At 45.8% G+C, this 69147-nt stretch overlaps 1 protein-coding gene across 1 annotated transcript; it reads right to left on the reverse strand.

Moving 5' to 3' along the window:
- Positions 1-20534: 20534 nt before the first annotated feature.
- OTULINL (OTU deubiquitinase with linear linkage specificity like) lies at positions 20535-60425 on the reverse strand. The gene is made up of 8 exons (XM_065399756.1): positions 60326-60425; positions 34770-34929; positions 34629-34660; positions 34440-34531; positions 31100-31249; positions 24907-25035; positions 22142-22414; positions 20535-21168 (listed from the first exon to the last, which is right to left on the reverse strand). Exons 1-8 carry the CDS (start codon positions 60423-60425, stop codon positions 20989-20991), a joined length of 1116 nt encoding a protein of 371 aa, XP_065255828.1. The 3' UTR covers positions 20535-20988.
- Positions 60426-69147: the final 8722 nt, after the last annotated feature.

Consider the following 69147-nt stretch of genomic DNA (forward strand, 5'->3'; position numbering starts at 1 on the left):
AGCACCACGAATAGCTTTCTTGAGGTCCAGCTTAAAGCTTACAAGCAAAACAAAAGCACCGGGGTTAGCACAGAGGAATCCACAAGCCATAACGAAATAAAAGGGATAAACCCAATCATGTCTTCCTAGACATTTCCTGATCTACTTACATAACTGGGATTTTAAATGAGTAGTTTCTAGGTATGATACTGATGATTTTTCATATCTGGCCCAAGCTTCTTACAGCATAGCTGCTGCCCTGTCCACCTCTCTCTGGGAGAACAACAACAGACATACAAAGGGGAGACTTTTTTCAATATAAAAAAGTTCTAGCCTTCCCATTGGCTCTTTTGACCAGGTGCACACTCGCTTTCTTTTACCTATACATAGCAGTGAGACTTTTTAACCCTTTACAGGTAGAGCAATTAGAAAACAGCTACTAAGAGGGATTTTATAGCGACTGGCTGGCTGGGTGTCCATAAAAGGGAGCTATTCTCCCCCCTTATTTATCACACTTTCACTTTGTTAAGCTAAATAGATTGGGCTCCTGGAGTCTATCATTATAAGGCATGTTTTCTAATCCTTTAATCATTCTTGTGGCTCTTTTCTGAACCCTCTCAAATTTATCAGCATCTGTCTCAAATTGTGGACACCAGAACTGGACACAGTATTCCAGTAGTGGTCACACCAGTGCCCAGTACAGAGATACAGAACCTCTCTACTTTTACCTGTGATTCTGTTATGTATGGGCCAAAGATCGCATTTGCCCTTTTGGCGACAGGGTCCCACTGGGAGCTCATGGTAGCTGATTATCCACCATGACCCCAAGTCTTTTTCAGGGTCACTGCTTCCCATGATAGAGTTCCCCCATCTTGTACATATAGCTTATATTTTTTGTTCCTAGATGTATAACTTTACATCTGGACATACTAAAATGCATGTTGTTTGCTTGTGCTCAGTTTACTAAGCAATCCAGATGGCTCTGTATGAGTGACATGGCCTCTTCATTATTTACCACTCCCCCAATCTTTCTGTCATCTGCAGAAGGATCTGGGTGTTATGCTGGATCACAACCGCAACATGCGTCAACAATGCAATGCTGTTGCAAAAAAAAAAAAAAAAAAAAAAGCAAATGCATTATGGGTTGCATAAACAGAGGCATACCATGCAAGTCATAGGAGATGATGGTACTGCTCTTCTCAGAGCTGGAGTACTGTGTCCAATTGTGGTCACTGCTGTATGAAAAGGATGTAGAGAAACTGGAAAGGATTCAGAGGCGAGCGACAAAAATGATCAAAGGGGTGGAATGTAAGTCATATGAGCAAAGGCTGGAGGAATTGGGTATGTTTAGTTTGGAAAAGAGGAGATTTAGTGGGGACATGATAGCTGTCTTCAAATACTTGAAAGGCGGCCATAAGAAAGATAGAGAAAAATTGTTCTCTTGACACAGAGGGCAGGACAAGAGGCAATGGGTTCAAACAGTAGCATAGCATATTTAGATTAAATCTCAGGAAATACTTTATAACTAAGATTTTATCAATGATGATTATATATTTGCTTCCAAATCACTGATCAAAATGTTAAATAGCATCACGCCAAGAGTCAATCCCTGCAGGATCCTACTAGAAAGACACTCACCTGATAATGATTTCTCATTTACAATTACATTTTGAGACCTATTAGGTAGCCAGTTACTAAGGGGAAGAGTCCTAGGTGGGACATTTTTCTGCCAATGTACCTTGTGTTTTTTGAGCCTAGAGCTCAGCTGGCAATGTCTGGATCAGACTGAACAAGTTCCAACCCCCACTGAGAATCTTACCTTCTACACGGGGAATTTCTGCTTTCTCCAAAATCAACATAGAAAGGTGAAAACTCCCAAAGAAGCTCCTCCTTAGCATTCAGATTCGTGAACACAAATCCTCTCTTGGTCCTGAAGGAGAAACCGCGAGAAGGAGACTTGCTGCAGCAGGCTACGGGGTCTCCGAGGTTCCCTCCTGCCCCGCACCCGTGTACTACATGTCTGATGTTAAGGGTGCTGTGTGAGGTAACAGCCTCCTCACCACCTTTGCCCAATAGGCTGAGTTACTGCCAAAGGCCTTGTGAAGTCACTGCCCAACCAACCCTCCCTTGCAGGGCTAATGTCTGCCCCTGGCCAGCCCAGTTGGATGTTTCAGCTGCTCCCCAGATCACCCCACTTGCTCACTATTGATTCTGGGGAACAAGCAGGCTTCCCAGTAAAACAGCAGAGTCTGTTCCTCATCCCACACTGAGTTTTTCATAGATTTTTAGACCATTAGATCTCTTAATCCAGCCTCTATTTCACAAGTCATGAAATTTCAGACACTTACCCCCATATTAAGCTCAATTCCTTGTGTTTCACTAAAACACACCTTCCAGAAAGACAACCAGTTGTGATGTGAGGCCATCAGAAAACAGAGAATCCACCTCTTCCCTTGGTAACTTGTTCCATTGGTTAATCTCCCTCACTGTCAAAAATTTGTGCCTTACTTCTAATTTGAATTTCTCTGGCTTCAGCTGACAGCTGTTGCTTCTTGTTATGCTTTTCTTGGCTAGATTGAAGAGCATTTTGGTACTATTTTCTCTCTCCATGAAGGGAGTTCTACACCAAAATAAAATCATCTCTCAATTTACTTCTATAGCTAGTGCCCTACCAATTATATAGGACCGTGAAATTAGCCCTGCCCCGTGAAATCCCATCTCCCCGTGCTGCTGGGAGCATCCCAGCCAGGAGAACCCCAGCAGGGGGCTCCTAGATGCTAGTTCGCCAAGCTTCATGTCCTTCATCTGCACAGTTGCTCTTGGTGGGGATATCAGACTCACCTGTAGATGCAGTGCATTAGCGAGGGTGGTACACCCTCAGTTATGTGCTGCAGCAGCCCTGGAGTTGGGCTCAGGGCTTTGGCCCTAGCAGCTTCTCCCCCACCCGCTCCTATTCCAGCCAGGACTCGGGGTGCCCAGGCTCATGTCTTGAGCTCCCGAAAGCTCCAGCTGGGTGTCCGGGCTTGGCGCTTCTGCATCCCCCACTCCTGCCAGGGATCTGGGCACCGGGCTTCTGTCCGGCAGCTGCAGGCATGGCTCAAGGCTTCAGCCCCCGCAGCTGCAGCCAGAACTCAAGGCGCTCAGGCTCAGGGCTGCCGCTCCGCAGTTGCAGCTATTATTATTATATATGGAGATATACCTATCTCACAGAGCTGGAAGGGACCTTGAAAGGTCATCAAGTCCAGTCCCCTGCCTTCACTAGCAGGACCAAGTACTGTCCCTGACAAGTTTTTTTTTTTTTTTTGCCCCAGATCCCTAAATGGCCCCCCTCAAGGATTGAACTCACAACCCTGGGTTTGTGCCTAAACCCTGGGTTTAGCAGGCCAATGCTCAAACCAGTGAGCTATCCCTCCTGGGGCTGGGGTGCCAGGCTTGGGGCTTCCACCCTCCAATCTGCTTCTGCCAGGGTTTTGGCTGCCTGGGCTTGGGGCTTACTACCCCTGTGGCTCCTGCTGGGGCTCAGGTGCCCATTTTTCTGGGGCCCCCGAAATTGGCCAGGGCCTCTGCTTTAATCTTCCAGGGAACTAGTAGCTAGGAGCCCCCAGCTAAGGCGCTCCCACCAGCTGGGACCCACCTCCACATCTGGGAACCTCCTCTAGCTTCAGGAAGGTTAGTGGCTGGTGCCTTCAGAGTCCAGCACTGAAGGCAGCACAGAAGTGAGGGGGGCAATGCTGTTGTAGGGGGAGATTTTGGCAAACCAGTAAAGTGCCTGAAACCACTATGGCTTATTGTTAAAAGCAGTCTCAGCTTGACCAAGGCAGGAGGGGAGGGGTTTTTTGGGTGCCACAGAAAGGGCAGCTTGACCTTCCTGATAAGAATTGTGTTGAAGTTGCTGATACATGCATTTTAGAAGAGCAGGAATGTCTATTGGGGCCTCAAGGCTGCAAACTCTGGGAAAACCCCACACCTGGTTAATCAATAATCAGAAGGAAGCTTCTTGCTTGACCATTGAAATGACTTGCTTAACAAGGTTTCTTTAAGGGACATGTCATTCTATTACTAATGTATAAATAAGGGGGGAAAGTTTGAGGTAGCAGGACTCTCCAGGACTGGACTCCCCCTGGATGCATGTTGTGTTCCCCACCAGCACGTGGGCTGCCGCTGTGCCACTCGAGAGCCACACTCAGCTTCGGTAATTATCAACGGTCGGGGGTGTTTTACTAACTTGTTGTGGACGTAAGTGCTTGAGACTAAGTAAAGTTTAGCTTTAAGTGAAAGCACTCTCGTGTTGTCCTGTTTGTGCCAGCCATCTATCGGTTAGACGGCCATGTCTCCCCTGATTTATTTCCTGAAACCACCTCGCATAGAGTAAAAGTTACCAAGAGCTTTGGGTTGAAAGAACCCCGGGTAACACTGTGACTCCCCTGCAAACAACTTTTGATCTCCCCCGCCCCATTATCCCATTTTGGGTTGGGACTCCCATAGTCACAGCACTGTGAAATTTCAGATGTAAACATCTGAAATGTTCAAATTGACTAATTAAAAAACCCTCTGTCTGTGAAATTGACCAAAATGGTCCGTGAATTTGGTAGGGCCCTAGTAGCTTTGCACTCCCAGTTCACCTGAAAGACCATCAACAATTCATGCTGCATGAGAAATTTCCTAGAACAAGCTACCGGGATTGGGAGAAAATGAAGGAAATCAACCAAAGCCTGAGCTAGGATGGAGAGCATTAACCCAAGCAGCATTTCAACCCCTCCACCCCCACCTGTCTGCCTGCCGTGAAATGGGGGGATACAGAGGGCCACTGATTTCTGTTTGTGAACTTTCTAAAGACTGTGGGCTTTAGCACAAACCATACAGCCCAGACTCTGAATTCTTGAAAAAACATCCATTTTGGATTGCTGTGCACAGCAGAGGCTGGTTGGAGGGGAGGGGAAGGTGGAGGACGGATGGTGAGGGGACAGGCTGGGAAATTGGCATGGCAGCTGCACTATAACACAGGCACACACACAGAGCGATGCATGGCATATTATCCAGGACAGTAAATTATTTGGCCATAACTTATAAAGTCATGAGTTTTGAAAGTACAATTTATCCAGGAAAAAAATGGGTGTGGGGGGTAGGAGAGTTGCAGTTGCAGTTACCAGCCTGGACTTCCAGTCTCTGGCCAGGCACATCCCCCTCTTTAGGGTTTTCATTGACGTCTTCTCCAAACTGCTCCTCCTGATATAATTTGATGACCACGTCCTGGCCTGCATGATCTTCATTGTTCCCAGCTGCAGCATCACCCTCGTTATCCTGTCTGATAATGAGCCTGCTATGGTTCAGCAAAATGGCATGTGTCATGATAGGCTCTCTGCTGAGAGCCCTCAATGTAGGGATAATACTCCCTTTTTCTTTCTTTCTTTTTTAATAAGTTCATTCCCTTGTTTTCTGTGAGTTGCTCTGTGTAACTTTTGGTTGTCCTATGATATCTATTCTGCCTAGTAACAGAGAGAGCGAGAGAGCCCCCCCTCCCTTTTTGGTGCCGTGTGCAGCGGAAGAAGTGGGCTGTGTGCAAAGAGTCAGTTGGCTGACAATTGGCTGACAGTTGGCTGTCAGTTCCTTGCAGGCCACTCAGGGCCAGCTCGGGCGGAGCAATCAAGGTGCTGCTGCCTATTCCACCACTTCAGGGGCAGACAAGGCCCTTGAATTGCCCTTACCCACACGCACTGCCCGTTATAGCAGCAGCAAACCGCACTCACCCTGCCCAACTGGGGTAATCTCTGGAAGATAAGCAGAAGACTAGGAGAGAGACTGACCTTGTGAAGGGATCTTACCTTCCCCCACTCTCCTCTCTTTCTCTCCTCTTTTATTCCTGCCACTATCATTTGCTTGTTAGGGACCTGGTAACTGCCAAACTTATTATCTTTGTTATTAAGGTGTTAGTTAATAAATGTTATCTGGTTTATGTTATTTACCTGTTTTGTATTAATCAGTTTTGATTTTAAATACACCCGGTGACAGATACGGAGGGTTTGATCTTGTAAAAAGGGGTAGGATTTGAGGCCTAGGTTTCATTTCTCCCCTGAATGTTATAGATTTTAAGTGACCCGTCTGTAACACTGACAGCGCCCAGTCTAGATCTGAATAGGAAGGGCACGTGCATTTCCTGACTTTTTATTGGAGTCCTGGACCTTCTGATGCTGTTTCAAATGTTTCGTTCTCTCTCAGCACTGAACAGCAGAATGCTCAATGTCCAGCTCCGCCAGCCTTTGGCTCTGCGACATACAGCTGTGTAGTGCTGCTGCTGTGAGAGAAACCGTGGTCACGGCTAGAATCCTGCCACCTATTGATTTTAATCTTGGTGTGTTCCTCCCGCCAATGAGCTGCTCACAGGATTGTGGTCGTTTTAAGCTGCTGTGAGTTTGGAGGCTGCAGCATGTAACTTCTGGTGCACACAGGGGGATTGGGAAGGTAATAGATAGGTCAGGATGATATGGGTACAGAGAACTGTGGGAACTGCAGTGGAGGACTGTTCCGACTCGAGACCAGGAACCCGCATCTTCACTACATCCACACTGCAAAGTGGGCAGCTATGGGGGTGGGCCACAGCTCACCTGTGCACTTACCCACACCCATCAGACAAGCTAGCCAGCTTGAGATCTACTTTCCTCAAGATGTGCGGTTCAAAGGTTTGAGTGTGGACAATAGGGAGTTGGGGCACACCTGGACATGCGTAGCAGCTGTAGCGCAAACATATCCTAAGAGGCAGAAAGCCTTACATCCAATTTCCCATATAGGGTTCACAACTAGTAGCAGGCATGTGACCTACACTACAGCTCCCAGTTTTAAACGACTGTAAGATATGGACCCAGATTTTGCTCCCTACAACCAGGGGAAGAGGATGGGATCAGAAGGTCAAGGAAGTGGGATGGGGCAGGAACTGCTGCCACAGACGAAGTTTACGGATTCGGTCAGTGCCAAACCCTTGGTACCTCCTTTCAGTAAATCGTTTCCCTACTGAGAAGACTGGCCCCTCCTGTCATTGGCAGTCCGCATACTATTCGAAGACCTTTCTAGTGTCCTCAAGGTGCCCCCTTAATTCTTCTTGAATGTGGTGGATTCGTTGAACCAGATCGCTAGCCAGGAATTTTGGAGAGGCCACTGCTAGTGTACAATGAAATCGGGGGGAAATCTATAGTTAGCAAAAAAAGATGTCGTTGGCAAATTTGGAGCTGATCTGTCCTTTAAGCAGAAGGCATGCAGTCACAGGGGGATGAAGCATGCCATCTTGGTCAATTCTATGATAACCAATTCCACCATGTGGCCATTTGATTCAGGGAGTTCTACAATGAAATCCCTGGCAATGGCTGCCCATGGCTGGGGCAGGGTCTCCAGAGGCATGATGTGCCAAGAAGTTTGGTGAGTGGTGCCTTGGTAAGAGCAAAGAAGTCACAGAAGTCACAAACATATGTCTGAATTTCAGCCCACATCCGGCACCACCAAACAAAGCAGGAGGTTAGGCAGGAGGTTTTGAGGCACCCAAAGTGCCCTGCTACGGAGCTGTCCCAGTCTGAATGTAGTACCGTCAATGGGGGACATCCTGGCAGAACATACAGGCAGCCAGGGCCGGCTCTAGGTTTTTTGCTGCCCCAAGCAAAAAAATTTTTGGCTACCCCCCACCCCAGCCCTGGGCTCTCCCCCTCCCTCCCCCCCCAACTGCACCCTCCTGCTGTCCCAGCCCTGGGTCACTGGTAACTCGCTCCCAGGGCGGGTCATTCAGCAGGAATTTTGGATGTGCACAGAACACAGACAGGATTGGTTCCCATATGGTTACAGAACTGCAGTAAAGTGGAACAATTTTCAGCTTGTGTGACTGGAGGATATCTGGATGCATATTATAAGACTGTCCTACATAAATGAGGAAAAGTTGAGGTGCCTTTATTATTCTTTTGTTCCATTCTTTGTTTCTATGGGGAATGCACTATCATAGTCTTCCTTTTAAACAAATAAAACTAAAACTAAAACTTAAAAAAAAAAAAAAAAAAAAAAAAAAAAAAAAGCAATGGCTGTTGAAAATAGCAATTCCAGTCCTAATAACCACTGGGAAGCATTTCTTGCTCAATTTATTCTACTTTTTCTACAGCAAGTTACAGTGGATCAGTATATTTGATTTGTGGGAAATGAAGTAACAGCTGCCCAAATTGAGCTTGAGCACTCCTGAATTTTGAGGGTGTTCAAATCTGGAAGGCAGGTGCTAGATTCCCTTTCTGAATATTAGCTATATCTGGAGAGGAAAAGTCAATTTCTGCTTCCATGGCTCAGAAGTGGAAATCCTCCTAAGTGCCTGGTACTGATCTAAAGCTGCCCAGGTCCAGAGCCTCCCCTCCCTTACTTTTCATTTTAAATTCTAGTGGGATCCACATACCTCCCTTGCTAGGCTTCAGATAGAGAGGTGCACCGTCCATTTAGTCCCCCCAATTCCTTCTTTGGGGGAGAGCCCAGGGCTGGGGCGGCAGGAGGTGCGGGTGGGGGGGGGAGAGCCCAGGGCTGGGGCGGCAGGAGGTGCGGGTGGGGGGGAAGAGCCCAGGACTGGGGCAGCAGGAGGTGCGGGTGGGGGGAGAGCCCAGGGCTGGGGTGGCAGGAGGTGCGGATGGGGGCCAGAGCTGGGGCGGCAGGAGGTACGGGGGGGGGAGAAGAGCCCAGGGCTGGGGCGGCAGGGGAGTGCAGGTGGGGGCCAGAGCGGGGCAGCAGGGGGTGTGGGCAGGGGGGAGCCCAGGACTGGGGCAGCAGGAGGGTGCAGGTGGGGGCCAGAGCTGGGACAGCAGGGGGTGTGGGCAGGGGGGAGCCCAGGGCGGGGGGGGGGGCGGCAAAAAACCTAGAGCTGGCTCTGTTCCTACCATTCACAGCAAGCAGCAGATTTCAGTTTCATACTCCTTTCCCACACCCTTTCCTGTTGCTAGTGGCCAAGGGAATGCTGGGAAATGTAGTTCTTTCCCTGCTCCAGGGCTGGCTCTATAGGCAGGGAGCTAACCAAGGAACTACAGCTCCCAGGGCCCCCTGTTGGTTCTCAGCTCCCATGCTGGATTCTTGCGCCCCTTGCAAATCTGCCGCCCCAAGCAACTGCTTGCTTTGCTGGTGCCTAGAGCCGGTCCTGGACGCCCGGCTCTGGGCCTGAACAGCACCTGGGTTAGGGCACCTGAACGGGAGGCCCTGGTACCTGAGGTGGCAAACCGCAGCCATAGGACTGGAGAGGATGGAGCTTGGCTCAGACCCCAGGGGAGACCCAAAGGAGACAGAATAGTGAATGAGATTCTGGCCCTGCTGACCCACAGGCACTTCCCAGAGAGGAGGCCAAAGTGCGCTGCAGACACAGCCAGCATAATCCCCCCACATCCCTCCCACCCATCGAATTTACGCCCTCCCTCCCTTTCTCTAGCTGGGACCTCCAAATTCCTCCCTACCTCAGCCTCAGCCACCCCTCCAGCCCTACAATTCCCCCACTGTCAGCTCCAGAACAGTGCCAGAATTTCCCCTTTCCCTGCTCCCCAATCCTCAGCCCCAGGAATCCCTGTCCTCTGCTGCCACCTCCAGCCCCACCATCTCCCCCCACTGGCCCAGGGAGGGCCTCTCTTCATCACATGTCTGGCTCCCTCCCCCCAGGGGCTGGGCACGGGATCTCAGTCACTGCAATGCTCTCCACAAGGGCTGCTTTGGAGCAGTGCAGCTCCGGGGTGTCCTGCCCCTGCTTTTGTGTGGAGAAGCACAGAGTGGGGATAGCGTGCAGGAAGCGGAGCTGCTTGGCCCTGTCCTGCACCCGCTAGGACTGGGGTTGGGGAAGAGAGAGCCTGTTAGGTAGGGACTTTCCCACCCCACCCAAACCTGCTCTAGGGCCCAGGTCCTCCATGGGGTTGGACAGGGAAAGCCCAAAACCATAGTGTCCTCCTGCACAGGCTGGGTTTGTAACTGGGACAGTGTCTGTGGAGAGAGGAGACCCTGGCCTGTGTGGGATAAACACCCCTTCTTGGGGGTCCCAGATAACATGGGAGAAATGCCAGGCAGAGAAGGAAAGAATGACTCCTGCTGCTGCTGAGGGGAAGGATGGGGTGCAGTGGAGAGAGAAGGGCTAATGTGCCCCCCTCCTCTGTAAGGAACCCCATGGCAGAGAGGCCACACCCTGCCCCTCCCAGAGACGCCCTCAGCACCATCAGCGTCAGGGCCCCATGGCAGTCAGGCCAGCCCCCATCATCATCAGGGGCCCGGGAGGCAGCTCCCCTGACTCCGCCCAGAATGCCCTGCGCCGGGAGTGGCTGTGCCATGCCCACTGGTGTCAGTTGGGCTCACATGACTGAGGACTGACAACTTAGTGAACCAATGGGCACACGATGTTACTAGCCCCCCTACCCCAGTCCTTCTCCCTTGGGTTTCCCCTCACCTGCACTGGGGGAGCCTTCAGCCTCAGGGCTCTCACACTCCTCTGAGGTGCTTCTGGCCCATTGGGAGTAGGCAGAGTTGCTGGTGCTAGAGCAGTGGCCAGGCAGGGGAATGGCTCCTCCTGGGCCCTGGTGCTGGGCTCCTGGCTCCTCTACTTCCTGAAGAGGAAGCCCCAGAGCCACCTTGCCCGGCTCCTGCCCTGTCCTGGTCCCTCCTGCACAGTTGCACCCTGGGCCACTTCCATGTTGGCCCAAAAGGTGCCTCAGGGCCTGCTATGGGAGTTGGTGTCTTCCTCCTCCAGAACGCCAGGCACTTCCACAGCTTGGCCTGGCCACAAGATGCTTCCCCACTAGCGGGGACAGAGGGGCCGCTCTCCTCCTAGGGAAGCCAGCAGCTGCTTCTCACTGGCTCTGGAGCCACCTGCACAGCCTTCTTTCCCAGCACCTGCCTGAGCCTCTCCATCTTGGAACTGAGTGGGGAGCAGCCATGAGTCTGGGGTCCAGGCAACCTCTCACTAATGGGCCTGCCTGCTCCATCCCCACCTCCTCTCCATGGGGGCAACTCCCCCTCACTGCACGCCCCACCATGGGGCTCAGGGACTGCAATCTACACACACTGGCAGCAGCTCACAGCACAGGCTGCTCCCGAAGTTCCCCCTCCCCACTGAGGCACTGTGACACCGGGGGAGTCTCATCTAGGGTGACCAGACAGCAAGTGTGAAAAATCGGGACAGGGGGTGGGGGGTAATAGGAGCCTATATAAGAAAAAGACCCAAAAATCGGGACTGTCCCTATAAAATCGGAACATCTGGTCACCCTAGTCTCATCCTTTCAGAGCAGTGGGGTTTTCAGTCTGTTTGGACAAGCAGCTCCCTCCTCCCCCCCAGACCACAGGCCTTCCCAGGCTAGAGAAAGAACAGAACCTGGGAAGGAGTCTGAGCTTGCCCTGCGAACTCGTCCCCAGCTAAACTTCACAAGGTCCCAATTTATGAGGCATGAGTCCCCCTCAGTTCCCACTGATTTCGGTTATGGGTGTTCAGCAGCTGGCAGGGTCTGACCCCCCTAGAGACTCTCAGCCTGGGGAACAATCTCCTACAAGGGAAGGGCTGGGAGCCCTATTGCTGGGCTATTTCCACCATACTGGAGATGGTTCTGGAGAACACCCTGCAAGAAATATGCTGCCCAGTGTTACCTCAAGGGGAATAAGGTAACGCTTCAAAAGGGAAAACTCTAGAAATAGTAGAGGAGGAGGAAATAGAAAAGGAAAACCCCTTTTCTCAGAAAGGCAGACTCGACTCTCTTCCGTGTCTGTCACCAGTTAGATTAGCTGACAATAGGTGTGTCCCTCCCTCCATATGTGGTGCAGTGAAAATAAAGAGAAGACAAGGTAATATAGTACAAACAAAGGTATGTGTATTAAGGGTAAAGGTACAGAAACACAAGCATAAACAAACAGTGAATCAGTGACTGATTTAGGAGCTTGAAGCTCAGACCCACAAAACCTCCGTTGGTATTCAAGAAAACAACAAACAATACCCCAATACAGAAACCTTTCCCTACTATTTCTAGGTGCAGTAGACACAATATACGGCTACGAGACCCAGGACCTTCTACTTTCCGGCTGATTGGGAGCCTTTGAGGAGGACCACTGGGGAGTCCTGAAGACTGATGGACTTTGTTGCAGACGGGGAGACCCTCTGGGATGCTGATCACCAGGAAAGCAGCAGGACCCTTCACAGGTAAGGTAGATTTGCTGTGGTGGGGATGGCAATCCTTCCTCAGTCTCGCTACGGGATGGATGGTTTTCTTCTCACTGGCTCTGGAGCGGTGGGAAGACCCGACCGTACATGTGCTGCCACTGGAATGGACAGCCCCGCGCAGGCACTGAGCAAGATCTTATATAGTCTCCATGGCGGGAAAAGGTCTGAGGGAATGGAATGTTGGGGGCTCGCTCTGGAGGGAAAAGCTGTTTCTGTCCGGTTTGAGCCAGGGGAATCCAGTGTCTTAACTGTAAATAAGTCAGCTTACAAAGATGGAGTCTGAGTTCATATACTCCATGTTAGATTTCATTAAAACCAGTGATTCACATAACATTACCTCATAAATGCAATTAAGACAGCTAATTGAACACATTAAACAGTACCAACATTCCTTACTTATTTATATCTAACACCAGGCCCAGAGCGAAGGGCTGCAGGGGGCTGTGTTATCAAATCTAGTCTCACTGGGAGGAGATTCCCCTTCCCCATTTCTGCCTCCCCCAAAGCAGAACCAGGAAGCCTCTGAGGAAATGCTACATGCCTTTCACTTGCTCTAGATCGCACAGTGCGGGGTGGCAGATGCTCAGCGTTGGTCTGTCCCTTGCCCTCTTCCTCGCTCCAAGGTGGGCTGGAAAGGGAGCTGCACAATGCCCTGCCAGCAGAGCTGGTTGTAGAAACCAGGAGACCAACAGTGGCTGTGAAAACAAGACTATGTTTTATTGCCAAAGGATGGATAAACTCAGGCAAGCAGCCGGGTGTCCAGAAAACTGACATACCGCGGGCAGGACGCTTCCCGTCTCAAGGTCTCCTAGCATCTCACACACATTCCTGAAGCCTGACAAGCCAAGGACTGTAAGGAAGGGACTCCAACTCCACTGACAGAAAACTGTGGCCTGGGCAGGGGAAGCCACTGCCTCAGGGTCGCACCGGGAGTCAGTGATAGAGCTAGGGATGGAGCCCAGGAGTCCTGTGTCCAGGCCCTGGCACTAACCACTAGAGGAACACTGCTTTTCAGAGATGGCAATTGCAAGCAGGACCCTATTCCCAGTCTCCCTGGCTCTGAGAGGGAATGTGACCTGCTGGAGTGACTGAGGCAGGGGATTGGGAGTCAGGCCTCCTGACTTTCATTGGTGTTTTTTCTGTTAAGTTATGGGACCTTGGGCAAACCATTCCCCCCTCTGTGTTTCAGTCCCCAGCAGTAAAATGGGGATCTAATACTTACCCACTATTGTAAAGCACTGTGAGATTTACCCAGGAAAAGCCGCTCTGTAAGTGCTACGGAGCACTGGACCATGAAAGGTCAGATCCAATTTCCTAGAGTGAGGAGTGTTTGGATCCTGGCTTTCAGTTCAGCCCAGTACAGAGAGAGGAGCCCATTCTACAGTTTGGATTGAGGAGGATCAGCCCTTCCTGGGTTTGGAGATGAGCTAAGAGGCCTTTCCATACTCATCTGGGTAGATAAAAATAGATGATTTTTAAAATATAAACTGGATTTGTAATTAAATTAACCACAGGTTTATTTATTCAAACTAATATTCTTAAAATTAAATTTGAAATTGACAACCTATGTTAAGGGCTAAATTTATGACAATCCCTGAAAGTAATTCAAAAAGAAGAGAAAAACAACATTAAGTGAAGCATGTTCATTGCTAAGTTTTTAAGACAGTCAAACCACTGAAGTGATGGCTAAGCCCCTGGCACCAAAGATTGCTGAAATGCTAACACAGCTTTGGACAGCAGTAGCTTCCTTGCAAGGTACAGAGAATATTTTCTTCCTTTCAGTTTATTCATTTAAAAACCATTTTGGGGTTTTGGTTTGAAACAACCATTAATTTTTATTCACCTTGATTTTAGAAGAACTACTTAATTCATGAGAATCAAACTGCTCATATTCAATTAAAGGAGAGAAGGCAGCAAAAGTCATCGTATCAATCATTTGTTGTGTATTATTTCCTCAGTCTTAAAAGAGACTAACTAGAGGGTCGGACACCTGTTTGTTTATGCAGGCCCAGCTAACAGGTGGGAAGAGGAGCAGAAATGCTGTGTCTGTCCCTGAACCAGTAGCAATTGCAGAGGATACTGCCACAAAACCTACATTTTATTGACAAATCGTCTAAGCCATGCCTCTTCTGCTCTTGTTTTATAAGTTTCAGATCAACAAAACCTTCCCCCTGACAGTCACTGCCCATGTGGCGCTGTTGGCAGAGGAGCCTGAGCAGTAACATTGTGACATCAGAGGTAACTCAGCCACCCATCGCTCACTCACTCCAATAACCTTGAGCATAAACCCTAAACCTGCTGCCTGTCTTGGTCATCTCTCCCATTGAAACCTGCAAGTTAATTTGCTTGACTCCTTTTAATCAATGGGGTTGAATTATGCAAATCACCTGCAGAGAGTTAGCACTGACTGGCTGAGTTGACTCTAAAGTCACAATGCCCCTCAAATCACAGCACCAATTTAAGGGGCACAGTGTGGAAACCAGGGTTTTGTGGTGGTGTTGTTTTCCAGATGTCACCAAAATCAAGAAGATTCTTCCCACTGATGCCTAGAAATTCCCTGAAATTTTGGAATCAATTGGATGTAGTCTTCAAAAATTATCGCGTGTTAGAGAGACAAATGCCATTGACTTGAGTGTTAGACCTCACTGCACTCAGCCAACAATGACCTGAGTCTTCTCCTTATTAATTCAGCAAGAACCCCAAACTCGGCCAATCAGTGTGGAGACTCTCAGGGACTGGAGGCTGAGCAATCTCAACAGATGGCCAAAAGACAGCACTAGTCACCATAGGAGATCACTCTGGTGGAGATCTCTGTCAGTGCACTATTCCAGCCCCACCTCTTTGTGAGGACCTCCTACAATGACGGCTGGAGCACAGCCCCACCCACCTCAGGAAGAAGAGCAGCAGAAAGAAATGGAACAAGAAAAGAGGAGATAAGAGGGAAGGAGGAAAAGAGAAGCAAAAAAGGACAAATTCCAAACGCCCCCAGCGAGTCACAGATTCATAAATCCCAAGGCCAGAAGGAACCACTCTGATCATCTAGTCTGACTTTCTGTTTAAATATGGGCGATAAAACTTCCCTCAAAATAAAATAGAAATTAGAGCAGATTTTTTAGAAAAACACCCAATCTTGATTTTAAAAAATACCAGTTGTGGAGGATCCATCACAACCCTGGGTAAATTGCTCCAAACCCTGACTGTTAAAAATAGTCACCTTATTTCCAGTCTGAATTTGTCTAGCTTCAACTTGCAGCTGTTGGATCTTGTTATATCTTTGTCTGCTCAAGTGAAGAGCCCATTAGCAAATAATGTTCCCTTATGCTAATCCCTTAACCTTCACTTTAAGCCAAATAGATTGAGCTCCTGAAGTCTGTCATTATAAGGCTTGTTTTCTAATCCTTTAATCATTCTTGTGGCTCTTCTCTGAACCCTCTCAAATTTATCAGCATCTGTCTCAAATTGTGGACACGAGAACTGGACACAATATTCTAGAGTGGTCGCACCAGTGCCCAGTACAGAGATAAAGAACCTCTCTACTTCTACCTGAGATTCTGCTATGTATGGAAGATCCCACTGGGAGCTCCTGGTCAGCTGCTTATCTACCATGACCCCAAGTCTTTTTCAGGATCAGCCTATATTTTTTGTTCCTAGAGGTATAACTTTACATTTGGACATACTAAAATGCATGTTATTTGCTTGTGCTCAGGTAACTAAGCAATCCAGATGGCTCTGTATGAGTGACATGTCCTCTTCGTTATTTACCATTCCCCCAATCTTTCTGTCATCTGCAGATTTTATCAGTGATGACTGTATTTGCTTCCAAGTCACTGATCAAAATGTTAAATAGCTTAGGTCAAGGGCAGCAAGTATTGTAGACAAAGGGAGGCTTTGCCTCCCCAAACAGCCTACCATGGCCCCACCCCCAGGCCAGCATGCCTCTTGGCTCCTGTAGCAACTCGGGGCTGCCAGGGGCAGCTGGTGCTGGGCCGCACTGCCTGCCTGGTGCTGGCTGCCCGAGCACCGGGACTGAGGGCCACCCAGAGCCCCGAGGCTGTGGGAGTCGCGACTGCGCTGCCTGAAGCCCTAGAGCTGGGGTCGCGGCAACCATGCTGCCCGGCCACCCGACCCCTGGGGTGCAGCCACCACGCTGCCTGGCCACCCGGAGCTGGGGGCGTGGCGACCATGCTGCCCGGTCACCCAGAGCTCCGAGGCTGGGGGCACGGTGACTGCGCTGCTTGGCCACCTGCAGCCCCAGGGCCCGCAGCCCCAACGTTCCCAGCCCTGGTGCTGCGGCGCGCTGGGGCCTTGCCCCCCCGGCCATCCGGAGCTGGGGGGGCCATGGTGGGGGTGCTTTGGGCTCCTGAGGGGGAGGAGGAAGCAGAAGGGGAGGGGCTGGGGGTTAGCCTCCCCGGGTGGCCGGGTCACCGGCCACCTATGGCGTAGCTCCAAGAAGTGATCCCTGCAGGACCCTACTAGAAAGACACCCGCTCGACAATGATTCCTTATTTACAATTACATTTTGAGCCAGTTACTAAGGGAAAGAGGCCTAGGTGGGACATTTTTCTGCCAATTTAACCTGTATTTTCCAAGCCTAGAGCTCAGCTGGCAATGTCTGGATCAGACTGAATAGGTTCCCAACCTCACTGAGAATCTTACCTTCTACACAGGTGATGTCTGCTTTCTACAAAATCAACCCGGAAAGAAGAAAACTCCCAAAGAAGCTCCTCCTTAGCACTCAGGTGCGTGACCACAAATCCTCTCTTAGTCCTCAAGGAGAGACCACGAGAAGGAGGCTTGCTTCAGCAAAGCTACAGGGGTCTCTGAGGTGCCCCCTACCCTGCATCCCTGTCCTGCCTGGCTGATGTCAAGGGACCTCTGTGAGGTCACAGCCTCCTCACCACCTTTGCCCAATAGGCTGAGTTCCTGTCAAAGGCCCTTATGAAGTCACTGCCACACCCACTTCTCCCTTGCAGGGCTGATGTCTGTCCCTGGCCAGCCCGGTGGAATGTTTGAGCTATTGATTCTGGGGAGCAAGCAGGCTACCCAGTAAAATAGCAGAATCTATTCCTTACCCTACACTGAATTTTTCATAGATTCATAGATTGTGAGGCCATTAGATCTCCTAATCAGGCCGCTATTTCACAGGCCATGAATTTCACACATTTACCCCCATATTAAGCCCAATAGCTTGTTTCACTAAAACACACCTTCCAGAAAGACAACCAGGTGTGATGTGAAGCCATCAGGAAACAGAGAATTCCTCTTCCCTCAGTAATTTGTTCCAGTGATTAATCACCTTCACTGTTAAAAATTTATGCCTTACTTCTAATTTGAATTTCTCTGGCTTCAGCTGGCAGCCTTTGGTTCTTGTTGTGCCTTTTAGCTAGAATGAAGAGCACTTTGGTACTCATTATCTTCTCTCCATGAAGATATCTATAGGCCATAATCAAGTCACCTCTCAATCTTCTTCTATAGCTAGATCTTGAGATCTACTTGCCTCGAGACATGTGGTTCAGGGGTTTCAGTGTGGACAATAGGGAGCTGGGGCAGACCTAGACATGCGTAGCGGCTGTAGTGCAAACTTACCCTAAGTGGCAGAAAGCCTTATATCCAATTTTCCATATAGGGCACAGGACTAGTAGCAGATATGTGACCTACACCTACAGCTCTAAGTTTTGAAAGACTGTAAAATATGGACCAGGACATGTGTGTGCACCCCAGGGCCACTGCCCTGTTAAACTAGGATTAAAGGAAGTGACACAACGAACACACGTAGTGAAGTTTAGTTGCACCAGCCAAATAAATCATGCTCCTGGAAGCTGCCAGCTCCTCTGGCAAAAATGCTGGAATTTCTGAATTTCATAAGAAAGGTGGAGGAATTAGTGAAGTATTCCAGGTGCTGCACCAAGTATCCCAAAGAGTAAAAGGCAGCCCCCAAGTCCACAGGTTGGCAAGGCAATGGAGAACACCCCTGCTCCTTTTGCATCACAGGCTTCTTACAGACTTGGATTCAACTATCTGAAGGACCTTCTTTCTGCTTCTTATCCTTCCCAGCATCTGCAATCCTGCTCAAGCCAGCTCTTAATGGTATGGCCAGCTTGCTTTAAGTCAATGGGTAACTGGGTATTTGCATATTAGCCATTAATCTGTTTTAATAAAAATATCGAAGGCTATTCCATAGGTTCTATAGTACTAAGGAATTGCCAGCATTGTAGCTATATTTTAACTGATTTTATTTTTATCCCACCTTGTTTTCTAAACTGTTCAATAGGGCCCCCAAGCACTTTAGCGTAAGAGGACTTTTTTTAACAACATTCTTGGAAAGACTTGTATTCAAAATAAATAGAACAAAAGTAATGTAATTTTTTCATAATTCATTTTTTCAGTTATAGTACTTTGTATATTGCTAGTCATGATAATTACCGTGTCTAGATACTATAGGTAATAAACTTTTTAAGTACTCATAAAAGTATAGCAAATACTTCTGCAGAATTGCACTTTGTGTACACATATATGTCTGCATGGAAACTGTATTATAATCTTATTGGGGTCTGAGCCATGTCTGTTTACATAAGTAAAGCAGTGAGTACACTGTTGGTATTCAGTAAATAAGAGCAGTATGCTACTATCAGCAATTTTTAAACTTCCACACAGAACAGAACCAAAACAGAAGAGCAACATGTTGAACTCAGGAAAAAAGGTTTTTTAATAAATAAAATATAATCAGAAATGTGGTTTTGGGAAGATGAAAAAAAAATGTATCAAACAGTTTTAATTAAAGACTACAAATTATTGAACAAACCATCCAATAAAACTTTCAGGAAACAAAACAATTACAGTATTCCCCAAATCCATGTTTGCTTTATAAATATATATACATATATGCAAAGAAATATAAGGGGGAAAATCACTTTTCATTAAAGAAAGGAATAGCTCAGTCTCTGTGTACTCAAAGCATATATAATTGGTTTAGCTCCTGAAGACCTAATTCACCATTTCATTCTGGTAAATTATCTTCTGTGAGAAAGAGAAACATTACATGAGTCTTTGGAGATGATTTCAACTTTAAAGGAAAATTGTTTGTTTCTTATTAAAAACTCTTCTCTTTATATATAATCTTATTAGAGAAGTGACTCAAATAATTTTAAGCTTATGATTAAGGCTATGTTTTAGTCATGGTATTTTTAGTAAAAGTCATAGACAGGTCATGGGAAGTAAACAAAAATGTATTGCCTGTGACCTGTCCATGACTTGTACTATATACCCTGGACTAAATATTGGGGGGGTGCAGCCCGGGAATGCTGGAGGTGCTGCAGGGGGCAGCCTGGGGGGCACCGTTGGTGCTGGGGTGGGGGGTAGGAGGCGGTGCACAGCCTGGGACCCACACTGATGCTGGTGGGCAGGTAGCAGCGTGCAACCCAGGACCCCCATTGGTGGTGGGGGGGATTGGCGGGGCTGGCAGGCTCCCTACCTGGCTCTGCGCCTCCCCGGAAGTGGCAACATCCCCAGCTCTGCGCGCTGCCTGTCCCGAGTGCCGGCTCTGCAGCTCCCTTTGGCCAGGAACCGCAGCCAATGGGAGCGGGGGTGGTGTCTGCAGGCAGAGGCAGCGCACAGAGCTGCCTGGCCACACCTCCACCTAGGAGCTGATGGATGTCACCGCTTCTGGGGAGCCCCCAAGGAAAGTGCCACCCAGAGCCCTCATTCCCTCCTCGACGGTGCAGCTGCAGAAGTCATGGAGGTCCCACAGAGTCACAGAATCTGTGACTTCCGTGACCTCCATGACAAACTCGCAGCCTTATGTATGATGATGTTCATGTGCCACAAATAAACATATTGCTAAACTGTTAGCACTTTAATTTTCATTAAAGTTAAGCTTCCTAATTTTATAAAATGGTGGAACTGCAGTTCAGTTTCTTAGAATGAGGGGAATGTGTAAAGCTCCCTATTCAAGACAGCAATACTTGCTTTTTTAATGTATCTGGCATTTCCCTTCCTTCCTAGTAGTCATCTTTTTAATAAACATAAAGTGTGGTGAAATAGCAGTTCCCACCTAAGACAATTTGCTTGTTATACTGGATACTTCTTAAGACCCTCAAAAACTAGAAGTAACCTTGATGTCAAGATTAAGAAAAGTAACTCAAAGGTATTAAATCGTATATACAAAAAAGCTTAGGAAATGTGAGTCCTGCTAAATGTATATAATGTACAGAGAGTTAACATTTTTGTGAAAAGCCAGTATTTGTAAATGCACTGAAGTGCACAGCCTTCTCAAACCAATTGCAAAGAAAATCCTTTACGTACTTTTGATAGGTAACATTAAAATCTGACCCTTCCAAAAAGAAGGGATGCGGGGAGGGCAGGGGGAAGAGTATATATTGAGTAAAGCTATATTGCAAGTTATTTATTTTTATTATTGCCTTTGTTTCTCTCCCAAGTCAGTGGCTGAAGCACCCTTCTTAAACAAATAGGTATCATTTGACATTGTAAGTTTATGTACAACACGTGTTTTGGACTTAGCTCAACAAGTGACTATCAACTATCTAGTGATAATGTTTGCTCGCAGGTGATTTACCATTTTTTTTTTATTTGAGAACCTTAATATGCCAGTTTGTCCTGATTGTATGATTATGTATTTTGTGTTTTTCTGAGGCAGATCACAGATGATATGGATCAGTACAAGCAAGCAAGAAGTTAACATAATAAATCTGTGTGTCCTGTAGTCATTATTTTATGTTACTTGAAATCCTACTGTTGCTGGCAAAGGACTTGGCTTAAAGGTGATAATTTACTGGAGATGGTCACTTCTTCTACTGCATGGTTAGAAATCAGTCTTATATTCTAATAATGGGGATGTGATAGTGATGGTCATCCTCAGTCAGAAGAGAGACTTCCTGCCAGTCCCTGTGATACTCCTCTGGATAGTTTACTTGAAACTCTTCAGTGTTAAACTTATGCAGTCTGTAGACTCTTATCTTTACTTCAAGTAAATATCCAAGAAGAAACATTTCAACCTAAGGGGGAAAAAAAGATGTAAACATTTGTTTATAGATTTATAAGAAGGAAACTGGGGGGAAAAACATCCTACACTTTAATCATGCTCTGATGTTTAGTGTAAGTCATTTAACTTGTTTACTTGTGTAAGAAGAAGAGTGGACTAGGAATTACAACCACAGGAATTTCCCACAACCACAGCTGATAAGTACCCAAAGGAGATCTCTCTCAGAAGGGCAAATATACTTTCTAAAGTGTCCTTTAGAAAGCTTCTATTAAAAAAACAAAAACAAAAAAACAGGTGCAAAAGGTGAAATAGGTCAAACATGCAGGGTATTGTCATCTAAAAATCATGTTATTTTACATATTTTACAGTGATATCACTGCTTTTCGTAATTTGTATAAATAATTCCCCAAGACATTTTATTTTGGAGAAACTTAAAAGTTTCCCCCCCATTTTTAACTGCTTTTTCTTCTACGAAAAAATTGATTTTTTCCTTCCAAACAAAATAATTCTATCGTGGATGATGTATTAAATAGAGCTGAGCAAATAGCTGATTTTTTGAATCAGTGACTGAACTGAAAAAAAAAATCAGCGTCAAAACAAAACTAAGGGTTTTTTTTTTGTTTTTTCTCACCAAAAAGAAAAAGAAATTTGTTTGGGTCAAACAAACTGTTTAGAAAATGTTGATTAGAAATGACATTTTGTTCAGAAAACATCAAGACAGTTCATTTTTAAAAGGTCAAAACAAAATGATTTGATATTTCCAAACTGTGTCTTCCAGTTTCTGTCTGGCTGAAACTATTTGCAAATTCAGGTAGAATTTGGCGAACAGCTTAGGTGTGCTAAAAACAATGCATTTTTCACCCAGCCCTAGTATTAAAGTATACTAGGAACATCAAATCAATGAATAAGAATTCAAAAGTATTCCCAAACCCTAATCCTTCAGAAAACATAGACTGCTAGAACTCATTTTTTATTCACACCATTACCTGCTCCAGACCACCCGTGTCCCCTATGGAATTCAGATGATTCATCATGAAACTCAAAGGGTCAGATGACGTATCACGAGCAAAAAGGAGGCTAAAAAGGACGGGTACACGTTTCTGCTCATTCTTCATCTGTTCATAGGCTTCCACAACTTGGTAAAGCATGATGAATTTTATAGCCTCATACAGCTTATATTCCTTGCTTTCATCAGAGAAAAGGATATTGCACATGTTTCCTCTTTCGTCGTGGTCTTTAACACCACTTATTTCAGTCCACTACAAAGCATACACAAGAAATTCAAATCAGCTGCTTAACTCATCACTAATAAATGTTTTTGTGTTGTTTTTTTATGGAAACTATTTTTTGACAAGGATTAAAAAAAGAATAATCACTGGGTATCAATAACCATTATCATAACTAAAGTAAAAATAAATGGAAGAACTGAATGGCTTTTAGAGATTGGCAATGGAACTCAAAGTCTTTCATGTCATCATTTTGAATCCACCAGAGGTTGTTAGTTACAAAAAATAACGGGACAATACCAGAACTATTAGTTTTGAGGCTCGATCCCCCACTGAGTCTATGAAACTGATTTGATCAGGAGGGTCAAAAGACCAAAACTGATTAATAAAGAACTCTGTCAGCATTTAAAAGGACACTCTCTTTGGAATGTAGAGTGAAACCAGACTGAAAAAACATTCACAGAGACCAGTGGCCATGCCTGAAAACAGATGTGCCTAAATTGCCATTATGGAATTGTAGCAAGTTGGGTAAGACAGTGTTTGTTGTTTTAAACTCTTCCCCGCTCCAATGCTTAATTCTAGTTGTATACTTTGCTTTTAAAAGGCTGTTGGTCACTGTATCATTGATCACAGGTTCCCAAAGGGAAGAAACACAGGTGTCTGAGACCCAGTTGGAACTGCAGGGATAAAAGGGAGGAGGTGTTGCCTTGTATATCAAAGATGTACACACTTGGACTGAGGTTGAGACGGAGATAAGAGACAGACTTGTGGAAAGTCTCTGGGTAAGGATAAAAGCGGTAAAAAGCAAGCTTGATGTCATGATGGAGGTCTACTGTAGGCCAACATCTGTTGGGAAAATAACACAACAGAGAACAAATTACCCAACAAGTTCTTGGAATGCACTGGAGACAATTTTTTTATTTCGGAAGATGGATAAAGCTACTAGAGGAGAGGCTGTTTTAGATTTGATTTAGACAAATACAAAGGAACCAGTTGAGAATTTGAAAGTGGTAGGCAACTTGGGTGAAAATGATCATGAAATGATAGCGTTCATGATTCTAAGGAATATTAGGAGGGAAAACAGCACAATAAAGACAATAGATTTCAAGAAGGCGGACTTTAGCAAACTCAGGCAATTGGTAGGTAAGATTCCATGGAAAGCAAGTCTAAGGGGAAAAACAGTTCAAAAGAGCTGGCAGTTTTTCAAAGATACCTTTTTAAGGGCATAAGAGCAAACTATCCCACTGCGTAGGAAAGATAGGAAGTATGGGAAGAGACCACCCTGGCTTAACCAGGAAACCTTCAATGATCTCTAACTCAAAAGAGAGTCCTACAAAAAGTGGTCAAATTACAAAGGACAAATATAAACAAACACCACAAGTATGTAGGGACAAAATTAGAAAGGCCAAGGCACAAAATGAGATTAAACTAGCTAGAGACATAAATGGTAACAAGAAAACATTCTACAAATACATTAGAAGCAAGACGAAAACCAAGGACAGGATAAGCCCATTACTCAATGAGGAGGGAAAGACAGTAACAGAAAATGTGGAAATGGCAGGAGTGTTGCTCCACTCGGCGCTGATAAGGCCTCAGCTGGAGTATTGTGTCCAATTCTGGGTGCCTCATTTCAGGAAAGATGTGGACAAATTGGAGAAAGTCCAGAGGAGAACAACAAAAATGATTAAAGGTCTAGAAAACATGGCCTATGAGGAAAGATTGAAAAAATAGGGTTTCTTTAGTCTGGAGAAGAGAAGACTGAAGGGAGACATGATACCAGTTTTCAAGTACATAAAAGGTTGTTAGAAGGAAGGTGAAAAAATTATTCTCCTTAACCTCTGAGGACAGGACAAGAAGCAATGGGCTTAAATGGTAGCAAGGGAAGTTTAGGTTGGACATTAAGAAAAAATTCCTGTCAGGGTGGTTAAGCACTGGAACCAATTGCCCAGGGAGAATGTGGAATCTCCGTCATTGGAGGCTTTTAAGAACAGGTTAGACAAACACCTGTCAGGAATGGTCTAGTTATTAGGTAATCCTGCCTTGAGTGCAGGGAACTGAGGTCCCTTCCAGTCCAACACTTCTATGATCCTATGATAAGTGCTTGGCATACATGAGGTAGTGTAATAAGAACCCAAAATCACAAGCTTCTACCCCAAGACAGAGAAAGGCAAAGAGACCAACAAGCCCTGACGTGGATGCTCTCTGAGAGATCTGAACAGGTGCAGAGGTGTAGTCATCCCTGTAACAAGTGACAACAGGGTCTCTAAAGATATAAGATAATTTGCTGGTAAACCAAGACAAAAAGATATACAGTAGAATTAAAAATGAACATGTAAAGGCCTAAATAGTGATGACCAACAGCTACAGGGACATACTTATGCCCATACATAAATCCAGTACATACCACTAACATCTAACAGATTGCACAGGAGCAATGTTTTGAGCAGAAAGCAAATACTTCTGTGACAGTAAATCAGCTGTCATTCCTCCCTTCTAACGTTTTTTTCCATTTCCTAAATATTCACCTGTGTCTTTAATGTTTCAATACATTTACGTAATTTTCCAAATACGTTGGCGCCTGTGTATCTTTCTGGTCCAAAACTATATTGCTGAATCCAGTTGCAGCCTTGTGAATACAGAAGCTTTTCAGGGAGCTATAAAAATATAATAGGGGAGAGATCACTATTGTAACAACAAGCAGAATATACTATTATAATTAATTTAGGTATAGAGAAGATACGTTTTAAATGATAAACCACATCCTGAATAAGACTAAAACCGAGCCAACGGTTATAAAAAAGGAAAGGTTACTTACCTTGCGATAACTGGAGATTCTATGAGATGTATTGATGTGTAGTGCACTTCAGGTGCTCATGAGCTCCATCTGCCTAGAACCAGAGAATTCTTTCTAGCGGTGTCTGCTTGGTCCGTGTATGTGCCCACTCCCTCCTTATGTGTCTCACCAAGGGTATAAAATGGGCTGCTGGACCACCCCCATCTCAGGTCCTTCTCCACCGCAAGGTTCCACAATGGGATTCGAGGCAGTGGGAATAGAGGGTGAGTGGTGTACGACACATACGAGCATTTCAAAGAACTCCAGTTACTACAAGGTGAGTAATCTTTCCTTCTTCTTCGAGTACTTGTCATTTTGTATGGTGCACCTCAGATGATTTACAACCAGAGTCCCTCCCAAGGAGGTGGATGCCCGCAGCCTTGCACCACTACAGAATGCAGGACTGGCCTAGCCTGGGAGGCATCCAAGTCAGATGCTTGCACCAGAGCATGGTGCCTCACAGAGATGTGTACCAAGCCCCAGGTCGCTGCTCTGTAGATGTCAACGATCCTTGAGTGAGGCTATCCAAGCTGCCTGGGCTCTTGTCGAATGTGTTCTTATACTGCCCCCAAGAGGGATCGCATTCAGCTTGTAGCAGAGTACCGTGCAGCCTGAGATCCACTTTGACAGTCTCTGGAGGAAATGGCTTCTCCCATCATCCTCTCTGCAAATGAGATGAAGAGTCTAGGTAACTTCTAGAACTGCTGTGTCCTCTACAGGTAAAAAGCAAGAGCTCTATGTGCATCCCAGGAGTGCCACTTCGCCTCTTCCTTTGTGGCATGTGGCTTGGGGGAGAACATAGGTGACTGGATGCTTTGGTTGATGTGAAAGTCAAACCTCACGTGTAGTCTCATGGACACTTTGTCCTTGTGTTATACTGCATGGGGGATCTGCCATGAGTACCCCTAGTGCCCCTTCTTGTCTGACATTATAGTGACCAGAAACTCCACCTTCATGGAAAGGTGCTGCAGGGAGCACGAAGCCAGTGGCTCAAATGGTAACCCCCTCAGACTGAATAAGACCAAGCTTAAGTCCCAGGCTGCCGCAGGCTTCATCACTGGAGGGAAGTCCCTAACTAAAACCTGCAGGAACTGGGATGTAAACGGGTGTGAGAGAACAGTGTAGCTGCCCACTGTCAGGTGGAATCTCAGAGAGCTGAGGGACAGCCCGAGGATTTAGAAGCTAACAGGTAGTCCAACATGTCTGGCACCCCTGAATGCAAGGGGGAAATTCCTGGTTGATCATATTACATCAGAAACCTCTTCCATTTTATAGTGTAGCACCTCCTGGTAGAGTTTTCCTACAGTTACTCTGTAAGGTCTGCACGTCAGCCAAACAAACTCTCTTTAGGCTCAACATCCATCCAGATACCACACCCTCAGGGGCAGCATGGATGGGTTGGCGAGTCCTCCCATCATCCTGCGTCAAGAGGTCTCACACCACGGGGAGTGGAGAGGACCCCGAGCAAAAAAGTGCAACAGAGTATGGGGTACAAGAACTGACAAGGCCACCTCAATGCCATGAGAATGACTTGCACCTTGTCCTGCCTGATCTTTCTTAAGTACCCGTGGTCACAGTGGGATCGGGGGAAACACATACTTCAGAGCCTCCAAGCATCACATGAGGAAAATGTCACCCAGAGAGCCTGAGCTGCAGAGCTCCACCTCTGTGGAGCAGAACTCCCTGCGCTTCTTGTTCAGATCTGACACAAACAAGTCTGTTATTAGGTGAACCCATTCTGGAAAGACCACCTAGAGTCAAGCCCTGAAACTCCCACTCATTCTCGCTGCACAAGTGTCTGCTAAAGGAGTCGGCCAGGGTGTTCTGAAACCCTGGCAGATGGACTGCTCAGGGCAATGTTCAGAAGTATGCACCCATTCCAGACATGGATGGTCTCCACGCAGAGATGCGAGGACCGTGCACCTCCCTGCTTGCTGATGTAACAGAGCACTGTTATGTTGTCTGACAGCACCTGGACCAACTGGCCCCAAATGCAAGGGAGGAAATGCTTGCAGGTCAGCCAAACCACCTTTCACCCTCCAGCACACTGATGTGGAAAATTCACCCCTGAGGGGACCACATCCCTTGGTCTATCTGTCCCTCCATGTGATCTCCTCTGCCTGACAGAGAGGTGTCTGTGGTCATAGTCCTACTCAATAGCAGGTAACAGAACAGGACATCCAGGCACACACCTTTCTCCTGTCTTCACACCGGTCAAAGCAGTCTACAACCCGTCAGGGAACGGAGACTAGCAAGTTGAGACTGTGTGGACACCATCCGTAGCCACGCCTGCAGGCACAAAACGATTGTCTGGCAAATATGACACTGGATCCGTCCGTACCCCTATAGCCTGTGTCAGTTCCACAGTGAACTTGTCCAAGTTCACCCTGAGACCCAGTCTTTTGAACAGGCCCAGGAGTGTGACCAGACACCTGCGCCTCCTGGCAAGGTTGCCTCTTGAGGGGCCAATCGTCCAAGTGGGGGTACACTACTGGCCCTACCGGGGAGAGCACTGCTGCCACCAACAGCACCATGGTGAACACCCTCAGCGCCACTGAAAGTTCGAAAGGAAGTACCCAGTACTGGTAGGGCTGATGCACAGCGATAAACTTCAGGAATCTCCTGTGTGGTGGGTGGATGTTTATGTGGAAATAGAGTTCGAAAGCCATGAACCAATCTCCAAGATCTAGTGAGGAAATAATTGAAACCAGGGTGACCATCCTGAACTTCAGGCTGCAGATAAACTTGTGCAGCTCCCTGAGGCCGAAGGTAGGTCTCCATTCCCCTACGCCCCATCTTCTTGGGGACGAGGAAATACCTTGAATAGAAACTTTCCCTTTGCTGTCAGGGGCATTGGTTCTATCGCCCCTCATTGCAGGAGGGCCTCCACCTCCTGCTGAAGAACCCGCTTGTGAAAGTTGTCCATGAAAGAGGACGGAGAAGGGGGTTTGGGATTGGGTAGGGACAAAAACTGGATGGTATATCCCAAGATGACCTCTAGTACCCACCTGTCTGTCGTGTCTCTCTCCAGATTGGTAGGTACTGGGGCAGCCACACTTCAAAAGTTGAGGAAGAAACAGGGAAGGAGCCTAAATCCATTGGTCTGGTTGGTGCCTGGCTCTCAAGAGTCCCAACAAAATGCTGATTTGGGAGTCTGATGGACATGAAGGATGACTGCTCCTGGGCACTCCTCCTCTGCTTCATCTGGCACTTGCGCGGAAGTTCATACTGCCACTGGTGCTACAACACTGGCTTGGGTGGGCCTCTGCCTGAACTGTGGCTTGGTGGACTTGCGCTTCGTAACAGGTGTGTAAATGCCAACCAAACTGAGCATGGCTCAGGAGTCCTTTAGTGAATGGTGGGACTCATCCATCCTCATGCTAAACAGTTTGTTCCATTCGAATGGAAGGTCCATCATCATTAATTGCATGTCCTTTTGGATCCCTGATGAAGAGAGCCACAACTAATGTCTCACTGCCACTGCCATAGACATGGACCATGCCACAGTGTCTGCCACATTTAGGGCTGTCACGAGGGTGGATCTGGACACCAGCTTTCCCTCACTGATTAGGGCCTGAAACTGCTCCCTATTGTCCTGAGGTACCTTCTTGATGAATTTGATGAACCTATTGTAGATGTTGAAGTCATACTTGGCCATCAGCACCTGGCAGTTCAGAATCCAAAACTGTAGGGAAGGCGAAGAGTACTCTTCCCCCACCCCACCCCCCAAATTCTCTTAGCTGCCTTTTTGTGAGGCATAGAGCTGGCAGCTGTTGCCTACTGCACTACATTGCTACTGTCACCACCAGCAAGCTAGGGGCCAGGTGGGGAAAAAAAGGTATTTTGACCCCTTTGTGGGCATGAAATCTCCCTCCTCTGCCCACCTGGACACCACAGGAATGGTGGCTGGCATCTGCCAGAGTGTCTTAATTGGCTCGAGGATGGCCTTGTTAATTGGCAGCTCCACCCTGCTTGGGCCCAAGCTGTGCAGAATGTCCAGCAGCCTATGCAGAGCCCCCGGGACCTCTTCCAGGGAGATGTGCAGGGCCTCCACCCCCCTCTTAAGCAAGCCCTGGAAGACCTTAGGGTCAACCAGGCACTGTGGAGAAGCTGGTTTCACTGCTTCCTCTGGAAATAATATGGATAAGCTCACCGGTGCACTCTCCTCCTGCCCAGGCTGGTCCTCACCTTCTGAGGGTGTCTCTGTTCCAGGGAGCCTGTGGAGATTCTTCCTCCCACAGGAGAGATTTATCTCCCTGGGCTCCCAAGTCCCTCAGTGTGGGTACAAAATGCGATGGGTCTCTGGATCTTCCGGGCCCCACTACTGCCACTGTGGAGCCTCATACCCCATCGTAGCAGTCCCCAAGATGATGTGTACCAATACATATAGGGTGAATGTTCCCTGGGACGGGAGTACTGTGACACTCAGAGATTCCCGATGCCCTATCTGGTCTTAACCCTCACAAAAGTCACCTTGGGGAGTAGTTTGGGGACAGGCCTCCTGTTCCTGGTACCTCCAGAGTCAAAGGATTCTGAGTCTGAGTCCAATGGGGGATCTCTCAGTACCAGGAGGTGGCGATGCCCTGTCTCTATTAGTCGACAGTACTGGCAAAAGTCTGGCTTGACCCCAGCTCAGTGATGGGGTACAGGCTGGTATCGATTGGCATGTTGGTATAACTGGGTGGTCTCTGGACAGCAACAGCAATCCCAGGTCTTCTCACCCAAGTCCATCGGAGCCGATGGGGGATTGGCAGGAGAGGCCTGGAACCAGCCAAAGCCACACTCCTACCTTCCTCAGGCTGACATACAGGGGGTCAGAGTCTGGAGCTGCCCTCATGGACCTATCCCTGAGAAACATCATGAGGCAGATCTCCCTTGACTGCCTCATCCTCTGTGGAAATGACCTACAAGTTCTGCACTTGGTAGGGATAAGGCCTTCCCCCAGGTGGTCCAAAAAGAGTCATGACTGTCATTTACTGGGAAGTCCCCCTGGCAGTCCACAAAGCTCTTGAAGCCTTTGGCATATTCTCCCTGCACCAGAGTGAAGCAAGGGGACGGGGGGGGGGGAGGGAAGAAGGGAGGATCACTGCCCTACACAAGGGGTGCCCAACAAGGGCACAAAATATACTAAGCTAAACTATTTACAGGTAAAGGCCGAAAGGATGCAGTGACCTGAGGCTCCATCCCAGACTCCAAGCAGTGAGAAGGAAGTGAGAGGGCAGCGGTCTGGCATCCCCTTCTTCTCCTCGGTGCAGAGCACATGAATGAACTGAACAGACACTGCTAGGAAGAATTCTCTGGTCCCAGGCTCACGGAGCACATATACAACCTGAAGTGCACTACAAAAAAAGAAAAGCACTCAAAAAGAAACCCCCCGTCATCTACCACTTTAGCTAATGGTAAAGCTCTGTCGACTCTCAGCTTCATAAGAACTTTTGTGGCCTTTTCAATAGATAACCAGCCAATAAAGAGCACAATGGGACCCCCATCCCAGACTGGGGTCTCTAAGCACCCTCAATGCAAATAGTAAATAATAATTCCTGTCCAGTGGCAGGCATAAGGCTTAAAATGGGACCACATAGATTATTATTATGCCTTATTAGCATGAGAGAAATAGCCCTTATACCCATGCCCCCTCAGACATGATACTATACCCACCCATCTCCCTTCATTTATTCTTGTACTCTTAAGAATAAGGGAACACAATGGACTTGATACTTGCTTCCACTTTTGCATAGTGCTTAATCTGTCTTGCTCCCTCCTGTATGCTCTACTCACACTTGCAATGGAGTACAGCAATTTTAGAGAAGTTGTTGCTGGATCAAATCCTCCTTCTAGAATATAAGGACATGTAAATTTTATTTGCTTCAGCAACTGAAACATACCTTTAAAATGTCTCTCTCCTTCATCCATGATGGAAAATAAATGCCCTGGCTGAATACCTGAAACAGCACAGCTCTTAGCGCACAGTAGTTATCTCTTCTGACTTGTCGTATATATTTAATATGGTGTTTCCAAAATAGTTCTTCATAAGCCTAAAAAAAGGCCAAAACAGCAGAGAACAATGTGTATCTTAAATCCTAGAATGAACCAGTGAGACAAGTTCGCTTTGAGGCTAATTTCAACATGTCCTTAAGGGTCTATAAAAATTCTGTTTTTAGTGGAGTCATACTACTGATCTCAATGGAGTTACTGCTGATGAACACTAGTACAAGGGAAAGCAGAAGTCCTAAAGACATTTGATTTCATTGTAGATGTATACACTTTCTACCAGTTTCAATATGTTTATACATGGTCTGGACATCGTACTTCTCCAATTTCCAAAATGATCTTTATGATCGTCTGTGTGTATAATTCAATGCATATTTAAGTAATTTTTTATCCTCTCTCTCTAACTTGAAACTGATGTTTACCAGGTTATATGTTGTGAACAGGAGACAGCAAACTGCTATGGCCAAAAAGGTTTGATGTGGGGAATTTTTGTGGATTCACTGGTGCTGTCAGCCTAATACTAACAGTCCTAACCTTTGAGGAACATCTGCTTTGCAGGCACTCAGAGGTGCTAGGAATTTGTTATCAAGGTGACTGAGAAAAAGATCACGACTTTTCTGTGCAGAACTTTATATGACAATGCCAGTATTTCAAAAAGAAAATTTGGATCCAGATGTTAGGTTCATACCAGATTGTTTTCTCTTCTAAAATTGTGTATCTAGCAATATACAGCAGATGGAGCCCTTCCATCGCAAACATTATGCCACTGGATTACTAAATTGATTCTCTATCTGAAGATAGCTGGCACAAAATGCAAAATGGCACAAAATAACCCCAATATTTATTTCACCTTCTGTGATCTCTGGAAAGTGCTTTCTTGTGTCTCTTTAGCCATTACTGATACTATTTATTCATTCACTATTCATTTGCTGAAGATTTTATTAAAAATTGGAGCATACAACAGTAGCATAACTACTGACAAGCAGTTTGCAGTGGAGCAAACTAATTCAACACATTGTGTCTAGTCTATTTTAAAAAGACAGGGAACTGGGATAGAATCACAACTCTTCACATCAGTGGCAATTACTAGGCTAAATCCCCATGACCCACTGTGATGGCCAAATATGGTTTCTAATTTCTAAAAGCATTTGTGCCCATAAAACATGTTTGGCATCTTCACTGTATTATTTAAACCTATAATTGACTATGCCAGCAAACTACAGGCCAGGATGAGACCACTGAAATGTCTGGCCTAATTCTTTGGTTGCCAGAAAAATAAAGGGACGATAAAAAATAACTGTTTAAAACCCAAAATGCCTATTTTATGTTCCAGCATTCTGGAAAGCACAGTTATGTATTTAAAACAAAGACTCCCTTCCCCTCCAAACTGAATCAGCAGCAGTCCTAAGAACTGGCAGCATGCCAGTATTGCCAGGATTTTAGTTGCTAGGTTGTTGCCCCCACCACCACCTCTTTTCTAAATAGTAGGATGAGAGTGTCATTGCTACATTTCCAAAAGCAATGCTATTAATAGTCACATTCCCAGGTATACTTGTGCAAAAGGTCAAACGGCACAAGTTTTCCCTCAGTATCACTTCATTAAATATTAAATGCAGTCTTGTTGAAATTATAGGAAGTGCCTAGCTCAAACCCACACATTTCCTGAAAAAAGTCAGAGTTAAGGCATGTGAAACAATTCGTTACAGTAAGTAAACTCCACACACAAACCTTTGCAGAGTGAGTTAAGGATAGGGTGAGAAGTCACAATGCTGTGGGTTTTGGTTTTAACTACACTAAATGTCACATTATCTTGGTGTTTTGTGTTTAATAGCCTTTTTTCTTCCTACAAGATAACACTAGAAATAATCACTCGTCATTAAACTGATTCCAGTTCTTCAGACTAGTACATTTTCAAAGAGGTTTTAATATATGGATTACTAAAACAAATTGTAATAGCATTATGTCAATACTCTTGGGGTGTAATCCAGAGATTTGGCTGTGTAATAAAATGATTATCTGAAATTGATTGCAGGTAGATTGTGTACATGTTGTTGTAGGCTACAACTACTCTCCTGTTTTCACTTTTTACAATAAAATAAAACCAGGTATAGGAGTCATTATGGGCCAACAGTAAAATATCATTGCCTCTCTTCCTTGATCAGTGGTTCAGTTTAAAGAAAGGACAAAAGAGAACTGGTGCCTCTTTCTTTTTGGTTTTGTAGCATCAGGCTGAGTTTGGTTTTGGGGGTAATTCAACATGTTGGCACTTGCTGCCAACATTGCTTGAGTCCCACTACAGTATTGCAGAAATTACTTCTCCCCACCATGTGCTGCTAGGACAGTTATGGTGAGCTTAGGTGCCTGAGTATATACTCGGTTGCATTTTGTTTTCATTTCATCGAAACGATCAATTCATCTTTTGTATTAACTTAGTTTAGTTTCTTTGCAGTTAGAAATTGGAAGGTCTGTAACTACTATTCCTCCTACAAAGGGGGGGGGGGTGCTAGTGAATCAGGTCCATTGCTTCGAGGACTAAAGACAAGTCTAGTCTGGCCAACCTGCGCTCAAGATCAGGACCCAAAGTTGGGGAAAACAAAAGTTGCTATATGCCACCTTTGTGTTCCCCCAGAGGTACTGGGGAATTAGGTTGGTCCCCAGTGCAAATTAGATCTGCTCAGGGCTACTTTAACTTCAACCAGCTGGCCTGAGGATACCAGAGTGCAGCTCTGCTCTGAGTATGCCTCCCAACACACCCCTACACCACAGGGTGGCCAGCTCTTCTAGCTCTATGGCAGCCATGAATTCCTCCATGGCAAGGGAATCTCCAGCTGCCCTGTTAGGCTAGCTCGTTGGCTCGTTTTTGCTGGTAGAGCAGTGCAAAGAGGATGCATCAATGCTGAGGATCTGGTCCACATTCTGAGTAATTCTTGCCTGTAAGGGTACATCTACGCTGCAGCTGGAGGTGTAACGTCCAGCTCAGGTAGATGTACACATGGCTCACTCAATCAAAGCTAGTGTGTGTACATCTACCCTAGCTGGACATTATACCTCCTGTCTATATACAGAACCGTGTACCTAAGGAGAGCTTCCTGCCGCCCCTTTTTGAAATTCATTTGATCTCACACAGCTCAAAACATCTGCTTACATCAAAATTGGATGGAATTTATTCTTTTTTTCAAACTCAATATTTTTTTCAAACTTTTTATATATAGATTCAACTTTAAAAACGCTTACCGCCTTCATCTGCTTGGCCTGCTTGGTTTCTCCTTTCCATTCTCTTGCACAATAACCAAGCAGATCAACTTCTGCCAGTACACTGAGGTTCTCTAAACCAAATTTAATTCACAGATTAGTTAAACATCTACTTTTTTGCATTTAAAAAGGAGGAAAGTCATAATGCAGGTTGGTAACAAAAAAGTTTACTTTTGAATTTTCTCTGCAGATATCTACTCCACCTGAAATCCAAATGATAAAACAGCTGTCAAAAAGAGTTTGCAGAAAGTAAATATTTAATGAAAGAACAAAGATACAATTGAAATGAAAGGCATCGTAGTAAAAACATACCATTTCAACAGCTGTGCTAAGTATGCATAGAGCCTTCTACAATACCAGAGAGCAGCAAGGAGAAAAGACATGACTAATATTAGTTGTGTCTTTATTTTTTGCCACACCATATGTAAGGATTGGTTGACAGCTGTCATCCAGGACTGCACTTCATTCCTTCCTGAAACAAAAATTAAAAAGTGAACAATATCTCACTGTTTCACACTATCTGTATACAACCCTTCTACTAATGACTTTATGTTGCCAAGCATTCAAAATGAGTCAGTCCTCAAAAACCATGAGATTGGCTGAAAACCTATGAGATTTTTAGAAATTATAAATTTGGGCGCTCATTTTAGTTATCCTCTGCTTTCTGAACCTTTTGGGTGCATTTGAGTCATGCTTTAAAGCTTTTCTCTGCAACAATGAGGGCTAGAAACGTACTTTTTTAATGAAAGCTGAGATTCTCATCTAATCACATGATTCCGGGAGATGGTGTTTTAAGAAAAACAGCAAATATTGCGAGACTCACAATCAAACTGTGAGAGTTGGCAACACTGGAGACCAGCAATAGGGAAACCAAGATGTTTTGAAAACTGATTGCTGGTTCTTGGGCATGTGCACACATCACAATGTCCTGTTCTGAGGCCTGGCCCTTTAAGACAAAGCAATATGAATTGTGGGCCAGATCTTCAAACAATGTAAATCAGTGTAGCTTCCTTGACTTCAATGAACCTATGCTAATTTACACCAGCTGAGGTTCAGTCCCTCTGCCTTTAATTGTGAGTTTACTTAATCTTTTGGGACTGATTTTTCCAAAATGTGTATGAAGTTCAAATTCATTTTGCCTATTCACATACAGCTACCGTGAGTGCATGAATCATTCAGATGTATGCCCATGTAATCCTGGTAATTACATGCACAATTGTGCACAAGTTCTTAGGTGAGCTATTGCACATATAAAGAATATTGATGCTATCATTCAAAAGCTTTGCTACAGGATATAACTTTTAGGCTGTGTGGAAACAAGGATCATGTCTAGAATCACGCACTGAAATGTTTTCTTCCAATAGTTATGAAGAAAAAGAAGCTAATGAGTTTTAAGGGGTTTGTTGACTGATTTAAAGTACTTCTCCTTCTGACAATCCCACTTGGGCTGAGTACGCTAGCACCCCAAACTCAGACAGCAGGGGAATGAGAGAGGGGAATCAGCCCTGTTACATCAGCAGACCAATAGAAGTCACTACTCAATTAGGTGAGCAACCTTGATTTGTATTAACTTAATTGTACTAGATCAAGGAAATCTGCCAATGAACTTTTCATCTCACTTCAATGATTTAGCACATACAGGGTACATGCAGCAACACACTTTGGCCTTGTGAATGTGCTTAATACATGAAGACAGACAAATATCCAATTACCTTTTATTCACAGTGCTATAGTAAACACCTGCTCACCTGACATGAAAGGGGGTTAGTCCTGGAAGTGCTGCTTTTGAAGGGATAAAGAACAATTTTATAATATGCACTCCTAAAGTAGATCCAAAATTCAGTAAAACATTTTAAAACACATTGTCTTCCAGGAGCTGCAGCAAACATTTATCACTGGCTACAACTATAACAAAACATTAGCTCTTTCGGTAAGGTCCAGAGATTTTGATAGTTGGGGAATATCCTATGACATCTCTATTCATAGCATATGCACTGATTATCTATGGAAACAAATGGGGATACTTTTAATAAACAATTTCAAAGCAGCTAAATTATGACTAATTGTATGAGGTTTACACATTGTTTGAGGGGGAAAATCCTAGGAGGTTAATAGAGTTACAGTGATTTATTTTATCCCTCCTCCATTTCTGTGGTGAAGGCATGATTTAAAAAAAATCAGCAAGTTTATAATATAAGCTTCTGTTAACTATACTAGCCCCTTGTAACAGTTTACAACTCTTGTTCATTACCTGGCACATTCGGTTGTCTAAGTTTTCCCACCACTGTACAAAGCAAACCCAATGCTGATCCAGCTTAAAATATCCATAGCAAATTAATCAAACATATTGGAACAAAAACTAGTGAAGATGCAAAGGAAAAAAACAACTTGTCGAGTCTTTTTTTGCATTATTTATGGTGGCTATATATATATATATATATATATATATTCACACACACACAGTACCCTCATTTGATTTTGATTGGGCAGAATGGGACTATTAAAAGGACTGAACTGATATTTTTCCCCAAAGTAACATGTTTTGTAGAATAGTAGAAATACATTTGAGCAAATTCCTGACATCTAAGGTTTCTGTTCCAGTTCCATATTTTACAGGGGGGCTCACATGAACTTTGCTAGTGTTGAAAAAGTCCTTTAATTTAAACATAAAACAGAATTGAGAGATTCAGCAAAAAAGCAGTAGAGCCTCTTTTGAAAGCCAGTGATACCCCACTTGTGATACGTGTGTAATAACATAGCAATAAGTAACTTGGGTGTTCTTTCGGCCTGGTCTACACTACAAGGTTAGGTCGATGTAAGCTGTCTTGCATCAGCCTAGCTGTGGAAATGTCCTCACTTAAATTTGGCTCCCACCACCTTAAGTGCCTCTCTATGCCGATTTAGTAACACTGCCTCCCCAAGTGGCATAGAGTCAATATTGATGTAGTTATGCTTATGTCGACTGTTATTGACTTTCAGGAGCTGTCCCACAATGTCCCACACTGACAATACAATTGATACAAGCACTCCTGGTAAGGAGGCACAATGCTGACACAAAGAGCCAAGTGTGCACACACACAAGTGATTTAATAATTGCAGTGACTCTGTGCCGAAGTCAGGTTGACATAATTTTGAATTGCAGACATGGCCTAAGTAAGATATTGATGCTCTCCTATGGGAGGCTGGGAGGCACAAGGCTGTGTGCCTTCAATAAGAGAAGTTACTCCTGGGGGAATTCTGCACCACTGTGCATGTGCAGAATTCATGTCCCCTGCAGATTTTTTTTTTCTCAGCAGAAAATACATTCTGCTGGAGAGGCATTGCAGTTACGCCTTTCACCCACCAGGGAATGCTGTGGCACCAGAACAGAGGGCAGCCAGCTCACTGGCCATATCAATCAGCAGCTGATAGAGAGGAGAAGAGGCTGCGTTTCTCACAGAGCTCTGTCCGCGGGGCCAGGTGAGGAGGCATGGGATACGGGTGAGGGGGGGACAGAGTGGGGCACATGTGGCTGTTGGGTGGGTCACATAGACTGGGGTTCAGAAGGGCTAGTGGAGGGACTGACTGGGGCGGGGGATGAATGGGGGGGGTGCAGTGCCACATGGAGATGACGAGTGGCTGAGTGAGAGTGCAGGGACACATGAGGACAGGGGCAGATGTGCCTGACTGAATGGGAGAGGCTATGGGTCTGCATGGGAGAGGCTCTCCAACTCCCTAACAATCCCCCAACTCCTCACCCCACCAAAAAGTTCCATACTTCTCCCAACAACCCTCCAGGTTCACTCCTGGGTTCCCAGCAATTATTTCCCTCTCCCTCAGCTCCTCCGTTACCCCTACTCCCCCCAGCCTTTGTACTGCTTCTGAGGGGTGCTGGAAATACATTTCTGTATTGTAGTTTAAAAGAATTATTACTCAGAGTTCTGTATTAATATGCCTAGTAAGGAATCTATTTGTTAAAAAACATTTCCTGAATTTATTTTGTTGTCTGTTTTGTTACAGACATTTTGAAACTGGCGTAATCCTATTGTGTTATTTTGACAAATAAAATATGCAGAATTGTACAGAATTTTAAAATATTGTGCTCAGAATTTTTAGGCACAGAATTATTATTTTTTTGGCAAAGAATTCCCCTAGGAGCAGAGAAGTGCACCACAGGAATGACTTAGGGATTGTCTAGACAAACAGCAAGCTGGGGTGTAATTCTACAGTGCATTAATATGCCGTGCACTTATGGTCCTTGCAGACCTTGCTACCGTGCATTAGAAGTTCCCTAATGCACACTGACTTACTCCTGTTTTGAAGCACACGAGGGAACTTTAGTGTGCAGTAGCAAGGTTCACACAGACAGTTAGTGGGCAACATACTAGTGTGCTGTAGATTTACACCCCAGTTTGCTGAACACTCACTGCTCATCTAGCCTAGCCCTTATTCTGATTAGAACATCACTTATCCATTTACATCTTAGACTGAAGTTTTTAAATAAATGGCTATTGGAAACAGAGTTGTTGTTGCAAGGTCTCCAAGATAAAAATGTTATTGATACCAATTGTAAACTGGAATAACCCACCAATACCAAACTTCTCAAAACATACTATATATGGGATTCTGCCTCCGAGGCGGGATTAGAGCTCAGCAGTTCCTCGCACCCAGTGCTGTGCTCACACCAAATCTCTTTCTCCAAGCCTGAGTGAAGACATCACTACAGTCAAGGTGAGGGCTGAATCTTCTGCAATCTCTGGAATAGGTGCAACCCTCAGGCTTCTAACAAAACACTCATGAGGCCTTGGGATACCCAGACGGGTGAGCTGCATGAGACGCATCTGGGCGGACAGCAAATGGCAAAGTGAGAACCTTTAAGTTGTGACATATGGACTTTTCTATAAGACTGTTCACTGAGCAGGTTTGAAGCCTGTTTATAAATAAAGGAGCCCTCAACAAGGGTGGCTTCTCACTGAGTGTTTGTGGAGTGATTGGTGGGACCTGCAGCGGCACATTCCTAGTGCAAGGGAGCACCTGGAGGCCTTGACCCCTCATAGAGCCAGAAAGGGAATACAAAGAAAACTACCATAAAACTGATAAGTGTCAGAACTCCCCACAGTGGCCATCATCTTCACAATCAACTCTGCTAGCACTAGAAAAATCTATAGACTATTGGGTTCTATTAGGCACTAAAAAATCCCCCCAACCAAGAACATAAAGAGCAGTGTGCCTGCAACAGTGTTTTATTGCTGGTGGGGAGTGAGAAGTGGATTCTTGTCAAAGTCCTCATCCGATCAGCCACAAAAAAATATTAGGTAGTGTCCTTTCCACGAACACAGCCGTCTTCTATTTAGCTTTTTATACCACACGCATCACTGTGATAACCAAGCACCTTCCAAAATTAAAAGTAGACTGGGTGACTTATGACTGAGTACACTTTTTTCTCCATTCCTCCACACAGGTATGTGTGTACTTTTTTGGCATTATTAAAAAAAAGAAAAAAGAAAAAAAAGCCTTTATGGCACACACAGGCAAACAAAGTCAGAAAACCAAGTTCTGTATTTTGATCAGAAAGTGCTGAGGTCTGTATATTTAGATCCTACACAATGTACATCAGATCCCTTCTAGTGGCTGCTACTGAGAGCACAATTATTCCTTTACATCAAATCATAGAGGTCTGGGCTCAGGATCTGAGGATCCAGAGTTCAAACTTTGCTGACCACCAATGTTTGGTTGGGAATGAGGTGGTATCTTTATAGTTGCACAGTGCACACCTCCTGTTTTTCCAGGTGAATTGAATAAACCATTTAAAAAAAACACCCACAAAATTTCCTTGAACAGAGGGTTTTATAGTATAAAACTATTTCTCTGACAATTATAGGATCTGACGTGCAATGAAACACAAGTATTCCATCTTTTAGTCATTTTTCAGTCACGTGGATGAATTGTGTCACACATTGGCAGGTTTGAAGGTTGAGAGAGCTATGATAGCAAAGACTCTAGGGAAGTGGGGGCCGGAGTACTTGAATACAGTCTGTAGCTTCAGTTCCCTTGGAACCAACAGGAAATAGCCATCTTTACTAGGGGCACATACCCCTCCTTACCCCCAGTGAGTATTTGCTTTCTTTACTGAAGACATGAGTAGTTTCAGTCTCATTTTATGATATGGGAAGAGTTTGTTACAAGGGAAAACTGTTAACTATAAGAAAGTTAGGGAAAAATTAATAATTTTGCCTAATTATACCAAACTTCTTTATATGTACACGTGAGGATAGTTAAACTTCCATTCCAGCCATCTGGAACGTGAATGATAAACCAGTCCTATGTTAGCAAAAAGGTTGCTAAAGAAGGTCAGATGCTGAATTTTTTTCAAGTCACATTTAATATATTTTAACTCAGACTCAGTAACTGATTTAGTTGAATCCCCAGAAAATTCATTTTTACCAATAGATAATGTGCTGTAAATTTGGAAAAGGTCATACAAAACAAAGAAGCTGAATCCCTGCTGTAAGTAAAAAACTAAACCCAGCCTTATTATAGACACAGTACTGCATGTTGGTAATATTACATGGGGGGTGGGCATGCACACACGCTTGTATAAATGCAGCTGAACTGAATTTAACCCTTCTGTTAAGAATAGAACCGAATTAGAAGAGTTATGTAATATTTATTATGTTGGTTGCCTATTGCAATCCTGATACCAAGTACAGTAAATTACACCATTTGTATAAGGTTCAGAAAAATAGTGAAACATTTCCTATAATGCTTTATAGGACAAGAACCACCCTTCTCCCACACCTCAACACCACTATCGGGTCCCCAATTTCAGAAAAAAATTGTTATCAGCATATACCAAGTGGGAAAAAATGAAAATGTTGCTGATACCAGATGCAAAACCAAGATATGCCAGTAGTATTGTGATTAAACAGCTATTCCATTTTAAGAACCTTGTCTTTACATAAGAGAGCAGAAATGTCAATTTGCATTGGTAAAATAAGCACAATTTTTCTTAATACGAAGTTTGATAAAACTCCATACTAACAAAGCTTTCTCCCCTTGTTCTATCAGAAACACCATAAGTGATCATTGCTTCCTCAGTATCAGAAGGTAATGGTGATGGGTATGGGAGAGGATGGTATCAATAATTGCATTCACCATATGGTAAAAGTAGTGTTCAGTTTAAATTGTTCAAGTCTTGGCTTTTATATGGAAACGGGCATACACATTGAGACTGAGACAAGAGTCAAAAGGTCACACAATATACAACAGTTTTTGCAGTATTTGGCCCAATACTTTCAGGAAATCCTTTGCTACTCAGCTGCCTTATACGAGTCAAAAATGTCTTTCCCTCTGGTTTCCAGAGGCCTTTTAGAAAAAATAAAATTGTGAGGTAGCAGAGTAGCCTTTTCATTGTAAAAATACCCCAATCTCCCAAGCTGTCTAAAACTGTAGCGTTTAATACACTCCAGCTGCTGTTTGACATACTACCACTATATCTGTATCCAGGACCCTGTTTGTTGAGAATTTAAAGTATATTTTTGCTTGATTGCAAAAAGGATAACACATGTAATTATATTTTTCTTCTAGGGATTCCTACAAATGAGGGTAAATTTCAGTTCATGAATCCATTCGTAATCTAGTCTCCTTCCAGAATGGTACACCAGCAAAGACCAGTAACTGGCTCAAATCCACTTCCAGTCAAGCAAGGAAAAAACACAAGAGAACGTTTCAGACACTAATAAGTGAACATCATTATGTACCACAGAAAATGTAAACCTTCTCTAAGCACTTACCCTTAGCGACTACTATAAATACATTCCTTTGTAAAACAAACAGAAAATCTTCCTGAAATTTCGGTCATTGCCATTATTATTTTATTTTACAGTAGAACCTCAAAGATATGAACACCAGAATTATGGACTTACTGGTCAACCGGACACCCTGTGGAACCAGAAGTGACCAATCAGCCGGTTGCAGCCCCAGCACTCCCCTCGTAGCTAAACCCCGAGCCCCAGTGCCCCCCATCCGGCTGAAGCCGGTAATGGAGCCACGGGGGAGACCCAAGCCCCAGCAACTCTGCAGGGCCAAAGCCGGGAACGGAGCCGTGGAGCTGAAGCCCCGAGCCCCAATGCTCCCCACAGGTCTAAAGCCCTGAGCCCTGGTACTCCCGCGGGGCAGAAGCCCTGAGCCCCCCACCCAGAGCCCTGTGCCCCAAGGGTCAGAAGTCCTGACTCCCCGCCTCCCCACCGGCCGGAGCCCTGCCCCTCCCCCACCCCCCACAGCCCTCTCCCACCCCCCGTGGCTGACATCCAGAATGTCTGTGTTGTTCAGAGTTACGGAACATTTCAGAGTTACAGACAACCTCCATTCCCGAGGTGTGCGTAACCCTGAGGTTCTACTGTAATTCATTAGGATAAGTCTCCTTCCCCATTCAGAGATGTTACACTCCAATTATATGCAAAGAAATAGGATTTATGTAAACTCCTATAAATCTATTATTTCAAGGAAGGTTATTATTTATAGAGGATCTATCTGTTGCTGAGGGTTATGGTGAGTCAGCCAGATGCTGCTCAGGGTTGTTTTGTCCAGTCTCTGCTTTCCAAAACATACAACTTTTGATGGCGGTGTGCTAAATCCAAATTGGCAGAGTAAAGGACTATTGAACCTATATTTTAATCCTGAATGCCTTCCTACACTTAATCTTAGCCAAAAGGCTGAGTAATATGAATTCCTTACCTTCTTCAATAAAGTGCCTCTTGATTTGCCTGGATAACTGGGACTTATATCAGGGAAAATTAAAATGTTACTCCCCTAAAAACAATTGTTTTGCCCTCTGACCTGCTTATCGTTCCATCCTGTTTGCCAATATCACACAGCAGGAATCCTAAAATAGCTTTGTTCTCTCTCCTTCAAAGATGCACAGCCATTAGGGACTGATGAGGCTAATCCTCACCAGGATCGCCCAAGCTGTCAGCCATTCTATAGACACTAGGGTATGTCTGCACTGCAGTAAAATACCTGTGGCTGGCCCATGCCAGCTGACTCAGGCTCAGGCTGCAGGATTATAAAACTGAAGTGTAGACGTTCGGGCTTGGGCTCGAGCCCAGGCTCTGAGACCCTCCCCCTCTTGCTGGGTTTCCGAGCCTGGGCTCCAGCCCAAGCCCGAACATCTACACTGCGATTTTTAGCCCTGTGAGCCTGAGTCAGCTGACCAAAGGCCAGCTGTGACTGTGCCACGCGTCTTTTATTGCAGTGTAGACGTACACATAGTCTAGGGTGTGAACTGTACTGCATTCTGCAGTAAATGCTGCAGCCACTGGGAGTCCTGGTAGAGCTGAAGCTGTGCCAGTCCCCTGTGTCACCGCAGGAACAGGCTGGCAAACAGCAGAACTTTCACGGAAAGGGATATTATGGCCTCTGTATGAGCCAGGGGCAAAGGGCTGTGGGTGGTGCTGCTTAGTAAATAAACTACAGTGTCTTCTAGAGAATCACAGGTAGTTGCCTGTGTTCTGATCTCTTCTCAGGTGGGCACAGTGTTATAACAAGAGCAATATACATACAACATAACTAGGACAGGAAACACCTTTTCTCATGTTTGTTTGTACAATTCCTAACACAAAGGAGTCCTCCTGTTCAGGGCTGTCCCTAGGGGGGTGTGGTGCCTGGGGTGGAAATGACAAATTTGGCACTTCCAGGACTGACCATGCCGGGCAGGGGGGGCGATGCCTCCCCAAACAGCCAGGGTGTGGCCCCGCCCACACTCCACCCCCCCCCCCCCCCGGGCAGTGCCACTAGGTTCCAGGGGGCTGGGGCCATGCCGCCTGCCTTCCCGAGACTGGGGAGGCTGCAGCAGCAGCGCCACGCACTCTCCCCTCCCACACGTTCTCCCTCGGGTGGAAGGGGCGGGATTGGGGGCTAGCCTCTCCCACCAGCAGGTCACGCGCTGCCCAAGCACGCCAGCCAATCCTGCCGCCCACGGGGCCCCCCAAAGCACGAGGCCAGGAGCGGTCACCCTGATTTGCCGTACCCTCGGGATGGCTCTGCTCCTGCTACATGACTGGGGTCCACAGGCATTATCATCATAAAAATTATAATCATGGACATGAGTGCCAGAAGGTCAAGATGTACAAGAAAACATGAGTACTTGTAACCCAAATAAGGGATGTATTCAAAGGAATCAGTCACTGAACAATCAGAACAGAAAATAAAGATACATACAACAGAACGGACTGTGACCTGTATGAGAAAATAAACTATCTGTCAGAGTACCCCATCAGTGCTCTCAGGAGAAAGAACTAAGAGCAGGCCTTGTATGGTTTTTGGCAAGTCACCTAATCTCTGTGTTATTCATCAGTTTATCCATTTGTAAACAACCATTTATAGGCTTTAGGACTCCGGAGCCTTGCGGTTGAAATGTGATAGCTGACAGGACACAACACAACAAGAACTGCTGTCTAGCAAGCACACTATTAGCTTCAGGGCAATATTCATATATTCACAAGCTCAGCACACCCCACACATCCAATAAATAAAAGATTACTCAGACACAGCCAGGAACCTCAACCCTAACCTAACCAATGACAGAAACAGCATTATACAGAACCAAGCCTGCTTCCTATCAATAACTACTAGTTTCTTAGAAACAGCATGACTACCTGGCACCTACTGACATAAACTGTTCTGAAAGCCCATCAGTTTTTACATAATTAGTGATATCAATACAATTCTGGTTGTTTTTGTCTTCACCTGCTGGTACGAGGAAGCACCCACCTTTGCCTGTGCCAGTGCAGGAAATCAACTCGTTTGACAGTCTAGCTTTATAGCTGTCAATTTAAAGGCACACATGGAAACAGTACCAGAGACTGCAGCTCTTTAGAATAGTGATTTTATTCACCATATTTTGCATTTTGGAAAGCACCATGTAAAGTTTTAGAAGAGTGTAACTAGTAATCAGCAATAATACCTGGCCTCGTGGCATGTCAAAGTCCTGCCTTCTTATTGTTTGGTATGTGAAAAAGTGCGATTCCACAGGTGGAATTTCATCAGTTTGGAAATTTTACATTATGTGATTTAGTCCTAAGTGGAACACAGGATCTGGTCCAAGAGGGAACATAGCTGTACCTCTCCTAAAAAAGCAACCATAATGTAATTAAATGTAACATCCTTCTAGAGGGAAAATGCCAAAGTCACCACCACAGTAGCATTTATCTTCAAAAAGGGGAACCACACAAAAATGAGGATGTTAGTTAAACACAAATTTAAAGGAACAATCAAATGAGTGAAATGCCTGTAAACTGCATGGAGACTATTTAAAACACTATAATAGAGGCTCAAACTAAATGTAAACCCCAAATTAAAAAAAGAACAAAACAAAAAACAGTAAGAGGACCAAAAAATTTCCACCAGGACATCGACACAGGAAGTTTGGGAACAAATCAATAAATTAAGCAGTAATAAGTCACCAGGACCTGATGGTATTCACCCAAGAGCTCAGAAGGAACTCAAATGTGAAATTTCAAAACAGTGATATGTAACCTATCACTTAAATCAGCCTCTGTATCAGATGGCTGGAGGGTAGCCAATGTATCACTGATTTTTAATAAAGGCTCCAGGCAAATCTGGCAACCACAAGATGGTAAGCCTAACTTCAGTACCAGGAAAACTGGTTACAACTATAGTAAAGAACAAAATTATCAGACAGGTAGATGAACACAGTATGGTGGGGAAGAGTCCACATGGCTGTTGTAAAGGGGTATCATGCCTCACCAATCTATTAGAAGCATGACAAGGGTTATCCAGTCAATAGAATGTACATGGATTTTCAAAAAGCCTTTGACAAGGTCCCTCACCAAAGGCTCTTAAACAAACTCAGCAGTCATGGGATAAGACGGAAGGTCTTCTCATGAACAGGTAACTGGTTAAAAAAATAGGAAACAAAGGATCGAAATAAATGGTCAGTTTTCACAATGGAAAGAGGTAATTAACACTCTTCCCTCCAACCCCCAGATCTGTACTTGGACCTTTGCTGTTCAACATATTCATAAATGATATGGAAAAAGGGGTGAAGAGTGAGGTGGCAAAAATTTGCAGATGATAGAAAAATTATTCAAGCTGGTTAAGTCCAAAGCTGACTGCAAAGAGTTACGAAGGGATCTCATTAAACTGAGTGACAAAATGGCAGATGAAATTCAACGTTGATAAGTGCAAAATAATGCACACTGGAAAAAATAATCCCAACTATACATACAAAATGAAGGTGTCTAAATTAGCTATTACCACCCATGAAAGAGATCTTGGCGTCATCATGGATAGCTCCCTGAAAACACTGGCTCAATGTGCAGCAGCAGTCAAAAAAGCTAACAATGTTAGGAACCATTAGGAAAGGGATAGATAATAGGACAGTAAATATTATAATGCCACTATATAAATCAATGATATGCCCACACCTCAAATATTATGTGCAATTCTGGTTGCCCCATCTCCAAAAATATATATATTAGAATTGGAAAAAGTGCAGAGAAGGGCCACAAAAATGATTAGGGAGATGGAACAACTACTATATGAGGAGAAGTTAAAAAGACAGACTGTTCAGCTTAGAAAAGAGACAACTAAGGGAGGATATGATAGAGGCATAGGCGCAGACTATGGGCTGGAGCACCCACGGAAAAAAAATGGTGGATGCTGAGCACCCACCGGCAGCCCCCCATCAGTGCCTTCCCCTCCCTGCAACACCTCCCGCCAATCAGCGCCTCCTGCCTGCCGCGGATCAGCTATTCCACGGCAGGCAGGAGGCGCTGGCGGGGAGGAGGGAGGGCAGGGCGCACTTGGGAGAGGGTCAGAACAGGGCAGGAAGAGGCAGACAAGGGAGGGGCATGAAGAAGCAGGGTGGGGCCTTGGGGAAAGGGGTAGAGTGTGGGCAGGGCCTTGGGCAGAGCTGGGGGGGAGCAGCCCCTAGCACATTAGAAAGTCAATGCCTATGGATAGAGGTCTATAAAATCATGAATGGTGTGGAGAAAATGAATAAGGAAGTGTTATTTACCCCTTCATATAGCATAAACCCTTCATATAACGGTCACCCAATGAAATGAATAGGCAGCAAGTTTAAAACAAGGTAAGGCAGTATTTATTCAGACAATGCACAGTCAACCTGTGGAACTCGTTGCCAAGGGACATTGTAAAGGCCAAAAGTATAATTGGGTTCAGAAAAAAATTAGATAAGTTCATGGAGGATAGGTCCATCAATTGCTATTAGCCAGAATGGTCAGGGATGGAATCCCATGCTCCTGGTATACCTAAATCTCTGACTGCCGGAAGCTGGGACTGGAGGACAGGGAATGGATCACTCGAAATTGCTCATTTCTGTTTATTCCCTCTGAAGCATCTGGCACTGGCTACTGTCAGAGACAGGATACTGGGCTAGATGGACTATAGGTCTGACCCAGTCTGGCCGTTCTTATGTTCTTGGTCTCTCTCCACCTCCCTTTTACCAGGAAATGATAGGGAGAACAGAGACACAGGATGGAGGGCAGACAAACACATGCTTGGGAAGGAAGACATCAGAGGCAGTAAGAAAGGGATCATGAGGAGCAAGGCTGTGGGCAGAGTTTGAATTTCCACTTGCTTTTTTCCAGTTTGGTCCCCAAGATTTCAAGAGGGCTGCTCGCAGAATGGGCTTGTCTACACAGAAAAATAGACCAGCGTAAGTATAGCAGTATAATTACACCAGCAACTCACCATGTGGACACATTTATTCCAGAAATTTTTCCCTTGTAGACAAGCCCTAAGACATTACTCATTGTGAATAAGGTTGGCAGGATCTGGCCCTATCTATTTTGATGACAGAAAAGCAAGTTTTTAAATTTTTATTCTTGTTAGCATTGCAGAGGGGAAAAAATATCAGCGAGGCAGCTGGATTTGATTAGTGTTGTCTCTTCAACCCTAGAGGAACATCATTAACTTGAAATCTAGACAATTTAAAAAAAATAGTTAAAAGTAGTGGCAGATACAACACCTCCACATGAGTTCTTCTCCCAGTTTTTGGTGTGATCCAATTACATTGTTGTGTTTTTCTCTCCCAGTCATGGGAAAGAGCCACACAAATAAAAAAGTAAACTGACTTGACAATACCAGGGAAACTGAAATTGACTATAAACAAAGCACTGTCTGATGCACAAAATAAACAAACTGAAATAAATGTTTTCTTTCCATTCTCTTAGTCACTCTTGTTAGAAGTAATGCCAAAAACTACAGGAAGTATAAATATTTCACCTTTGTGATTTAAGTTGATGGTGTTCCTTTAACTCCTGATTGAAATAGTTTGTACATTGGAATTTATTATTATTACTAGTATACATTTGGCATCACCATTGGTATCTGGACACCTTGCAAAGATTAAATAGAGACATTCAAGAGCTCCATAAAAAGAAGCCAAAAGACCAGGGTCCCCTGCTGCCTCTGCAGCTTTACCAAGCAGCTTAGAAACCAAGACTTAATCAGCTGTGAAGGCCTGGAAAAAGAAATGAATCTTGCGGCTCCATCTAGCAATGGATTCTAATTAAGTTTGACTCTGGATACCAAGCTGATTTTGCAGGGCTGGCAGTTTGGGGAATGGGGAGTGTCTTTTTACTTGTAAACTAAGGATATTTAATATGAAATAACTGAGAGTGAATAATATTGGAATACTGCATGCAGTATTTACAGAATCATTTTTCAGAGCTGAACTGCACTTTAAAGCATCAACTGTATCTGGAGTTAACTATTTTTGAAAACCCAAGCTTTGACGAACATGTCACACTTAGAAGGAATTAAAAAGAAAAACAGGAAGTGACAAGAAATGAAAACAGAACGAAAGGACATTAAACAAAGCACACAGCAAATAGGAATAACAATAAAAGGCCTCTACATGCATGGCCTTGCTTAAACCTTAAAATTTCCATGCCAGCTGTTGTAAATTTCCCTCAGCCCAGCTATCACCATCTCTGGCTGGGAGAAGCAGATTAACCTGCTCACAGCATCTGTTTTTCTTGCCAGCCTGTTAGCTTTTGCTGATACCTTGGGCAGTCACTGGCCACTCACTCCAACCCTATTTACCTTTTATATGATCTCTAAGGTTTCTAAATCCCTTTGATCATATGGTCTGCCTTGGGAACAGTAAACTATTCTAGCCCAGAGTGACAGACAGGGGTTACTCCCCATCTGATAACTTTGCCATTGTTTCATTTCCTTTGGGTTTCCCCCTTTACAGCCTCCTTTGATTTAACTCCCAGCATTCAGGCAGATTAATATCAAACAGATTATAAAATATCATATGCCCCTTTGGTTAAGAAATACTACATAGCTCCATAATTCTTCACAGCTCCTCGTTCATTTCAGCATCTAGTTTTAAAAATCCCCCGTCTTTAGTACCCTCCATGGACTGGACTCCTGCTATTTGGAACAGCCATTCTCTCCTACTGCCCCACAGCCCCTTCACCCCTTAGATTTGCCACTTGTTTTCAAATCTCAGCAAATGCCATATCTTTTCTCCCTTGTCTACATCTAATTTGTTTATTTCTGCACTGCAGGATTTTGTGTGATTTTAACTGATTTTCTCTTAACACTGCATTAACAAAAGTTATTCTGTCCAATTGTAAGTAAATGTGTAAATATGTATACGTAAAATTAAACATAGTAGCACGAACTGACTCTCAGAAGCCCATGAAGGATGGCAGGGGAAGGTGAGCAAAAGACAATTTATAGCCATTTTGCACCAGATTTAAACTCTTTGTTCTTAGCCATGGGAAAATATATACCGGGATTCATTGTAATGAAAAGAATTAAAGAATTAGTTAATAATGCCACATTATGGTATCTTTCTGGAAAGTGCCATGTTGTCAAGTCTGACATCAAGTGCTGTAAGAATGCCCATAAAACTGTATTTGCCAAGCATGGAATCCCAGCAACGATATTTGTGAGCAAAGGTCCTTATTATTCCATACATGGATGAAAAGCAGCTTCATCAGCGTTGGAGTACAATTAGTCCACTGTATATCAAGTAAACGACAAAGCCAAAAGAGAGATGCAGATTGCCAAGAGAGCGCTGGAAAAGGTATCAGACAGTAGCTCAGATTAATGTTTTGTTTTATTGGCTTATTATAGCTCAGTTAAAATACAGATTATGTTCTTCAGGAAACATTTATAAAGGTATTAAAGAAGCTCCACAATTAACGTGTCTAGTTAAAGCACCTTATTAAAATATCTTTATACCAGTATAACTGCATCCACACTACGGGGCTTGTACCATTTAACTATACATTTAAATCTGTACAACTGTTGTGTGTAGACAAATTAAATATCACTTTGCTACTGCACCTTCTCACAGTGCTTTTAGAGCTACAGAATTATAACCAGACATGGCTTAAAACTGTAAACCCAAGAAATACAGACTTCTGAAAAATAATGTATTTAAAAAATAAAATGACTATATATAGTTGTAACCTTTGTGCAAGGCGAGCAGAACTCTCAAGTCCCAACATACTTGATATTTTATCATGATTGTTAATGTAGAGCATTTGTGTCATTGCATAATATCATTTGCACAGCCCACTCCCCCAATTCACCTACCAATAAAATTATCTTAGTCACTGACAACACACAACAGAATATGTATACTGTATACATGATGGTGCAGTACAATAAGAAATTTGAATGGCCACATTACTCACAACTGCCAAATCACATGATCATGCTACCTATTTTACCAAATAAACTTCTTTACAATTCTTTGAGAGGTTTTTTTGTTTTCAACAAAAATGTATTGGCATCATCTTTTGTATTCTCTCCCTGAAAGCTTGACTCCATTAGTACCGTGGTTCCAGTCGCTCAGGGCTAAGAGCAAGGGGACATCTAAACTATATTTCAGAAATTTAAGGCCCAATATTTTGGAACCTACCAGGCCTACAAGCAAGTGCTGGTTCCATCGGAAAGCTGCAAGTCTCCCCTTTCTGTTTGTAATGACATCCCTGGCTGGTAATCTTTGGGGACTGAACGTGAGGCCTCACTCTCAAAATCATGAACCTTTGCTCAGGACCGAACAGAGGTTTTGGGGGGGAGGATATGGGGCAAAATCTGAAATAGAGACTCCCCCCACACATCCTTCAAAAAGTACCATGGAGATGGAAGAGTTTAAGAAGAGGGGAAGGAACAGGGGGTCAGAGAGGATCCAGGCCTGTGCAGTTGCTGTCCTCCCGACAGAGACGAGGGGACTCTGCCCTGCTTGTGTCCCAGAGGGGCAGGGAGTGTGCTCAGCGCGTCTCCTGGGTCCCGGTGCAACAATGCCAAGGGCAGCCATAGTGGAATTTGGTCTCAGCCAGAGCAAGCGAGTGGCTCTCCGCACTACTGATGGCAGACACTGAACCCAAGGGGTGCTGTGTGACCCTGTGCACCACGTCACAATGGCTGTCACTCAAATTTGGCCGGGCCACCCCTCCATTATTTTGGGCACCCTCTAAAATGGGGAGCCCTGGACAAACTGCCCCTGCTGGGCAGCCCTGCCAAAGGACCAGGTCCATTAGCTCAGGGCGGCAGCAGACCCATATTTCTGATCTAGTCACTAGAGGGGGACAAGGAGTCATTCTATTAGCGTGGGTTACACATTTTGCCTGGCCAGGGAAGCTCATCCACCAAGTTGAAAAAAAAATCATATTTCAAGGGTTACACAGTGGTTAAAATAAAATAAAATAAATTTAAAAGAGTGGTTTGAAACAGCTCAGAGATTTGGAATGTTAAAAATAATGCCACTAAGGATGGATTCGCGGACAGAGGGCAGGTGCCAATACATAATGAATTGCAAAGGACCCTGAAATTCTCCTTCTCCCCAAGAGGAGGGTCCTGCTACTGAAGACTTAGCCAAGGGCCTGTTTGTAGTAAAAACACTTGTTACCATTGTTTAAATTTACAGTGCCTAAAGCAGTGGTCACTTTTTGAATCTAAGGGCAACCCAGGATCTACCCCGCCCCTTCCCCAAAGCCCTGCCCACTCCATCCCCCCTCTCTCCGTTGCTCACTCTCCCCAGGCTGGGATAGAGGGTTGGGGTTCAAGATGGGGTGCAGGCTTTGGACTTGGGCCAAGGGGTTTGCAGTGTGGGAAGAGGCTTTGGGCTGAGCCTGGGGCAGGGGTGTAGGAGGGGTGCAAGCTCTAGAAGGGAGTTTGGGAGCAGGAGGGGGCTCCAGGCTGGGGCAGAGTGTTGGGGTGCGGGAAGGGGTGCAGGCTCTGGGAGGGAGCTTGGGTGCAGGAGGGGCTCCAGGCTGGGGCAGAGTGTTGGGGTGCAGGAGAGGGTACGAGGTGCTGGCTCTGGGAAGGGGGTCAGGGCTGGGGCTTGGGGTGCAGGAAGGAGTTCAGGATGCAGAAGGGGGAATGGGGTGCTGGCTCCAGGAGGGGGCTCAGGGTGGAGCTTGGGGTGCAGGAGGGGGTATGGGGTGCTGGCTCCAGGAGGGGTCTCAGGGATGGGGTGCAGCCTCCCGCTGGGCAACACTTACCTCCGGCGGTTCCTGGTCAGCAGCGGGCGCAGTGAGGCTAAGACAGGCTCCCTGCCTACCCCAGCCCTACACCACTCCTGGAAGGGGCCAACGCGCCCCTGAGGGAGAGCTGGGGGGCATGTGGCTCCACTTGCTGCTCCTCTCTGCAAGCACCGCTCCCGCAGCTCTCCCAGCCAATGGGAGCTGCTGGGGTGGTGCTTGCAGGCAGGAGCAGAGTGGGGAGGGAGACCGCTCCCCCCCCCCGGGGGGGGGGCCACACTGGCCGCTTCCAGGAGCGGCATGGGGCCGGGTAGGCAGGGAGTCTGCCTTAGTGGCAGCCACACTGCAACACCGGAGATCTCGATCGACTGGGAGATCCTCTAGGATCGACCAGTCGATCGCGATCGACCGGTTAGTGACCACTGGCTTAAAGTTAGGCACCCAAATCCATCTTAAGGCAATTATACAGAGGCCTGACTTTTAGAGGTGCTGATCATGCAGATTTGTCATTGAAGTCTATGGAATATTTGGGTGTTCAAAACCTCTGAAAAATCAGACCAATTATTTATTTGCTTAATTAAGGAATTAGTTGCCTAGTTTTAGGCATGCAACTTTGAAAATGTTGACCATAATTTCTAGTGTTTTCCCTCTCCGCCCCCAACAAGAAAACCAAAACAAAAAATAAAGTCTCATACCCTCTTATGTATAGTGGATTCCTGGAGGGGGGGGTGGGGGAGTGGGTCAAGCAATATTTTGCATGTTGGTTATGCAAATTGGCTTCTTCATGGTGCCTCTAAAATACAAGCATCTTTTGTCCCACTCTACGTCTCTATTTAAATGCATATTTAAATTCTCTGTCTAAACATTAGCTGTTGTTAATTTACAGACCTCAATTTAGATCCTGAGAGATAAGCTCCAGAGATTTATAAACAGTTTTTAGAGCCCAAGTATAGAAATGACCAGTTTTAATAGTTCTCACACGTTATTCCAGCTTCAATATACTGAGAAATGTGAAAACAGCAGTCCCTGGGGCTAAGGTAAAATAGTAATTATATTTTCAAGTATCAGCAATTGAGAGAATTACAATAACCACATCGTACTGACTGATTGAATCGCCTGAGAATTACTTCCCTTTAACTTTCAGAAGTTAAAACTGAAAGCGAGGTAGGAGCAATTTTCACATTTCAATCAGTGAGCAAATGATTAGTTGGTCAGCAAGAGAGAAAGAGTCCAGGCTCAGTCAGTGTAGTAAGACAGACGGATCAGTCGTAATTATTAAACCAGAAATTTACTCTAAAGCTGTATTGCTACAGCAGAAAGACACAGTGAAAATATATGGTTTCTGGAACATAAGAGATCAGTCAATATAGGCACAAGGCTGTAAGGTAGTAAGCACCAATTGCACTGTGACGATGAGATGTAGCTGCAATCACCTGGGAGGCGACTAAGGGGAACATGTCCATCTTTTGACTGCTCTGGTGATGTCCCCCTCAGGGTGACTTTGGAAGTCAAGCACTCCCTCCTCCTTTCCCCCTGTGATGGGAGTTGAGGGCACTCAACACCATGCAGGTTTGGACACTTATCTGGGCATCTACAAGCCAACAACCTCAGAGTGTTCAAAATGTAACATTCAAGGTTTAAAATGAAGAATTTCCATTTTCAAAAAATATAATCCCTTCCTGGAATTCCCCCCCCCCAATGCCTTAAAAAACACATACACACACACCCTTGGACCCTTGCAATATTTACAAGGAACTGTTTTCCCCCAAATCTCTGGCCTCAGTCAAATCCATGTGCTGTTTCTATTAAACGGTTCCAGCAGTATTTTGTGTTTTTTGTTTCTTAAACAGAGACCACAATTGGAAGAAAGCTGAGCATTATTAAGTCTCTCTTAAATCTCTGTAGACACTTCAAATATTTATAGTCCTTGCCAAGGAGCCTTCAAATAACTGAGCATAAAAAGATCTATGAATATAATCGCCTATCAACAGTTCCCCAAACTGTTGGTAGTAGAAGCGGAGTCCCTATATTACACAAATGCATGGGCCAAAACAGTGAAAGCCCTTTGCCCTTATCTTTTTCCTGGGGTGTGTTGTGGGCATGGACAATGTGGCATCACCCTCTGGCACCTCCTATAACGGTAGGTATGTGAGGCTTGCAGAAAACGCCCCTTGGACTGGAAGCCAAATTCCACCCCCGGCTTGTGCCAAGAATGACTGAAAGGGGAAGGACCCGATCCCTCTCCCCAGCCCTGCAGGGTCCGCACTCCCAGGCACTCCCCACATCCCGTTGCAGTTTCCGTGTTTCCCTCCCCGGCCAAACCATGCTAGAAAACCAGCCTCCCCAGGGCTAGTTCTGTGCGCAACGGGCAGCCACCGATCCTGCGCGAGAGGGAGGGAAAACTTCCCACCCCAAGCCCCGCTGTAGTCCCTATGAGCCCCAGGACGGATCCTCTGGCACCTGCCACACGCTAGCGACCTGCAGAGACGCAAGGTCGGCTGGTGTAGCGCGGGCAGGAGGAGCTGGGCGGGGCGCGGGCGAGCGTGGAGGGGAAGGGATCGGATCCCCGGGGAATGCCGGGCTGGGGATCCCCGGGGCGGCACCTGCAAGGAGCCCCAACCCCGGTGCTGCCGCCTCCTCCCCACCCCGGAGCAGCCTCCGGAGCCGCGAAGCACGAGCGGTCACTGCAGAGCCTCTCACCTGCGGGGCCGCCGCCGCTCCCGGGAGTGCCGCGCAGGGGGCGGGGAGCCGCGGGGCGGGGCCCTGGGGGCAGGCGGCGCCGCGCCGCTGGGGAGGAGCCGGAGCCGCTGCCACTCCCACCCCCGGCGGCGGGAGCTGGCTCGGGGGCCGCGCGCTCCGAGGGCCGCTCTACCCCGGGGCTGTGCCGCCTGCGCCTCTGAGGGGAGCCTCCCCCTCTCTTCGGGGTGGGTTGGAAGGCGCCCCCAGAGGGGTGGGCAGGCACAGCAGGACCTCGTGGTGTGTCTAGAACAGAGAGAATTCATGACATAGGAGCTCAGTGTCCCACACACCAGCAGGCTCCCCCCGACCCAGCCAAAGTTTCCCCGACTGCAGGCAGGGTGGAGGACTTTGGGGTACCAGCATAGCACCCCACGTTTTTAGCTGCCAGTGCTGCCCTGTGGACACAGCTGTTGGGACATGTGCCGCCCCTCCCCACCGGCTCCAGCGTGGATGCACTCCCCAGAAGTTTCTGCAGGTGCACTTGGCTGGTCAGTCCCCTAATGGTGGAGTTGGTGTGCACAGAGAAGCCCCAACATTTCCTGGGTGTGCCCCAGTCTTAATATACAGATCCAACCAACATGGTAGGAAAGTAACATGGCCCTCAAATCACTTGTTGGGGAGACTAGCAATTGTCTCAAAACTTTTGATGCATCACAACATTATGATATGCTGGTTTGACCCAAATTCAGAAAAAGTGCCCCCTCTATTCTCCCCACCAATCCATCAGCCTCCCCTGTTAACCAAATAGAAAAATAAACTATTTTAAACATATTCCATGTTGGAGGGCACGCTGAGACCTTTTCTTTATTTTTTTTTAAACCAGCATTTCCCTTAAAATCTGAAGGCTCGTACAGTTTAGGACCAGAAAGGACTAGCAGACCTGCATACCACAGCCCACCAACACCCCAACACTACACACACATACACCCCCAAAATTGAAATTAGTCCAAAGTATTACAGTCCACAGGAGACTAAACTATTATGTGCCCCAGGTAGAGAATAGGAAGAACCACCACAATGGCTGGGAACTGATCAAGTGACATATAGCCAATTAATCCCAGCAAGTGACCCACACTCCATTCTTCAGAGAAAGACGGGAAAAAAACAACAATCCCAAAGGTCACTGCCAATCTGACCGGGGAGGAAATTCCTTCCCAACCTCCCACATATGGTGATCAGTTAGACCCTGAGCATGTGAGCAAGAACCAGCCAGCTAAGCGCATGAGAAAGAGAATGCTCAATATCATTGTAGAGCTCTGGCCCACCCTGTCCAGTGTCCCTATCTCCAGCTGTGGCCATCTCAGATGCTTCAGAGGAAGGAACACCCCCCCCCCAAAAAAAACCCAGAAAACACAGAGGGGGGGGGGGATTTTTCCTAACCCCTGCAGGTAACTGTCTGAAACATAAGGAAGACCAAAACAAAAACAAAAAACAACCACCTAGTAGCAAACAGGCTGGGTTTTTAAGGAGATACTGTACTGGCAACTTGTCTGTTTTGAAAAATTGAGTTAAAAGCGTCCTACACATTCCCCTGAATCCTCCTGCTAATTTGTTATTTTATGGTCACACTTATCCTATTGTTTTAAAATGGTTTTAATTCTCTCACTACAAAAAACAAGCGATAACAAATTGACTGCATACTGAACAGTCAAACTGAGAAAGAGAATCCCACCCTACTTATCACTTTCAGTCACAGCAAACTTAGGTGTTATTTGTCACAGTAGTGGGTAAAACATTTGCAGTTAGAAGTGCAAATTTAAAGTTGGTTACTCTTTCAGGAGCAAGTTAGTGATATTTCACCTGCTTCTGTTCAGTGGCATAGGTGTCTCTTCTCCCTCCACCAAAGGTTTAGCAATTAGAGACAAGTTAATTTTAAGGGCCTGTCTACACTATGGAAGTGACACAGTTGGCAACAATTAGTTTGCTTCATCCTCTGGATGGGGCCAATTTATCAGTTTTTGTTTTTAAAATGTTATAAAATGCCAACAGGATGTTAGTCTAAAACATCAGCATGTGACTTCTTCGGCTTACCATCAGCAAACGCCTGCTGATGCACCCTCCTTATCTGCACCCTCCCTCTTCTTTTCAAAACGTTAAGAAACAAAGGAAGAAACTGATGCAACAGATTAAAATATGGGAATTCTGGGATCCAACCCTAATACATGAGTGTCAAATGTAGCCTTGTATTCAGAATAGTCCCAACTGATACAATAGGAAGTAAATTTGCATCTTGTTTCTCAGTAATTTCAAAGGAAACAACAAGGATAAAACAACTCTGGTTTAAAAAGGCCATCAAATATCACTTAGACCCAGTAAAAAAATCAGATCTGAATTAAAATATTTCAGTGCTGTGATTAGTGGAGGACAGCATCTAATCCCACATGTTGCCTATGTCTCTGAATTTGGAGATCCCATTTGTGATGGACATTGTTAATGAACACATGTGGGAAGGTGAGATGTGATGCTCCTGGAGTCATTTACTAGATATCCATTTTTTAAGGCTCATGTCACTGAGATTTGTTCTGGAGCTACAAGGTAGTGTCCTGTCCTACAGTGATCAGCAGACAAGGTCACCGTGGTACCTGATGCTCTGTGCTTCAATTTCCCCTCATCTAGCTCCAGATATTTCAATGTCCTACTCTTGGATACGGCAATTCAAGTGTTTTTTCATGATTTAGCCCTCCAGCCAAATTCTGCTTCCTTTTTGGGAGGTAAACAACGTCCAACAAAACAAATTGGCATCCAGCAACCTCACGCTGGTCTTCATCCTGACTCCAGGCTCAGTTGTCCTTCTACCTCTTTGTGGCAAGGGATTTTCACACTACCTCCTTCCCAGTGGCCCTATAGAGGAACCCAGACCCTTCCTTACTCTGGTTTCCCATCCAGAGACCCTGTAGCAAGCAGCCCAAGTCCACCTACTCAGACCTCTTGCTTCACCTTCTGGGATCATTTCCTACCTATGTCTCTGTCTGGGTCTTTTCCACAGCCCCTTCCTAGGTTCTCTCTCTAGGCTTTTTCACTGGGCCCCTTTTGGAGAGCCTCTAACACCACCTGACACTCATCTGGCTCTGTTGTAGAGCATCTTCTTTCTCCCTGTTGGTCTCTGACACAGTATCACCTGCCTGCTCTTTACCAGTCTCTCTGTGTACCAAGCTAAGCATGCTCTTACAGGAAGCCTCACCACTGTTCACCTAGTTAACTAAGCATGGCTGATGCTGAGCCCAGCTCCCTTAAAGGACCAGTCCACCCTGTGCCTGTTGATATACTAAGCTCAGGGTGTTACAGAATTCATTATTAACTGAGGGTTTGGAGTAAAAGTTATCCATTTTAGGGCTAATCAAAGGAAGGCAGTCTAGATCAAAACTAGGATCACCTGAGACAAAAACAGAGCAGATTCTTCCCAACCAGAGAATAATTTCTGCTATTGATGGGTTGGGGGTGGAAACATGCCGCTGAACTGTGCTGTTAACAAGGAAACTTGTCTGAAAGGTAATTTCATCTCAAAACAAAGCCTGGGAAACTACAGAGGGAACTAATGAAGAAATCAATTAAACCATGGCAGAGCCAAGCTCCATCACAGCCCCTAGGTATAAAATATTCTCACTGTAACTAATGTTTACCTAAAAGATACATGTGACCTCCATGAAGACACAAGGAAAATTCTGCAAAGGCTATCCCCTGAGAATGGCTAAAGTTTGACACTGTTTCCCACATTTTCTATTGCAGATATTTTTTGCATGCCACTGTACCACACTGAGACACACTCTGGGGTTTTAGTGACTTTGCTGCCAATAAACAGGATCTATCATCCTGCTGCTGGGGTTTCCAGAGGATATTGTGGGCATTTGTAAGCAAGTTGAAATTTCAGCTTAGTGTGTATCCATCCAGAGCCTCAAGTCCTTGACCAGACATGTACTGAGTTATACCAAGATCAGCACATTTAGGACACTTAGACAACTCTACATGCAGATTGTGGGACGCTTCTACATGAAAACATTGCATGTTCTATTTTGTGAGGAAACTTTCATAAACTTTTGGATAGGGTAAACCACATTGTTATAGAAAGTGTCTCAAGGACACCTCCTCTCCAAGGCACAATCATCGCATGGATTGCCTTCTCTTATTCATGATCACACAACATCCCTGTGGCAACTACAGCAGTTGCTTAAATGGGAAGTTATATTATGCAAGTATTAAGGTATTTTAACCATCTTTACTGCCATAGATATACTGCGTCCTTTTTAAAATAATTAATCTCGCTGTCTATTTTTGTCCTTCATTACATTTCCCACTCCCATCTGTTGGGAAGCTAGCATCGTAACTGCATTAACTCAAGAAAAAGACATGGGCATCTCTGTGGCCAGCTCTGTGGAAACAGTGGGAAACATCTATTTCCTGACAACTAATGACCTGCTGGGTTTAAGGATCTTAGACTTTGCTTCAGTCTTTCAGTTTTTTCAGCCCATCATTAACAGCCAAGGAATGCTTTCCCTACTGGGCATTGTTGGTTACATTTGAAATGCAACATGTAATCAAACCCATGCATATAAACAGTGCCTATGAGGACATCGTCCTCAACACCAAGAGCTTTCTCTAATTGTTCACAGTGAGTCTGGATGAGACTCCAGCACTTAGAACTCAGTTCCACAAACTCACCAATGCTTTTTTTTGATGATTGGTCAACTCTGTTTCTTTTTACGGGCTCAGTGAGTTGTTCTCTATTCTTGCTCGCTCCTCTGTCCAGGTGTCTCAGCATCTCCTCTCTTGGGGCTCCTTCCAACTAGATTTTTTCCGCCCAAGTTGTTTTGTCAGTTGTAGAAAACCAGTCTTTACAGACTCAGCTCGTCTTTACAGATCAACAAACTGTGAAAGGATCAGACTTCCTGTTTCACTTCCGTTAAGCTTTTCAAAGTTTCACAGGCAGCGTATGCTTCTCCATGCATAAGCCACAAGAAAAAAAAACAATGAAGCATAATTCAGCTATTTATAAAGGCCACGTTGGTTACTTCCCTGTGTATCTTCCATATTCCTTGGAGATCATAGGACAGGGATTTTCGAACTGTGGTCCATCAACCATTGGTGGCCGAAGGGGGTCGTGTCAGAAGTTCACAGAATCATATGGCACTGGCTGCTCGTCCTTTCCAACTACTAAATCACATTAAAAGGCTAAAAAATATATAAATACTTCCTTAATATTATCTATCCATGCAAAAAATTGCTTTAGTTTCTGCAGGAACCTGATGTGATTGTCAATGGGAAGGGAGGTGGCTTACAGAACTACCACTCTTTTAAGATATGGCTCAAACTATGAAAAAATGGGGTATATATAAAGCCAATTAAACCACTTAACAAAAGGAGAATTTTAAAAAAGGATGAGAAAATTAACCTCTTGTGAGGTTCATGTTCATTTCCTCCCCAGGTTTTCTAATTTAAATCAGCCAGTGGTTTCACAAAAAACCTACACATATTTATTTTTTTAATGGCCAGTAGGAAGACATTATTCACCATACAAGCTCAGCCCATTGGTCCATCAAGTCCAGTCTCCTGCTCCTGGAAGTAACCAACACCTGATGTTTCAGAGGAATGGGGAACCCCTCTCACCCCAAGGTAATTGATATACAGGGGCCAATTGAGCAGTGCTATAAGCAGGATCATGCTGGCTCTTGCAGTTACCATCTTACACCCTCCTTTCCTGTGAGATTTGATTACACTTCTATAACTACTACTGATGTTAATAAAGTTAAGCAGTTCTTTTTAAAGGAGCACCTTCCTCTTTCTTTCAATGTGCTTGTTTGTAACCTTAAAGAAATTCTTCATGCATGGAAATGAATAAAAAGAACTTTTACTTATGACACTTCGTTCTTCCTGCGATTCTGTACCTCAAGAGCCCAAAGTAAAGATCTGCTCACTCAGCCCTGATCTACTGGCTGTGCCTTATGACTGCAAGCCCGCTGAGGCTTCTTCCTGTCTCATCATCTAACAAGGTAGCGGTGCCCCTTCACTAAAGAGTTTTGTATCCTTAAAAGCTCACCTGCTGGCTTTGAACACTTATCTGCTGCAGTGTTTTTTGTTTTCAGATCTGTTGTCTGTATTCAGATTCCAATGGGTCAGATCAGGGCCGGATTAACATTTTGGGGCGCCAAACTTATTTGTGTGCTCCCATGGGAGCAATGGAGCATGGCGTGGGAGGTCAGTCCCCAGAGCGAGGGGCCAGCCAGGGGCAATGGGCATGGCATGACGGGGCGGCCGAGCTCCGCCCAGCCCAGTGCGAGGGCACTATTTACATACCGGCAGTTGCCAGACACACAGTGGCCTGCCCGGCCCTGTGCTGCCAGCATGCCCCTTCCCCTCGGGGGGCAGGCCCATGCCTCACCACACAGCCCCCCCACCCAATATCCTCCCAACTCCCTATGGCCAGAGCGCCCCCAGACCCACTATGCCCAGCACCCTGCACAACACCACTCCTGCCCACAGCCCCACCACAACTGCCCAGCACCCCCGCCAAACCTCCATTCCCTAGTGCCCCAACATACACATTTTCCCTGCCCCCTCACAGCCCAGCACCGCTCCCGCAAGAAACCCCCTCCCTCCCCGGCCGCACTCACTGGCCCTGCTGGGAGGCAACTGTGTCTGCCAGGCTGAGCCTGCAGTGCAGCCAGAGCTGGTTCGGGGCGGGGAATTGCTCCGCTCTCTTGGGAGTGGTGAGATCAGCCAGGCCAGGGCCTGCCCCGGCTGGGCTCCCTCAAGACGCACTTCCCTTGGAGGGGTCCAGCCAAGCTCCCCGCACTGTCCCCTTCTTCCCCCCCCTCCCCGAAACTGGCCAGGCTTCTGCACCAGTCCCAGGCGGCTCAGCTCCGGGGAGACAGCTGGGGCCCAGTAGGTGGTGGGAAGCAGAGACTGCCCAGAGCCGGAGGTGTACTGGGGTCCGGCCAGGGGGTAGAGAGGAGCAGGGGGGTGGGGCCGAGGAGGCAGCAGGCGGGCAGGCCAAGAGGAGCAAGTAGTGGATGTGGGAGAGTCAGAGGGGTAGCAGGGCGCAGTGCAAGCAGAGCAGGTCGGAGCCCCTTCTGAGCATGGGCCCGGCTCCATGGAGCCACTGGAGCCATTGTAAACCCGGGACTGGGTCAATGAGCAGCTTCTCAAAAGGGGACATTGGGATACCTATATTGTGTGTGAGGGGGCAGGGCACTGGTGAAAGTCCAGGAAGTTTATGTGGAAAGAAGCTGGGAGAAGGGGAGAAAAGAGTGCACTCTCACCCTCTTTTCAATCAATCGTCTTCTTCCCTTTCTTCGACCTCCTTTTCTGAAAGAAAAGTCCGGATATTACATGAAAGGGCAAGGTGGGAGTAAGCCATCTTTACTGTGCTGTGTTTCCCAATACTGTTTTCAACAGCTCTTGTATTGGATTTCTTACCCCATTCTTGGCTTCTTTGAGAAACATTATATTTGTCTCCCTCAGTTTTTCTGACTCCTACCTCATTTCTACATCCTTCCTGAGCACTTGTTTTTGCTGCTTCATTCCCTCATTCTCCTGTTTCTCACTTTGCACTCCCCACGTCCCTTTTCTCTCTTTTACTCCTTCAATTTCCACCTCTTTTCTTCCTCTCTAGCTGCCATCCCTTCATACCTCCCCATTCTCTCAGCCACACTGTCATGGATTTGCTGGACTCCCTCTCAGCCACTGGTCCTTGGATTCACTGTGTTGATTCCCTCACCTCTGTTCCCTTCTCTGTCCTCTGGGACATGAGGAAGTGGCTGGATCTGTACATCAGGAGCAGCACTGGTAGGACCCCTGGGTGATGGCCTGGGGAGCTGGTGAAAGAGAAGGCTGGGACCTTCAGAACAGTTTACAGGTTTTGTGCTGCCTAGACCCGGCACCTCAGTCCTGTCTTGTCAGGTGAAATGGGCTATTATAGTGCACAAAATAAAAAGAGGTCTGTCTTGCTGGTCAGCCAGCATTTGTATATTTGCTCATTTTGTTCTCCAGCTCCTTTTTATCTCATTCACAAGCCGAAAAGGAAATATCCTCTGTCCACCCCCGCACTCCTGTGGCTGCTGTTATCTGCATGCTTCTGCCACCCATGACAATTCCCTTGCGGTTCCACAAGCTACATAAGTTGGGGTCTGAGTTTGACCATGTGATAGTGAAAATTTCTTTTCTTGTTGTCCTTTTGGAAGAGGATATTGGAACAAGTTGCCTTTGATCCTACAGAGCAACAACTTTGAATCCCTATTGGGATGCAAAAGAGCAGGGTCAAGAAGGCTTAACTTGATACTTTCACACACAAGCCTTAGACAAGGGACTGAACCAAGTCTTAACAGTGCTGAGCTTTAGGGGAGTTCAAATCCATTTCTGAATTTTACCGTTGAGCCCCCCGTCTGTCACGGATTGACCAAAACTCTGGAACTGAGCATGCCCAAGCTTTGGATCCAGATGCAAACTAATCAGATCATGTCCATTTCTCATCATAATTATTATCCATATCTTTGAACCTGCAATCCAGGAGAAAGTACTTTCTGTAGGCCAGGTCATTATTGTAATCAGTGGAACGAGAAGTTACTTACTTTGTCCAGTAACTGGAGTTATTCAAGATGCGTAGTCTCTATCTGTATTCCACATGTGCTCCATGCAACTGAGACAGGAATATTTTTTCTAGCAGTATCTGTTGGTCTGTGCCCGTGCTCTTCTCCTCCTCATGCTCCAAACAGAGGACAATAAGGGGCAGTGTAGATCAACCACTTCTCCAGCTCTTCTCTATTGCAAATCATATATCCAAGATCCAAAGCAGAAGGCAAGGAGGCCATGCAGTGGAATATAGCTAGAGACCACACATCTTGAAGAACTCCAATTACTGTAGTAAGTAATTAACTTTTCTTTCTTCTTCGAATGATAGTCTGTGACACTCTGTACCTCGGGGGAACACCCAGCACCCCCATGTTCACCCTTGTAAAATGATTGTGTGGTATCCAATGCAAAGTTTGTCATGTTGGGTGTCTTCAGAAGGCTCATGATGCACTGAGCATTGTTGTTACAGTAATGTTATAGGTTATAATTTCATGTATATAGTTATGAGGCTGAAAATGTGTCTTCGTGGCTCAAAATAAGCCCAGGCAAGAACTCTCCAAGAGCAGAGAGGCAGTTCACACCTCATCAGGGCATGTATGGGACAACCCAGCCCAACCTCACAGGAACAAAGGACGCTGGCCTAGGCAGCAACAAAAGGATCTGTTGGACTCTGGAATGAGTCACCCCCCTTCCTTTGGTCAGTTTGGGACTGCGATGAGGTAATGCTCACCTGACTCTGAGGGGGGGGGGCAAAGCAAAGAGGGAAGAAAGAACATGATAAAAGGAAGAGACGTTTGCCATGCTCTTCCTCTCTCTTCCACCTACATCTACAGACATCACCACCCAGCGACTAAAGCGCTGCTCAAAAGGGAGAGCCTGGCTGAAGAGCAACCAGCCAGCCCGTGGTGAGAAGCATCTAAGTTTGTAAGGGCATTGAAAGTGTTAAGATCAGCTTAGAATGCGTTTTACTTTTATTTCATTTGACCAAATCGGACTTATGTTTTGACTTATAATCACTTAAAATCTATCTTTATAGTTAATAAATCTGTTTGTTTATTCTACCTGAAGCAGTGCATTTGGTTTGAAGCATGTCAGAGGCTCCCCTTGGGATAACAAGCCTGGTACATATCAATTTCTTTGTTAAATTGATGAACTCATATAAGCTTGCAGCATCCAGCGGGCATAACTGGACACTGCAAGACAGAGGTTCCTAGGGTTGTGTCTGGGACTGGAGATATTGGCTAGTGTCATTCAGTTGCACAATCCAAGGAGCAGCTTACATGCCAGAGGCTGTGCGTGAGCAGCCCAGGAGTGGGGGTTCTCACAACAGAGTAGGGTAAGGCTGGCTCCCAGAGTCAAGGATTAAATCATAGAATCATAGAATATCAGGGTTGGAAGGGACCTCAGGAGGTCATCTAGTCCAACCCCCTGCTCAAAGCAGGACCAATTCCCAACTAAATCATCCCAGCCAGGGGTTTGTCAAGCCGGGCCTTAAAAACCTCCAAGGAAGGAGATTCCACCACCTCCCTAGGTAAAGCATTCCAGTGCTTCACCACCCTCCTAGTGAAATAGTGTTTCCTAATATCCAACCTAGACCTCCCCTACTGCAACTTGAGACCATTGCTCCTTGTTCTGTCATCTGCCACCACTGAGAACAGCCGAGCTCCATCCTCTTTGGAACCCCCCCTCAGGTAGTTGAAAGCAGCTATCAAATCCCCCCTCATTCTTCTCTTCTGGAGACTAAACAATCCCAGTTCCCTCAGCCTCTCCTCATAAGTCATGTGCTCCAGACCCCTAATCATTTTTGTTGCCCTCCGCTGGACTCTTTCCAATATTTCCACATCCTTCTTGTAGTGTGGGGCCCAAAACTGGACACAGTACTCCAGATGAGGCCTCACCAACGTCGCATAAAGGGGAACGATCACGTCCCTCGATCTGCTGGCAATGCCCCTACTTATACAGCCGAAAATGCTATTAGCCTTCTTGGCAACAAGAGCACACTGTTGACTCATATCCAGCTTCTCGTCTACTGTGACCCCTAAGTCCTTTTCTGCAGAACTGCTACCTAGCCATTCGGTCCCTAGTCTGTAGCAGTGCATAGGATTCTTCCGTCCTAAGTGCAGGACTCTGCACTTGTCCTTGTTGAACCTCATCAGGTTTCTTTTGGCCCAATCCTCCAATTTGTCTAGGTCCCTCTGTATCTGATCCCTACCCTCCAGCGTATCTACCACGCCTCCCAGTTTAGTGTCATCTGCAAACTTGCTGAGAGTGCAGTCCACACCATCCTCCAGATCATTAATAAAGATATTAAACAAAACCGGCCCCAGGACCGACCCTTGGGGCACTCCGCTTGAAACCGGCTGCCAACTAGACATGGAGCCATTGATCACTACCCGTTGAGCCCGACGATCTAGCCAGCTTTCTATCCACCTTACAGTCCATTCATCCAGCCCATACTTCTTTAACTTGGCGGCAAGAATACTGTGGGAGACCGTATCAAAAGCTTTGCTAAAGTCAAGGAATAACACATCCACTGCTTTCCCCTCATCCACAGAGCCAGTTATCTCCTCATAGAAGGCAATTAGGTTAGTCAGGCACGACTTCCCCTTGGTGAATCCATGCTGACTGTTCCTGATCACTTTCCTCTCCTCTAAGTGTTTCATAATTGATTCCTTGAGGACCTGCTCCATGATTTTTCCAGGGACTGAGGTGAGGCTGACTGGCCTGTAGTTCCCCGGATCCTCCTTCTTCCCTTTTTTAAAGATGGGCACTACATTAGCCTTTTTCCAGTCATCCGGGACCTCCCCCGATTGCCATGAGTTTTCAAAGATGATGGCCAATGGCTCCGCAATCACATCCGCCAACTCCTTTAGCACCCTCGGATGCAGCGCATCCGGCCCCATGGATTTGTGCTCATCCAGTTTTTCTAAATAGTCCCAAACCACTTCTTTTTCCACCTCCTCCCCATACTGTGCTGCCCAGTCCAGCAGTCTGGGAGCTGACCTTGTTTGTGAAGACAGAGGCAAAAAAATCATTGAGTACATTAGCTTTTTCCACATCCTCTGTCACTAGGTTGCTTCCCTCATTCAGTAAGGGGCCCACACTTTCCTTGACTTTCTTCTTGTTGCTAACATACCTGAAGAAACCCTTCTTGTTACTCTTAACATCTCTTGCTAGCTGCAACTCCAAGTGCGATTTGGCCTTCCTGATTTCACTCTTGCATGCCTGAGCGATATTTTTATACTCCTCCCTGGTCATTTGTCCAATCTTCCACTTCTTGTAAGCTTCTTTTTTGCGTTTACGGTCAGCAAGGATTTCACTGTTAAGCCAAGCTGGTCGCCTGCCATATTTACTATTCTTTCTACACGTCGGGATGGTTTGTTCCTGCAACCACAATAAGGATTCTTTAAAATACAGCCAGCTCTCCTGGACCCCTTTGCCCTTCATGTTATTCTCCCAGGGGATCCTGCCCATCTGTTCCCTGAGGGAGTCAAAGTCTGCTTTTCTGAAGTCCAGGGTCCGTATTCTGCTGCTCTCCTTTCTTCCTTGTGTCAGGATCCTGAACTCGACCATCTCATGGTCACTGCCTCCCAGGTTCCCATCCACTTTTGCTTCCCCTACTAATTCTTCCCTGTTTGTGAGCAGCAGGTCAAGAAAAGCTCTGCCCCTAGTTGGTTCCTCCAGCACTTGCACCAGGAAATTGTCCCCTACACTTTCCAAAAACTTCCTGGATTTTCTGTGCACCGCTGTATTGCTCTCCCAGCAGATATCGGGGTGATTAAAGTCTCCCATGAGAACCAGGGCCTGCGATCTAGCAACTTCTGTTAGTTGCTGGAAGAACGCCTTGTCCACCTCATCCCCCTGGTCTGATGGTCTATAGCAGACTCCGACCACGACATCACCCTTGTTGCTCACACTTCTCAACTTTATCCAGAGACTCAGGTTTTTCTGCAATTTCATACCGGAGCTCTGAGCAGTCATACTCCTCTCTTACATACAATGCAACTCCCCCACCTTTTCTGCCCTGCCTGTCCTTCCTGAACAGTTTATATCCATCCATGACAGTACTCCAGTCATGTGAGTTATCCCACCAAGTCTCTGTTATTCCAATCGCATCATAGTTCCCTGACTGTGCCAGGACTTCCAGTTCTCCCTGCTTGTTTCCCAGGCTTCTTGCATTTGTGTATAGGCACTTAAGATAACTCATCGATCGTCCCTCTTTCTCAGTATGAGACAGGAGTCCTCCCCTCTTGCGCTCTCCTGCTCTTGCTTCCTCCCAGGATCCCATTTCCCCACTTACCTCAGGGCTTTGGTCTCCTTCCCCCGGTGAACCTAGTTTAAAGCCCTCCTCACTAGGTTAGCCAGCCTGCTGGCGAAGATGCTCTTCCCTCTCTTCGTTAGGTGGAGCCCGTCTCTGTCTAGCAATCCTCCTTCTTGGAACACCATCCCATGGTCGAAGAATCCAAAGCCTTCTCTCCGACACCACCTGCGTAGCCATTCGTTGACTTCCATGATTCGACGGTCTCTACCCAGGCCTTTTCCTTGCACAGGGAGGAAAAAAACTAGCAGGACCAAGTACTGATTTTGCCCCAAATCCCTAAGTGGCCCCCTCAAGGATTGAACTCACAACCCTGGGTTTAGCAGGCCAATGCTCAAACCACTAAGCTATCCCTCTCCCTGAGCTATCCCTCTCTGGTGCCATCTGGACCTAGCACGTCACCGGTCCAGATGGCACCAGAGAGGACCATCACATAGTCCCTATATGTATTCCCCTGTGAGTGATTGACAAGCAGCACTCATTAAGGAGGGATGTGTGAAGACCTCTGGGATACAGCAGTGCTCCTGTCAGTGGTATCAAGAGATGTATCCGGTTCAGAAGCCTGTACTAAGGCATTATGTCTTAAAAAGATATGTAC

Source organism: Emys orbicularis, chromosome 2 (assembly GCF_028017835.1).
Source record: "Emys orbicularis isolate rEmyOrb1 chromosome 2, rEmyOrb1.hap1, whole genome shotgun sequence".
NCBI lineage: Eukaryota > Metazoa > Chordata > Testudines > Emydidae > Emys > Emys orbicularis.

Excerpts from the sequence above, each read along its gene's own strand:
- OTULINL (XM_065399756.1), bottom strand. The coding sequence starts at position 60,425 with ATGCTGAGACACCTGGACAGAGGAGCGAGCAAGAATAGAGAACAACTC. Across the intron at positions 34,930-60,325 it reads ATCATCAAAAAAAAGCATTG|GAAGGAATGAAGTGCAGTCC; the intron begins GTGAGTTTGTGG and ends TTTTTGTTTCAG. Across the intron at positions 25,036-31,099 it reads AGGAGAGAGACATTTTAAAG|CTCCCTGAAAAGCTTCTGTA; the intron begins GTATGTTTCAGT and ends ATATTTTTATAG.